We start from the raw sequence: 72,089 nt of genomic DNA, 5'->3' as shown, positions 1-72,089 counted from the left end.
TGATGTTACATTTTCACATAGGACCCCTTGTTCGAAAGGAGCTTCTGAACTCTCTCGTCCATTGAATTTGTCAGGTTTTGGATGGTTTCTGCTTCAATTGTTTTGCATGAGGACAGAATACCCTCCCAGAGGTGTTGCTTAGATGTGAACTGCCTCCCGCCATCATAGACACTCCTTTTGATGATGCTCCAGAGATTCTGAATGGGGTAGAGGTCAGGGGAGCATGGGGGTCACACCATAAGTTTGTCCCCTTTTATGCCCATATCAGCCAGAGATGCAGATGTTTTATGTGCAGCATGAGATGGTGCATTATCATGCAAAAAAATGATCTTGCTGTGAAATACACGGTTCTTCTTCTTGAACCATGGCAGGAAGTGCTGTTTGAGAAAATCCACATACATTATGGAGTTCATCTTTAGCGCCTTCAGGGATCCTAAAGGGGCCGACAATCTCTCTCCCCATGATTCCAGCCCAAAACATTACTCCACCTCCTCCTTGTTGGCGCTGTAGCCGTGTTTGCGTGGGGTGTCCATCAACCAGCCATCCTCCACTCCATCCATCTGGACCATCGAGCGCTGCACGGCACTCATCCGTAAACAAAACAGTTTTGAAATCAGTCTTCATGTAATGTTTGGCCCACTGGAGCCGTTTCTGCTTGTGTGAAGTGGATAGAGGAGGTCGACAGGATGGCGTATGCACAGCTGCAAACCTCTGAAGGACCCTGCATCTTGTTGTTCGGGGGACGTTGGAGGCACCAGCAGCTTCAAAAACTTGTCTGCTGCTATGACAAGGCTTTTTTGCCGCTGCTCTTTTAACCTGACGTAATTGCCTGTAGGAAAGAGTCCTCAATTTGCCCTTATCAGCACGCACACGTGTGTACTGTGAATCAGCTACATACTTCTTGATTGCCAAGACACTTCATCCTGATCATCGCACAATGTTGATTGTAGTCATGCCTTGACCTAAACACTCCACAATTTGTTGCTTCTCAGCAGCCGACACATCCTTTTTCTTTCCCATTTTGGCAGAAAATGTAGGCTGCTTAATAATGTGAGACAGCCTTCTTAAGTAGTCTTGCCTTTCATTGGACACACCTGCCAAACTAATTAGCACAGGTGTCTGCAATTGCTTACAGCGATATAAAGAGCCCTGACACACATCACCATCAATGAGTTTAACTGACAAACAAACAAATTCTTCCCTTATCACTCCTAAACACTTTTTGCATAATAATTTGGAACACAGTGTACATGTGCTTTTCCACAAAACACCAGTGGTTCACGTAGTGAATCTTACAGTTCTAACTTGCCAACCATGGTCTGTATGGAGTTGTTCAATAAAGGGCCCAAAATTAAGATAACATAGATGGGAGAGGTCTCTATGAATAGGAATTCCTAAGTATTTGATACCCTGTGAGGGCCAGGCAAAGGGAAAGTTGGACTGGATGGAATCCTATATGGATTTGGGGAGGGAGACATCGAGGGCCTCAGACTTCGCTGCATTGATTTTAAAATTTGACCATGTAACAAAGTGATCTATTTCAGCCATAACAGCATGGATGGATATATGTGATTGAGTGATATATACTAGGACATCATCAGCAAATAGAGAGCACTTGTACTCGGTGCCTCCCACCTCAATCCACCTAATATTGGGGTTATGGCGAATTGATGAGAGCAGGTGCTCCGTCACTAGGATGTATAAGAGAGGGGACAGAGAACATCCCTGCCTTGTCCCATTGGTGATTGTGAAAGGTGATGAAAATGTTCTGATGCACCCCCTGGGCCTTGGGACACCCGGAGCCGGACCCTTTTTGGTGGATGCTGGTGGTTGTAGTCTTCGTGGCGGCGACCCTGTTCCGTGGCTCAGGGTGGTCAAATCAGTGGCGGAACTATTTATGTGGTTTTGATGTTTAAATGTCCGACTACGCCACCCGTGGATTGCGATCAGAGTGAACCGCCGCTGCAGGGCAGACCGCTGAGGCTGGTGTTGTGGGTGCAGCAGAGCGTAGCATAACTTCCCACGGGAGGAGTATAGCCTCAGGGCAGTGTATGCGGAGGATGGGGGTGATGGTGCAGGGCAGCAGCAGTAACGACACGGAGTCAGTGATGCAGTCCAGGGCCTTTACTCACAGTTCTTATTATCCAGACCACGTCTGCAGGTAACAGCTGCCCACGTCGTACTGTGCTCACCAGGTGAGGGGCTCAGACAACTCCCAGATAACTTTGGAGCGCTTCACAGGACCCCCTTTGTGTGTCCTTTGTCTGGCCTTTCTTACCAACCCTTCTGTCCGGCTGCCTCGGGCCTCCTCTTGGTAAACTTGGCGCCAGTTTCCCTGACCCTATGTGGTGCCTTCCTAGCGGGTGTAGCGAGGGGCTGCCCCACATAAAATGTCAGAGCCTCCGGTTTCTAGCTGAGGGTCGTTTCCTGCCTCCACTAGTTTCGGGGACCGGTCTCCCCCTTTGGCCTGACCCCTCCACGCAGGTGGATTCGGGCGTGCGGTGGCGACTCGCCCGTCCGCACCCCTGGGATCCCTTCATTCCTCGCTCCTGGAGCCTTCTCCGCTTCTCTTCCTTCCTTCTCCCTCTTCCAGGCCTGGGCCTCTGTTACTAGGCCCGCCTCCGGAGCAGAGCTCTTGCAGAGCCCCTGCTCCCTGCCACTTCTGCTCAGACTTCTCTGCACTGAACTAAGATGGTGCCCACCTTTTATACTCCCTTCTCAATGCACCCAGGAACTGCTTCCTCCCTGCTCCTGCACTACAGGGTTCCCCTTCCTCAGTGTTCCCTCCCCCCACTCCAGCCAGGGACAGGGACTGTCGTGCCCATCTCAGAGGCATATTGGTCGCCCTGCCCCACGGCAATGTGGTGTAATGCATGCAGGTGTCGGGTCCTGATCCACACTCCATCCTTACCTGAGAGTGAGATATCACACCTCTGGGTGAGGTGCAATACCTCTGTAGCAACCGAGCCCTCAGGGTGCTACAGTTCCATTTATCTTCAGCCTAGGTGACGTATTGTGATACAGGGCCGTGATTTTGGCTATAAAAGGGTCCCCTAGACCCCTACCCCAAGCTTTTTAAGAGAATCATATATGGCGTGCCAGGAGACTCTATGGAATGCTTTCTCAGCATCCAACGAGAGTATCTAATTACAAATTTTTAACTGCATCTAGCCCAGGAAATACTTTGTGCCTAGTAGCAGTGTCTGCTAGTCAGCGGATTATACCGGCTGTTAAGCAAGCTACACCACCTGTAGTTTGGACACTTAATTTTTTCAAAGGAAATGCTTCGGGACCACGGGATACTCAGTGAAGAGCATCAGGAGGCACCCCAAGGCATAGGGGCTGGGACTGGCAGTAGGATGCCTTGCGGTGGACAGCCGAGCTCGATCCTTATAAAAGCTTTTTAACTGCAGCAGCTTTAGTGGACGCTACTGGAGCTGGAATTACGCGGCTGCTGGCATGAGACTTGCCCTCCAATAGATCCTTGTAAATGGATTTAAAGTGTATTCATTCAAATTAGAGAGACAATTTAAATTAAAAAGCTTAGAGCTGCCTCCACCACAGGGGGGCTCGCTCGACCCACCAGCGGACAGGCACCAGTATTGGGAGAGGGGGGCTGGCCGTCAGGGTTCACCGCGGCTCTGGCACAAACCCGGCGACACGGAGGTGGCACGGGCAGGAGCGGACTGAACGTGTCGTCTTCTCACTTTTTGGATTTTAGAAGGGCATGTCATGCCTATATTTGTGTCTCCCCCTCCTTTTACTCCTCCACCTCTTTTCTTTTCGCATGACTATATGTACTTGTCACTTTTCCATGTGTTAGTTGTGTCTTCTGAGCAGTTTGTCAGCTTTTGGACACCTTTTGAAGGTGTTTTCTATGTGTTTCTATGTGTTTTTGTTTGCCTGCCATTGGTTTTAACGGTGTTCGAAGGTGTTCGACGAACAGTTCGACGAACAGTTCGGCGAACACACGTGTGTTCGACGAACCGAACCGAACTCGAACACTACGGGGGTGGCTCAACACTAATGATAAACCCAATGCGCTGTGATTCATTCCCAGAGGACCTGGGTCTCAAACAAAAATATAATAAACAAGCATTTTTAAATGAAAAAAAATCTTGTTGTTTACCATAAAAAAAATCAGGCAGTCCTACCTTCGGTTCCACAAAATGCGCTCCAGGACAGCTACTCACGTGTTGCTGGAGATCGGCCACCTCAAGAGACAATCCCTGCAGGCGTTGAGCCAATTTCTGAACAGACACCATGCTGATCTCCGGATTTCTTTCCTTAGAGTTTCTTTTGTTTTGGGCTGGACTTACTGTTATGATCTGCTACAAGAACTAAGGAAAGAAAAGAAAACTGTCCCTACAATAGGACTAAGCTGATTCCCTACGATGCAGCGGGCAACCTGTTCCTTGTGAACAGACCCGCCTTCGTCCTCAGCTAGTCTGAACGCAGACCTATAGATATAAGGAAGGGGTCCCTAAAAGTACTAAGGACTGGGACAAAATTGAACACCTCCTAGCAGAAGTAGTAGCGGAGCAAAAAGACAAACAGACAAAAAGTACTTAGAGGTCCAAGGACCAAGGAAATTAAAGAGATCGGTACAAAGCACCTGGCTAGATTAAGAGTCAAAGTAACACTGCAGTCCAGCAAAGCCAGAAGGGCGGAGCTGGAATAAATAGGCAGCAGGTCACGTGACCACAAAATAGAAAAAAACTAACAGGAGGGTTCTAACACATAAAGCCTATTTTTATAGGGACATCAGATGGCCCTTACTATTCTTAAAAGGACAGCAGTCGGCCCTAGCTATTGTTAGAGAGCCATCAGCCGGCTATGCTTTGTTGTTGTGCATCTCCTATACTGTTATTGCGTATCCAGTGACTGCCAGGGCTGCCAAAAATTTGGACGCAACCCAATACCCCTTTGAAGAGACATAGAGGAGGGTCTCAGTAAAAAAAAATGTTCCCATTATAAAGGAGCACGTCTCCTATAGTGGTAATGCACATGCTGTGACTGCAAGGGCTGCCAAAATTTGGGAAAAACCCCACTAAGAATTTAAAGACATATAGAGCAGGGCCCCAGTAACAAGGTATGACATGTTCCCATTAGAAAGGAGAGGGTCTGCTATACAGTTATAGGGTATGCAGTGAGTCCAACGGCTGACCAATTTTAGGAAAAACCCCACTAAGAATTTAAAGACACACAGAGCAGGGCCAGAGTAACAAGGTACGACATGTTCCCATTAGAAAGGAGAGGGTCTGCTATACAGTTATAGGGTATGCAGTGAGTCCAACGGCTGACCAATTTTAGGAAAAACCCCACTAAGAATTTAAAGATATGTAACACGGGTACTTTAGATGCAGCGACACAGAAACACAGAGCAGCCAATACAGGGTTAATAAACAAGGGAAGTTTATAATAACAGGGTCAATCTCCACGCAGGGAGTAACAGGGGAAAATATGGGAAGTAGCAGGTAAAAGTCTTTAACTGACAGTTCACAGTTTAACTAGATATAGCAGAGTCGAACTGGTCGCAATCGAAAGTTTTTACACTTAGCTGACTCTTTTCCTCCACAAGGCAGTTGCCAGCTGATGCCGGTGTTGATTTCTTCAGGCTTCCCCGCCCAAACAATGCTCCGTCTTCTGGCGGCAGCGGGCAGTCTCCGGTTTTACCCGCTGAGCCCCTAGTCCCTAACACGGCACCTCACGTGCTTGGCTCCACAGACCCTGCGTCTCTTCTCCCTCTAGTCAGCTTGACTCCTCCGGTCCACTGCACTCGGATCTTGCTCCTAGTACTGGAGCCAGGAGCCTGGACCCTCTCACACTGCTCTCCTGAGCGGGACTCTGCTCTCGCTTTCCCGCGCAAAAGTCCTTGTCTCTCCCTCTCTCTAGCCACGCCACCAGTTTTCCGGTCACCTGACCTCCCAGCTCCCACTCTGGACACGCCCCCAGCTTCCCAGTCACCTGACTCCTGTGCTGGAAGTCTGTCTTCCCCCTGCAACCAGAGGTACGACCCCGGCAGTTCCGGATCCCTTGTTCTGAAAGTACTTACACCCCGGTCTTCCCTCTTACACCCCCGCTCTCCTTTAACTCTCCATTCCATGGGCGAGAGTTCCTTCACAAAACGTTCACATTCTTGGACTTCCTGGATGATACGGTACCATATGAATTGATCTTGTTCATAACGGTGAGGAGGCACTCCTGCTGTTGTTCGTTCTGACCGGCGTAACTCAGTTAGACCGATGGGGGTTGCAGGGTCACTCGAATTCCCAATCTCCGCCTGCCCGGTGGCTTCAACCGAGGTTGTTCCCTCACTGCCTGCACTGGGGACTGCAAGTAATCGAGTGCTGGGGCTCAGAGGTAGAACCAACAATTCTTCTTCGTCCACATTGTGGCTTGGGGCAACTGTGACAGGACCCTCTCTAGAAGCAGGTGATTCTTCACCATCCTCGTCATCTTTAGACAGACAGGGTCGCAGCATACTATGATGAACCACTCTGGTAGGGGCTCCTTCAGCCTCCTCGGGTTGCACTCCATACACAGGTCCTTCAGCGCCAATCCTGCGCTTCACTCGGTGCGGGGTCCGTTCCCACCGCCTACTCAATTTGCCCCGGGGCCGCCTGTCCCGAACCAACACCCAGCTCCACAGGCCTCAGAGCTGTCCCTCGAAGGGGCAAGGTCTCATGATGTTTCAGCTCTTGAAACTTTTGTTGTACCAACCGTCGGAGGGTCTGCAGTCGATGCCGATGTTCCCCGACCCAGGAAGACATCCCCGTCTGTGGGTAGTCTTCCTCGGGGTCAAGCTCTAACTCTGTAATCTCTCGCCCCTTTCGCCCGAACAGCAAGGTATAAGGAGTGAACCCCGTAATACTATTCACTCGGTTGTTGTAGACCCACACCAGCTCGGCCACAAACTCAGGCCATCGTACCTTTCGATCTTCCTCCAACATGCGGAGCATTTGGATCAGTGTCAGATTAAAGCGTTCACAGGCCCCATTTCCTTGAGGGTGGTAAGGAGTAGTTCGTGACTTCTCAATCTTTTTCAACTGGTGCAGCTCTTCCATCACCCGGCCTTGGAAGCAGGCGCCTTGATCGGAATGGATCCTCTTTGGGCAGCCGTACACCTGAATGAAGTCTCAGCAGATGGCCTGCGCAGCTGGCTCGGCGGTCTGGTCTCTGGTCAGGGTCACTACCGCAAACTTCGCGAAGTGGTCTGCCATTACCAGGCAATATTCATACCCGAGATGCCCTGGTCCAACAGTAAAATAGTCAATCATCAGCACCTCCAAGGGGCAGAAATCACAATGGTTTGTATGGGGACCCGTTGCTCCGGGGGTTTAACCAGCTCACAGCTCTGACATCTTCGACAAGTGTCTTCTATTGTTGCTCGCAGTCGGGGATGATACACCAGCCTCTGCAACCACTGAAATGTCTTCTCTGGTGCGAAGTGAGCCCCTCGTTCATGAGCCTCCTTAGCCACTACTCCGACCAACTTCTCTGGGATCACCACTTGCCAGGTGGTCCCAAACTCTCGCAGTAGCTGCACCCGTCGGTACAGCAGCCCGTCTCGCAAACACAGTCTCTCCCATTGTCCCAGCATTTTCAGTGCTCCCGGGAACAGGGTACTCCTCTCTTATCGACTGGGGACTTGCCGCAAAGCCACCCATTGACGTAATTGAGCAACTTCTCTGTCAGTCTGTTGAAGTTGGATCCAGTCATCTCTTGGCCGCCCTAGCACTTGTTCTTCCGACGTCTCTCCGATCTGTCCCTGCGCCATGGCCAAAAGGTCCCACGAAACTTCGGAAGCTAGGGGTCTCATCCGCCTCCAAATCTTCATTGCGGTCATGATCAGGCAGTTCATATGTCACTCTGGAGAGGGTGTCGGCGTGATTATTCTCTGCCTTAGGCCGGTAGGCGATCTTATACCGGTACCTGGCCATGCGGACCACCCACCACTGCTCCAGGGCCCCCAATTTCGCATTCTCCAGGTGGGCCAGCGGGTTGTTATCTGTTCTCACCAGTACTTTGGACCCGGACAAATACTCTGCAAACTTCTCGATCATTGCCCAAACCAGAGCCAGCAACTCTAATTTAAAAGAGCTATAATTATCTGGGTTCCTCTCGGAGTCGTGAAGGGAGTGGCTGACGTATGCAATCATGCGCTCTTTCCCCTCCTGTACTTGGGATAACGCGGCTCCCAGACCATGTAGGTTCCCATCAGTGTGGAGTATGAATGATTGGGAGAAATCCGCATAGGCAAGTATTGGGGCCTCGGTCAGGGCCATTTTTAGGGCACGGAAGGCCTCTTCCTGGCTGCTTCCCCACCGAATCGCTTGATTCTTGGAGCCCGCCGGCACTCCTTTAAGTAGCTCCAGCAATGGGTTGGCTATGCGGGTGAAGTTCTTCACGAATCTTCGGTAGTACCCGGCAAGTCCCAGGAAGGCCCGAACGTCCTGCACTGTCTTCGGGGTAGGCCACGCCTGTACGGCTGCCACCTTTTCCTGGGTGGGCCTGACTCCTTCACCGGACACAGTATGACCGAGATATTTGATCTGTTTGCGGAACAGGTGGCACTTCTGGGGCTTCACCTTTAGGCCATGACTCTGTAGGCGACTCAGTACTTGCTCCAGTCGCTGGAGGTGCTCCTCGAAGGTGTCGGCATAGACAATTATGTCGTCAAGGTAAATCAGTGTCGCCTCGAAGTTCAAATCGCCCAGGCACCTCTCCATCAGATGCTGGAACGTCCCGGGGGCGTTAGTCAGGCCGAAGGGCATCCGATTGAATTCGAACAGTCCCATGGGTAATATGAACGCCGTCTTCGCACGGTCATGTTTGGCCACGGGCACCTGCCAGTACCCACTGGCCAGATCCAAAGAGGAGAAGTATCTTGCCTTCCCTAAGGCCGACAGGGACTCCTCGATTCGGTGTAGTGGGTAAGAGTCCCGTACTGTACAGGCATTCAGTTGTCTATAGTCCACACAGAACCGCAGGGTCCCATCTTTCTTCCGGACCAGGACAATCGGGGCTGCCCACGGACTCTGACTCTCCCGTATCACACCATTCTGTAACATATGGGCTAGCATCTCCTTAACCTCTTTATACATATGGGGAGGTATCTGCTGGTATCTCTCCCGCACTGGGATAGCGCTCTCTGTGGGAATCTCGTGGGTAATGGCTTCGGTGCAACCAAAATCATCCTCATGGTGAGCAAAGACTTCCTGGTACAGCTCCAGTACCTCCTCAACCTGCTGCACCTGTCGAGGTGTAAGTCCCGTCAATTCAGCCCGCATTCGTTCTAGGATTCTTCATCCCCCCTTCGCACTATCCCGGTGGGATTCCGGCGGCACGGTGACCGCCAGAGTCCAGGGGTCTCCTCGTACAGCGGACAGCTGTACCACATCAGGTCGCACCAACTTCTCTGGCATTCTCAGAATCTGGGCCATTTCCGCCCTGGGAGGGAGTGTGATATCATCTTCGCCCAGATTAACACACCGCACTATAACATTGCCACCCTGAACAGTGGCCAGTGTCCGAGCCACCAAGAGTCCGGGGGGTACTTTGTCCATCGATGTTGGTTCTATCTGAACTTCGATCCCCTCAAGAGGTGTGCAGGCCCGTGCGGATAACGTGAGTACAGTTTGTCCGGGCGGTAAGGTGAGCGCCGTAGCTGCTGGCATTATTATTTTCCCCAGGATCTTCCCTTCACTCGACATCTCCTGAGCCTGGGCAGCTCGGATTAGTTGTTGAAAAACCCTCCTTTGGGGGGTTCGCGGGTCCCACTGGTCTAGAGGAATCTCCTTCGGCTCACTAATCAGGATATGCCCGATCTCTTTCAGCACATTCATTCCGAGGGTCACCGGGGGTCCACTTCCGGTTACCCCTGCGGCCAGGATGACTCCTTTATTTCCCCACATCTTTTCCACACGCTCGGATCTTCATCCACACCACCCCTGTGACCAGGATGGGTAATTGATTAGCTGCCATGAGTCTAATTACTGGTCCCCATTCAGGCCGCACTATCTCTGGAAATCGCTGTTGAAAATAGGCTTCTGTCATCGTAGTCACCTGGGATCCCATGTCAATCAGGCAGTGAACAGCCCGACCGCTTATTTTGGCCCAGACAGTCGGGCTGGTGGAAACCAGGTCCTTGGGACTTCCTCTTTTTCTTTCCCCTTCCTCAGGCTCCAGGCTGTGTCCCACAAACACGGAGCCCACTAGTTTAACGGCGGCCGCAACAGGGGCTGTCCTCACCTAGCACAGCCCCTTGTGTAATGTCCTTCGCCTCCACACTTCCAGCAGGTCGTGTCTCTGTCTGTGTAGGGCTGCCTCACTCCTCTACGGAACTCTCCTGCAGGGGGGGTCCTGAATTCAATTCTTTTCATAACTAGGGCAATTGATCTGGGTATCTCTGGTGTCGGGGCAGGGTCTTCTTGAGACTGGACCATTCATTCCGCATCTCCTGTATCTCCTTTCGCATCTCTCGAGCCCATTCTGGTTCAGCTGCAGGCGGGGTGGATACCTCGTTACTCTGGACCATCCCTTCCAGGGCCGTCACCCCCCATCTCCTGCTCTCTCACACGTGCCTCCGCCCCCACTTCTAGAAAAGTCATATGTGGGTTGGCGCGCAGGCGCTCCCGCAAGGTCTGCTTCAGCTGCACATCCCTGAGGCCTGCCACAAACTGGTCCCTTAAGATCACGTCAGGGGGGCCCATTCCCAAATTCCCCATGTCGTCTTTTCTAGTGATATAGGCATGCACCCTCTCCCTCTGTAAGGCATTAACATACTGCGTCACAGTCTCCCCCTCCTGCTGCACTTGGTGAAACAGCCGTATCCTCAGCTCTCCTACATTGGTGGGATCCCCATGCATCTTCTCCAGTATCCGCACCACTTTTTCTACAGTATCCCGGTCATGGGGAGGGCGGTACATCACGGAATGTCGGGCCTCACCGTCCAGGGCCAGTAAGGCTATTTCGGCTTGCATAGCTGGGGTCATCGGATGCATACGTAACATACTCTAACTCTTTCAATCCAGTCCCACAGCATCATATTTTCCCAGGTGAACTTTGGGAGATTGCTAAGCATGGTCCCCAGCGGTAAGCTAGATTTAGGGGCTCCCAGGATGGACTGCTCTGCAGTGTCTGTGTCTAACGACTGCATCCTGCCGACTACGCCAAATGTAACACAGGTACTTTAGATGCAGCGACACAGAAACACAGAGCAGCCAATACAGAGTTAATAAACAGGGGAAGTTTATAATAACAGGGTCAATCTCCACGCAGGGAGTAACAGGGGAAAATATGGGGGAAAACAAGGAAAGTAGCAGTTAAAAGTCTTTAACTAACAGTTCACAGTTTAACTAGATATAGCAGAGTCGAACTGGTCGCAATCGACAGTTTTTACACTTAGCTGACTCTTTTCCTCCACAAGGCAGTCGCCAGCTGATGCCAGTGTTGATTTCGTCAGGCTTCCCCGCCCAAACAATGCTCCGTCTTCTGGCGGTGGCGGGCGGTCTCCGGTTTTACCCGCTGAGCCCCTAGTCCATAACACGGCACCTCAAGTGCTCGGCTCCACAGACCCTGCGTCTCTTCTCCCTCTAGTCAGCTTGACTCCTCCGGTCCACTGCACTCGGATCTTGCTCCCAGTACTGGAGCCAGGAGCCTGGACCCTCTCACACTGCTCTCCTAAGCGGGACTCTGCTCTCGCTTTCCCGCGCAAAAGTCCTTGTCTCTCCCTCTCTCTAGCCACGCCACCAGTTTTCCGGTCACCTGACCTCCCAGCTCTCACTCTGGACACACCCCCAGTTTCCCAGTCACCTGACTCCTGTGCTGGAAGTCTGTCTTCCCCCTGCAACCAGAGGTACGGCCCCGGCAGTTCCGGATCCCTTTGTTCTGAAAGTACTTACACCCCAGTCTTCCCTCTTACAGACACACGGAGCAGGGCCACAGTAACAAGGTACGACATGTTCCCATTAGAAAGGAGAGGGTCTGCTATACAGCTATAGGGTACGCAGTGAGTCCAACGGCTGACCAATTTTAGGAAAAACCCCACTAAGAATTTAAAGACACACAGAGCAGGGCCACAGTAACGACAAATTCCCATTAGTAAGGAGAGAGTCTCCCATAGTGTTGGCCTATGCAGTGAATGCAAGGGCTGCCAAAAATTTGGAGGCACTTCAATGCCCCTTGGAAGAGACGTGGAGGAGGGCCTCATAAAAAAATGTTCCCATTAAAAAGGAGCGGGCCTCCTATACTTTAATGCCCATGCACTAAGTGTATGGGCTGACAAACATTTACCCCTGGGGGGTATACATGAACATACTGTATAAAAATTTTTTTTTACGGGCATCATAAACACCCTTCAAAAAAATTATGTGGATGTTGCATCACGGACCACGGTCACCATGGTGATATGGTGGTGGAGGATGAGGAGAAGGAGGAGGACAAGAGCAAATAGACAAAATCAGGAAGCATATACCCATGTCTGGGTGTGAAAAGGTGCATGGGAATACACCTCCCAAGAAAAGACACTGGATTAGAGTTTATGTTACGCTGCTATCATTCGGTGGTGTTGAGAAGTCTGGCCCAATCCAGCCCTTGTTCATTTTTATGAGAGTCAGCCTGTCAGCATTTTCAGTTGACAGGCGGATGCACTTATCAGTTATAATTCCACCAGCGGCACTAAAAACCCACTCTGATAAAACGCTGGCCGCAGGGCAGGCCAGGACCTCCAAGGCATAGAGAGCCAGTTCATTCCACGTATCCAGCTTGGATACCCAATAATTATAAGGCACAGCGGAATCACGGAGGACGTTGGTACGGTCGGCAAGTTACTCCCTCAGCATGTTCCCAAACTTTGCACTCCTTGTGAGAGTACCCCACGCCTCAGGGCCTGTGTGATGGGAGGGTCTCAGAAAACTCTCCCAGAACTTTGACAGTGTTCCCCTGCCTCTGCTGGATTGAAGTTGTGTCTCTCTCGCCTGTACTCCTTGGTTGTCCAACGAAGTGTGCCATCTGCCGCCAGCGTTTTCAGATGGCAATTTTTTTAATAGTTCCGCAACAAGGGCCTTCTGGTACTGCCCCATTTTTTTAGACCTGTCTGCCTCAGGAATAAGAGATATAAAGTTCTCCTTGTAGCGTCGGTCTAGAAGTGTCACCAACCAGTAATGACTGTCACCCAAAATTTTGAGAACGCGAGGGTCATGGGAAAGGCAGCGTAACATAAACTCAGCCATGCGTGCCAGAATACTAACAGGCAAGACTTCCGTGTCTTCACCAAGAGGATGACTGACTATGCTCTCCTCCTCCTCCTCCTCTCTGTCCTCTGGCCATCCACGCTGAGCATACTGTATGACAGCTGTGCAGGTAGTACCATCTATAGTGCTTGAAGCTAGCTCCTGTCCTTCCTCCTCCTCATCCTCCTCTTCCTCATTGTCACCCAATCCACGTTGGGATGAGATGAGGCTTGGCTGTGTGTAATCACCCTGTATGGTTCCTTGCTCCATCTCATCGTGCTCCGCCTGCAATGCATCCTCTTTGATTGTGAGCAGAGAGCATTTCAGAAGACAGAGAAGCGGGATGTTGACACTAATTATGGCGTCATCGCCGCTCACCATCTTGGTGGAGTCCTCAAAGTTTTGGAGGATGGTACATATGTCTGACATCCATGTCCACTCCTGAGGTCTTATGTGTGGAGTCTGAACTGAATACCGACGGCCTTGTTGATGCTGGTACTCAACAACTGCCCTCTTTTGCTCACAAATCCTTCCCAACATCTGCAGTGCAGAGTTCCAATGCGTGGGGACATCACACACCAGTCTGTGAGCCGGAAGCTGCAAACGCTGCTGAAACCCTGCAAGGGCAGAGGAAGCTGTAGCTGACTTTCTAAAATGGGCACACAGGCGGCGTACTTTAACAAGCAGATCCGGCAGCTCCGGGTAGGATTTGAGAAACCGCTGAACCACGAGGTTAAGCACATAGGCCAGGCATGGTACGTGTGTGAGCTCGCCTCGCCTCAGAGCCGCCACCAGGTTCCGGCCATTGTCACACACGACCATGCCTGGCTGTAGTTTCAGCGGTGTGAGCCACAGATCTGCCTGCTCTTTCAGAGCTGTACTCAACTCTTCAGCATTGTGCGGTTTTTCACCTAAGCATATTAGCTTCAGCACAGCCTGTTGCCGCTTGGCCGAGGCAGTGCTGTAGTGCTTCCAGCTTGTGACTGATGTGGTCATTTCGGAGATGGAGGCTGAAGAGGTAGAGGAGGCTGAAGAGGATGAGGTGCAGAGCTGTAGACCATGGAGGCAACCCTGATTGACCGAGGGCCCGCAATCCTTGGCGTCGGGAGGACGTGTTCCGTCCCAAGGTCCAACTGGGTCCCGGCTTCCACTATGTTAACCCAGTGTGCCATCAGCGAGATGTACCATTCCTGCCCACAAGCACTTGTCCATGTGTCCGTGGTTAGGTGGACTTTACCGGTAACTGCGTTGTTGAGAGCACGGCTAATGTTTTGGGACACGTGCTTGTGTAATGCGGGGACAGCACACCGGGAGAAATAGTGGCGGCTGGGGACCGAGTACCGAGGGACGGCCGCCTCCATCAGGTTGTGGAATGCTTCCATCTCCATGAGCCTATAAGGCAACATTTCGAGTGCAAGCTGTCGTGAAATGTGAGAATTTGTGAGAATTTAGTAGTGTGGCCTGTGGGGCGTTGGCTGCATATTTGCGCTTGCGTTCCAAGGACTGGGGTATGGACAACTGAACGCTGCGCTGGGACAAGGACATGGACGTGCATCCTGATGCTGCTACTTGTGAGTGTGCAACGACAGGTGCAGGGCAGGAGGCGTCTTCGCATGCACCATGGACAGGGGATTGGCTTGCATGCACAACAGCAGAAGAAGCAATGGTGCAACCCGCAGACACTGTTCCTGGACCTTGGGGTTCGGCCCACAAAGTCGGGTGCTTTGCTGCCATGTGCCTGATCATGCTGGTCGTTTTGCCACCCCTGCTGATGCTGGCCTGGCAAGTGGTGCAAATGGCCCTTTTGGGGTTATCGGCAGAGTCTTTAAAAAACAACCAGACTCGGGAAGATCTAACAGTTGTTCTGGCAACTTCCTTCGTGTTGATGTTACAGGGAACGGTTGCCTGCCTTCTGTCTGTGGCCACCACACTGCCTCTTCCTGCCTGTTGGGGTGCTCTGCCTCCCTCCCCCTGTGTGCTGCTGTCCTCGCTCTGCATGTCCTCCTGCCAGGTTGGGTCAATTACTATATCATCCGCCACCTCGTCTTCCACTTCCACACCCTGGTCCTCCTCCTGACTTTCTGGCAATTGTGTGTCATCATCGTCCACCTCTTGTGACACTTTCCAACCGTCGCCTTCGTGTGACCGTAGCTGCTCAAATATTTGGGCATCGCTACACGCAATCTCCTCTTGCCCGGCTTCAAGTGGACCGGGCGAGAGGCCCGAATCTATAAATGGAAAAGTGAACAGCTGTTCAGAGTGTCCAAGTGTGGGATCAGTTGTCTCTGGGTACTCGGCATGGTGGGAGGAAGGAGGATCAGGGTGAGGAATATGCGGTCCAGACTCACGGCTACTGAGACTTGACCGTGTGGAAGACAGGGTGGTGGTGGTGGCGGCTAAGTGACCTGAAGCATTATCCGCTATCCAACCAACAACCTTTTGACACTGCTCTGGGTTCAATAGTGGTGTGCTGCGGTCCCCTAGAAATTGGGACAGGAAGGTCAGGCGAGAAGATGTGGGTGTTTGTTGTGGCACAATTTCGGCTTGCCCACGGCCTTGTCCTCGGCCTCTGCATGCACCATTACCATCATGTCCAGTGAGTCGCTTGCCACGTGCCTTGCCCATTTTAAATGGAGGACAGTATCTTCCACGCTCACTACAAATGACTGAGTTTGGAGCAAACTTATATGTGATCCGTGTGATAGAGAAAACAGAGTTTAAAATACCTGGCCTGTAGGTAAGCAGTTTGAACAGCAAACTGCTGTGAATTGCTTCAATGACACACTAAAGGAAATTTTTAATGGAGGCCAGAAATGTCAGTATTTTCTGACAACGTATATGTGATCCGTTTGACGGAGAAAACACAGTTTTAAATAGCTGGATTTCTAGTGCTCTAATATGGAAAGGACCTGGCTGTATTCTGCAGTGCCAACAAGCAAATGGCACAGAAAAAATGGTGTTCTCTGGATTGCTTTTTAAGCAAATAATGAGGATTAAGATCCAAAGAAAAGTATTCCTGGCCCCTGAGACCTGAGCCTTTGTATAGAAATATCTAACAGCAGCAGAAGGCAAAATTTGAATGGAGCCTCTTGTGCTATATGCACTGCAGTCTGCTATATACACCGCCTGCCTATACACCCTGCCTGCCTGATATCTCTTCAGATGGATTAGTCCTCAGAAGGACTGTTTTTTAAGATGGATATGTGTAATGTACGTTTTTTCTCCCTACACTACCTAATACATGATCAAATCTCTCCCTGACACAGCGGCAGCTCTCCCTACACTGTCTGATCCGGAGTGACTGTGGCGAGCATGGCGGCGCTAGGACTGAAATAGACCTGATGACGCTGTGCGGCCAGCCAATCACTAATGCCCACAACCAACATGGCTACGGCCTTACAGTGCATGGCAGGCAATCCCTGCATGTTCATTGGCTCTCTAAAGAGTGCCAAACATGCAGGGAGGGGACCCGAGTTCCTGCCCGAGCAACCCGGAAATACTCATCGAGCGCCGAGCATCTCGAGCAGTGAGATGCTCGGGCGAGCACCGAGCAGTAGCGAGCATGCTCGCTCATCACTAATGATTATGGCTTACAGCCAATGAAAACACAAAAGTCATTATCTCAGTAAATTAAAATAATTAGCAAAAAACACCTGCAAAGGCTATCTAAGCATTTAAAAAGGACCCTTAGTCTGTTTCAGTAGGCTCCAAAATCATGGGGAAGACTGCTGAGTTCACAGATGTCCAGAAGGCAATCATTCACACACTCCACAAGGCCCCAGAGTGCCAATTTTCATTTGGAAATCAAGGTCCCAGAGTCTTGAGGAAGAGTGGAGAGGCACTCAATCCAAGCTGCTTGAGGTCCAGTGTGAAGTTTCCACAATCAATGATGGTTTGAGGAGCCATGTCATCTGCTGGTGTAGGTCCACTGTGTTTTATCAAGACCAAAGTCAGCGCAGCCGTCTACCAGGACATTTTAGAGCACTTCATGCTTTCCTCTGCAGACAAGCTTTTTGGAGATGGAAATTTCATTCTCCAGCAGGACTTGGCACCTGTCCATGCAGCCAAAGTACGAATACCTGGTTTAAAAACAACAGTATCACGGTGCTTGATTGGCCAGCAAACTCACCTGATCTTAACCCCATAGGGAATCTATGGGATATTGTCAAGAGGAAGATGAGACACCAGACCCTACAATGCAGACGAGCTGAAGGCTGCTATCAAAGCAACCTGGGCTTCCATAATACCTCAGCAGTGCCACAGGCTGATCGCCTCCATGCCACGCCACATTGATGCAGTAATTGATGCAAAAGGAGCCCAGACCAAGTATTGCGTGCATTTACTGAACATACATTTCAGTAGGACAACATTTCAGATTTTAAAATCATTTTTCAAGCTGTTGTTATAAAGTATTCTAATTTACTGAGATAATGACTTTTGTGTTTTCATTGACTGTAAGCCATAATCATCAACATTAACAGAAATAAACACTTAAAATAGATCACTCTGTTTGTAATGACTCTATATAATATATGAGTTTCACTTTTTGTATTGAAGAACTGAAATAAATTTTTTTTTGATGATATTCTAATTTAGTGAGATGCACCTGTATATACATATTGTGAGGTAGCGCTATCGATCATGTTGAGGGGCACTCACTTCACCGGGTCAATTAAACCACACATGCAACGTTTTCTGGTAATCTGAAGTCCAGCAGTTTATTACACGTCATAAACTGCTTATAACATAGAATGGCGTAGAAGGGAAGAGGGGAGAGAAAATGTAGGAAGCTTACCACGTTGTCGATTTCAAAACCATATGTCAGCCGGAGTCCATCCTGAGGGTGCCGCACCCATTGGTGATCACAAGCAAATGAAAGAGAAAAGGGAAATCCACCGGCACATCCAACAGGAAATAATTAAAAATTGTTCTTTATTGAAGAAAAAACTAAAACATGCTAAAAATGAAACCTCAGAAACCTACGCGTTTCTGGTGTATACAACAACCTTATTCATAGGACGACTGAGGCAACATGTAACAGACCAGACTTTATACCAATCTTGCAATAAATGAGCAAAAACAATAGGTGGAGCTCAAATCAGTGCTGCAGGGGAAGTTGCAAACAATACAGGTGACGAGAATAAGATAATAAATGTAGCGCAATGAATAATAAATAATTCATAAAGCATACCAAACATGACAATAATATTCTGAATGGACAAATATAAATGCAATAATAATTCACATAATGGCAACTAATAGAAGCCGCAATTCAGCAGTCAGTGTTACACAGGATGAAATCAGATACGCAGCCAGTAACACAAAGAATGGAATCAGGTATAAAAATCAACAAACGGCATTACACAGCCTAGCAATCAGTGTCTCAACATCACCATTAAACAAGCAGTATCAAAAAAAAAATAGTCACAATCACTAATAAATAAAAAATAGGTCATTTTTGAAATTCATGCCCCGGGGATATTTAGTGTCCAAGGTCAATATCCAGTAGGCTTCTCTTATAGCTAATTGTTTCTGCCAGCTGCCCCCCCCCCCCCCGAATGGAATGATCAACTTTTTCAATCCCAAAAAAAGACAAACAGGAAAGGTCTCCTCTATGCAATGTGCTGAAATGTTTAGCTGCCCCAGAATAACCAGAGTTACCACTGCTGATGTTACCAATGTGCTCAGCTATCCTTTTTTTGAGTTTACGTGTGGTGTAACCTACATATTGTAAATTGCAGATTTTGCAATGTATGCAGTAGATTATTACATGACTAGTCTCACAATTAATAAATGCTTTGATAGAATGTGACACACCCTCTGAGGAACTGAAAGTGTGTTTCTTATTATCCGCATACTGACATACATTGCATCTGCTTAATGCACATTTGTAAAAACCCGTAGCTGAAAGCCAAGATAAGGGGGATTTTACATTGCGTATCAGGCTGGGCGATAGCATGTCACCAAGTGATCTGCCTCTTTTAGCTACCACCTGACAACCACCATCTAGAATTGTACGAAGGCGGTTATCTTGATTTACCACTGGTAAATATTTCTGGATAATGCCCTTAATAGTATGAAACTGATTGCTAAAGGCAGTGGAAAAAACAATGGTGGGGGGAGAAGCCGATTTTGGTGTTTTCCCTGTACCATATAAAAAATTATCACGTGAAATATTATGCACTTTTTCAAATGCTTGATTCACTCTGGACCTATTATATCCCCTATTTTTCAGCCTGTTCTTGATAGTTTTACTTTCCTTAACAAAAACCTCTTCGCTAGAACAAATCCTTCTAGCTCTAATAAATTCCCCCTTAGGGATAGCATTCGTAACATGCCTAGGGTGTGAACTGGAGGCTAAAAGAATGGTATTTCCAGCAGTGTCTTTCCTATATACAGATGAATCAACTCTATTGGTGGTAAGGTTGCCATGTAACATAATATCCAAAAAAGGAGTATTAGTAGTTAGATGACTACATGTGAACCGAACATTGCAATTGTTAGAATTCAAATATAGAACAAAATCAGAATATGTGGACTCGCTCCCCTTCCAAACCAGGAATACGTCATCCACATACCTACCAAACCATACCAAAGATGAAATGAAAGGATGGTTAGTAGAAAAAGTCATAAGTTACTTACCGGTAACGGGATGTTTCAGAGACCATGACAGCACCACGAGAGAGGGGATCCACCCACCAAGGACAGGAAACCTACTAGCTTAAAAGGGCGCGGCCCTCCCTCTAGCCTCAGTTTGGATTACAGAGCATTGAGAGGACCGCCAGGTTAGTAGACATAGCAAAACAATCATAAAAATAACATTTATATACAACACCACTAAGTGAGAAAAGGTTGTAATTAATAGATGAGTAGTGCCCCCATAAGGTGAAGGGAGGGAATATAAGGGTGCTGTCATGGTCTCCGAAAAATCCCGTTACCGGTAAGTAACTTATGACTTTATCGGTCGACCATGACAGCACCACAAGAGAATTGCAAAGATGAAAAAGTCTAGGGAGGGACCACAGCCTGGAGCACCCTTCTCCCAAATGTGAGGTTGGATGAAACACCCAAATCCAGTCTATAGTGCCTATAGAAGGTAGATGGAGAAGACCAGGTAGCAGCCTTACATATGTCTTCCATCGAGACACCAGTCTTCTCCACCCATGAGGTTGCCACCGCCCGGGTAGAGTGAGCCTTCAACCCCTGTGGCGCTTCCTCACCACTGGAGACATAGGCTAGAGTAATAGCCTCCCTGATTCACCTAGCTATGGTGGATTTAGTAACCTTAAGCCCCTTCCTCACCCCTTAGAAGGAGATAAATAAGGAACTATCTTTCCTGAAGGCCTGGGTGACCAACAGGTACTTAATCACACATCTTCTAACATCTAAGGTATGGAACTCTGCTTCTTTTTGGTTACTTGGATTAGGACAGAACGAGGGAAGTATTATTTCCTGGAGTCTATGGAAACAGGAAACTACTTTAGGGAGATATGCCGGGTCCATTCTAAGAATTATTCTATCGTCCAGGATTTGAGTGAAAGGTTGGGCTGAAGACAGAGCCTGGATATCACTAACCCTTCTAGCTGATGTTAGAGCTATTAGAAGCGCTGTTTTAAGGGAGATGGACTTAAGAGATGCCGACTCTATTGGTTCAAAAGGTGAACCGGTTAATGCTTTTAGAACTAAATTTAGATCCCAGGGTACCAAATTGCTTTTGATAACCGGTCTGGTTCTAAACACAGCTCTGATAAAGCGAGAAATCCAGTAATTCCCTGACAAGTCACAGTTATATAGAGCACCTAAGGCAGAGACTTGGACTTTAAGGGTGCTTGTCGCCAACCCCATCTCGAGGCTCTTCTGTAAAAATTCTAAAATTTTACTAATTGGAGCTCCCGTACCAACTGTAGAACCAGAGAAAGATTAAAAAAAATTTTTCAAGTTCTAGCGTAAATCCTGGTCGTGACAGGTTTTCTACTATGCATTAGTGTAGTCACTAGATCTCGGGAGAATCCTTTGCGTTCTAACAGGGACCTCTCAAGTTCCACACCGTCAAGTGGAGGCCAGGGGCTTGAGGATGGAGTATCGGACCCTGGCTGAGGAGATCCGGGATTTCTGGTAGGACCCAAGGATCGGAGATGGACATGTTCATCAGGCATGAGAACCAGGGCCTCCTGGGCCAAAAGGGGGCAACCAGAAGGACCCTCGCCTTGTCCTCTCTGATCTTTCTTAGAACCATGGGAAGGAGATTGAATGGGGGGAAGGCATAGGCCAGACTGAAATCCCAAGCTATTTGGAGAGAGTCTACTGCCAGGGGGTTTTCTCTGGGATTTAGGGAGCAAAAGGGCTTTGTCTTTCGATTTAGCCTTGTGGCAAAGAGATCTACCACCGGAAGACCCCATTTCCGGACTATTTGGAAAAAAAAATATCCTGCTTTAGTTCCCATTCGCCCTGTCTCAGAGATTAACGGCTTAAGTAGTTTGCTTTTACGTTTTCTTTTCCTTTGATGTAGAGGGCCGTTAAGGAAAGGAGATGGCATTTCGAAATCCAGGTGGCTCAAAAGGCTGGTACCGATTTGGAGGAAGGACCCTTCTCAGCCGGGGGATCATCCCTGGAGGCTGCAGATTCGTCCATCCTGCTGGAGCCGTGATGACTGGACTTAGACGCCGAACCTAGTTTTCCTGAGGACCGGGCATTACCAGAAACACGCGGGTGATGCACCTTTTGGGGCTCCCCAAACCGCCGCTGAGATGGTGGAGATGGCGGCTGCTCAACTTGCTGCTGCAGTAGCTGCTGCTGCTGTTGCTGTTCACTATCAAACTCCATGATAAGGAGAATGAAGCTGGGAAGCCCTGAACAGTGGTGCCTGGCCAGTTAAAAAGGCCTTGATCCACTGATGCACGGAACTGGAGCTGTCGACCGCAGACAGGGGCACAGGTCCACAGCAGCTTCTCCACTGATGCACGGAACTGGAGCTGTCGACCCCAGACCGGGGCGCGGGTCCACAGCAGCTTCTCCACTGATGCACGGAACTGGAGCTGTCAACCCCAGACCGGGGCGCTGGTCCATAGCAACTTCTCCACTGATGCATGGAACTGGAGCTGTCGACCCCAGACAGGGGCGCAGGTCCACAGCAGCTTCTCCACTGATGCACGGAACTGGAGCTGTAGACCCCAGACAGGGGCGCAGGTCCACAGCAGCTTCTCCACTGATGCACGGAACTGGAGCTGTAGACCCCAGACAGGGGCGCAGGTCCACAGCAGCTTCTCCACTTATGCATGGAACTGGAGCTGTCGACTTTTTTTTTTTTCCTTTTCAGGGACGCATGCATCGTGGTTAATACCGCACTAACAAACAGATGCCGGTAACCCGACTTCCGGTTTCCGGTCACATGATGTCCTCGAGGCGCGGTGACATCATCAGGCCGCGACTTGCAGGAGAACGGAAGTGCGCGCCCGCACGAGCCTCGCGCGAGGATGCCTCATACACCTCCGGCGCTCCCAGGTAGGCCCTGCCCATAGCAATGGCCTGCTACCTCTGAACAGGGCGCCGCTCTCCCGCGGCCCGCTCCTGGTCGGGGCGGAGGTTTGCAGACGGCCTCAGACCCGGCGCGCTGACCTCCGCCAGGTGTCGATGGGGACAACACCCCACGCAATTCGCATCTCCCGGGCGATGGTGGGCTTGCCACCCCAGATAGGGGCGCAGTCCCACTGCAATACGGATCCCAACCAGGGCAGACTCCTCTACAGAAAGCGCAATCGGGCTGAAGCAGATAAAAGGGCTGCCACCCCAGATAGGGGCACAGCTCCCCTGCATATCCGGTGCAAAAAAATGCTGTGCCTCTCCCAGATAGGGGTGCACTCGCATAGGCAGAACGCTGGAGCTGCAGATCCCAGATAGGGGCGCTGCTCGACAGCCGTCGCCATCTAGATCTTCCACGAGCCTGCAATAGGTTCCCTCCATCAAGGACAGGAAACCAAACTGAGGCGAGAGGGAGGGCCGCCCCCTTTTAAGCCTGTAGGTTTCCTGTCCTTGGTGGGCGGATCCCCTCTCTCGTGGTGCTGTCATGGTCGACCGATAAAATATATATTTCCTCCCACCAAGCCATAAAGAGTATAGCTAATGAAGGTGAGAATTTCGAACGCATTGGGGCTCCCAACTTCTGAAGAAAAAATTTTGACTGAAACATGAAAAAATTATGCTGAAGTAAATAATCAAGTGACAGTAAAATAAACTGCTTAAGAGGTGATGAATAAGCACTATAATTGTCCAAATGATATTTCACAGCTACCATGGCTGTGGTGTGAGGTGTTATGCACACGCCCGGGCTGAGCGGCGTGTGCGTGTGATTGTAGTGATTCCACTGGACCATGAACCGGAGAGTGCCTGGAGGGGCGTGACTAAGTATCTGGCCGATCCGACCAAGATGGCACGACGGCATACGACGCCAGTGCACCAGGGAGAAACCGGGCAGAGGAACCAGGTGCTACTCCAGGTCAAACTCCGGACACGGGGGTTGACCCACACAGGGATTACTGGATCAGGCTGGTTAGGCTGGCACACAGACTGGAGGGTATAGGCAGGCACGACTGGTATGCAGGCAGGCGGGTAAAGGCAAGCGCAGCTAGAGTGCAGACAGGGAGGCACTAGCAGGTAGGAACACAGGCGGGATAGGACCCAGTACACACTGGGACTCAGGAACAATACAGGTAGAGGGGTACAGGCAAGCACAGCTAGAGTGCAGACAGGGAGGCACTAGCAGGTAGGAACACAGGCGGGATAGGACCCAGTACACACTGGGACTCAGGAACAGGCAGGTTAGGCTGGCACAGACTGGTGGATATAAGCAAACACGGCAGGTATGCAGATGGGTGGATACAGGCGAGTATGCAGGCAGGGAGGTACTGGCCGAAAGGACGGGCTGGAGCACAGAAAGGTTAAGACCCAGTACAGACTGGGTCACAGAACCGCAGATGCGGTAGACAACCACAGCAGAGAGGGAACGCCCGAAGCGGTGGGCAAGAACAGAGCAGGACGGGGCTGCAGGAGCAGCGAGCACAAGCAGGGCAGGACAGGACTGCCGGAGCAGCGGGCAGAAGCAGGGCAGGACAGGACTGCCGGAGCAGCGGGCAGAAGCAGGGCAGGACAGGACTGCCGGAGCAGCGGGCAGAAGCAGGGCAGGACAGGACTGCCGGAGCAGCGGGCAGAAGCAGGGCAGGACAGGACTGCCGGAGCAGCGGGCAGAAGCAGGGCAGGACAGGACTGCCGGAGCAGCGCGCAGAAGCAGGGCAGGACAGGACTGCCGGAGCAGCGGGCAGAAGCAGGGCAGGCTAGAACCGCCGGAGCGGTGAGCAAGGCAGAGCAGGGGGGACAGGGCTCTGTTCACACGGAACAGACAGGAAGAGAAAGGCAGAGCCAGATACCAACAGGGTACTTGCAGTGAAGTAGCGAGTGGACCACAAACTCACAAACGGGAGTACAGAGACAACAAGCAGGAGTTAGGTACGAGTTCAGACTCTGCAGAAAAAGGAAGGGAACGGACATCGGACATAGAGGCAAAACAGGTAAAGGATAGGAGAGAGTTCAGACTGGAACTGAGTGTACGGAGGAGACCGACACTGCAGAGGGATACAGGAGCGGGTCTGGGAATACGGCCCCCAGAGAGGCGGGACGAACAGGCAAGGAGCGTGTTCAGACAGGACAGACAAGATACAGGAGCGGGTCTAGGTAATCGGCCCCTAGAAGGCGGGAGGAACAGGCTAGGAGCGTGTTCAGACAGGACAGACAAGATACAGGAGCGGGTCTAGGTAATCGGCCCCTAGAAGGCGGGAGGAACAGGCTAGGAGCGTGTTCAGACAGGCCTGGAAATACAGCCTCCAGGAAAGGCAGACAAGAGAACACAGAATGGGACCTGGCACCTTCAGAGTGCAAGCACACACTGAATGAAACACTATGCTCAGGCAGGAATAGATGGGAGCAGCTGAGCTATATACCAGGTGACAGACAGCAATAGGCTGAGGACGCACAAGGGGTGTGACCCACAGCAGGTACAAAAAAGCAGGAAGTGATCGGGCGCCGCCCTTAAGCAGCAGAAACAGACACAAACAGACAGCATGGAGGGAAGCCAGAGAGACATTCTGGACAGGAGATCAAGTGCGCGCTCTTGCACAGTGGGAGATGGACCACTATGCAAGGACGCCGCCAGGTATGTTACAGTACCCCCGACCTTACGCCCCCTCTTCTTCAGGCCTGCCAGAATCTTCCGCAGGGAATTCGAGGGCCAATTCTTCACTTCGAAGAGATCACTTCCCCTGTCCACCGGAAAAACTAGTCTCCTCTGGGTAGCTAGGATGCTACCTCCCATCCAGCCACCCTTAGCAACAGACGAAACGGGTGGAGTACCAGGAACAGCACACAAGGAAGTCTCTCTCCACATATTTTCAGGTGGCACCCCAGAGGGTACAGGAGACAACTGGAAGTCCTTCACCGGGTTGGAGGGGGACAGAGACTTGGGGGTAATCTCTGCTTCGAGGTACATCTTGTCAAGCTCACAGGAAGAAATAGACGGGTTATCAGGTACATAATGAGGAAAAGTCACTGTCTCTTTGTTTTCTGGTGGTACCCCGGAGGATTCAGGAAACAACTGGAGGTCCTCCGCCGGGTCAGAAGAGTGCAGAGGCTCAGAGAAAACATCTGCTTCAGAGTACACTAGGTCGGACTCACTGGACGAAGCAGGCGAGGTATCGGGTACCGAGTATAGGAAAGTCTCTGTCCATTCTCCACCAGGTGGCACCCCGAAGGGTTCTGGAGACAACTGGCGGTCCTCCGCCTGGTCAGAGGGGTGTAGAGACTCACGGGTAACCTCTGCTTCAGAGTACACTAGGTCGGACTCACTGGACGAAGCAAGCGAGGTATCAGATCCAGGATATAGGAAAGTTTCTGTCCATTTACCACCAGGTGGCACCCCGAAGGGTTCTGGAGACAACTGGAGGTCCTCCGCCTGGTCAGAGGAGTGTAGAGACTCGGGAGTAACCACTGCTTCAGAGTACACTAGGTTGGACTCACTGGACGAAGCGAGCGAGGTATCAGGTACAGAGTATAGGAGAGTCTCTGTACTTTCGCTACCAGGTAGCACCCCGAAGGGTTCAGGAGACAACTGGAGGTCCTCCGCCTGGTCGGAGGGGTGTAGAGACTCGGGAGTAACCTCTGCTTCGGAGTACACTAGGTTGGACTCACTGGACGAAGCGAGCGAGGTATCAGGTACAGAGTATAGGAGAGTCTCTGTCCTTTCGCTACCAGGTAGCACCCCGAAGGGTTCAGGAGACAACTGGAGGTCCTCCGCCTGGTCGGAGGGGTGTAGAGACTCGGGGGTAACTACCACTTTGGGGTACCCATTGTCAGGCTCACAGGACGAAGCAGACAAAGTATCGAGTACCGGGTGTAGAGAATTCTCTCTCCATTTGTCATCGAGTGGTATCCCGGAGGATTCAGGAGGCAACAGGGGGTCCTCCGCCAGGTAGTAGAGGTGCACAGACTCTGAGGTAACCACAGCTTTGGAGCATCCTTGGACATGCACACCGGTTAAAGTGGGTGAAGCATCTGATGCCGGGTGCAGGAAGTTCTCCTGTGTGGAGTCTGGATGGGCAGAAGTCTCTTCGGGCAGGAGAACTGGTGCACTACCCATGCACATTACCCGTTGGGGCTTCTCCGGGATACAGGGAGATGAAGCTTCAGTAGGGACTTCAAGGTTGGGGTCAGGAGGTCTCAGGGAGGACAGACCCTGGTGTGACGGCTTGCCTCTACGTCTAGCACGTCTGGACTGCCTCTTGAGGTTGGGAGAAGTATTCCGGAAAGCGTAGTCACCCTGTGAGGATTCTGGGTGGGCAGTAGTCTCATTGGGCTGGAGGACTATTGCGCTACCCACACACATTACCCATTGGGGCTGCTCCGGGATATTGGGAAGTGAAGCTTCAGCAGGAGCCTCCGGGTTAGGATCATCGAAGACCATTAGAAAGGCCACCAGGAAGGCCATTAGGTCCAGGAGGATCGGATCCTGTGTTTCATATAGGGGGTTGATCCATTCCAAGGCATCACCCGCCAGGTAAGACATAATGAATGCCACCTTAACCCGATCGGTGGGAAAACATAGAGGGTAGAACTTGAAGTGTAGCATGCATTGCTCCACAAATGCACGACTTTGTCTAGGATCCCCATAATAACGTAGCGGATCCGCGGGAACGAGAGCAGATAGATCCATCTGGACGGGTGCGTAATTCGCCTGGAACTCAGCTAAAGGAAAAAAAAAATATTTATTTATTTATTTTAATGCATGTATTCGCTGGAAAACTTCTCAGAGAGCGAAGGCCGTGGGGCTCAACGGGAACCATGGCCTGAGCATGCTGTTATGCACACGCCCGGGCTGAGCGGCGTGTGCGTGTGATTGTAGTGATTCCACTGGACCATGAACCGGAGAGTGCCTGGAGGGGCGTGACTAAGTATCTGGCCGATCCGACCAAGATGGCACGACGGCATACGACGCCAGTGCACCAGGGAGAAACCGGGCAGAGGAACCAGGTGCTACTCCAGGTCAAACTCCGGACACGGGGGTTGACCCACACAGGGATTACTGGATCAGGCTGGTTAGGCTGGCACACAGACTGGAGGGTATAGGCAGGCACGACTGGTATGCAGGCAGGCGGGTAAAGGCAAGCGCAGCTAGAGTGCAGACAGGGAGGCACTAGCAGGTAGGAACACAGGCGGGATAGGACCCAGTACACACTGGGACTCAGGAACAATACAGGTAGAGGGGTACAGGCAAGCACAGCTAGAGTGCAGACAGGGAGGCACTAGCAGGTAGGAACACAGGCGGGATAGGACCCAGTACACACTGGGACTCAGGAACAGGCAGGTTAGGCTGGCACAGACTGGTGGATATAAGCAAACACGGCAGGTATGCAGATGGGTGGATACAGGCGAGTATGCAGGCAGGGAGGTACTGGCCGAAAGGACGGGCTGGAGCACAGAAAGGTTAAGACCCAGTACAGACTGGGTCACAGAACCGCAGATGCGGTAGACAACCACAGCAGAGAGGGAACGCCCGAAGCGGTGGGCAAGAACAGAGCAGGACGGGGCTGCAGGAGCAGCGAGCACAAGCAGGGCAGGACAGGACTGCCGGAGCAGCGGGCAGAAGCAGGGCAGGACAGGACTGCCGGAGCAGCGGGCAGAAGCAGGGCAGGACAGGACTGCCGGAGCAGCGGGCAGAAGCAGGGCAGGACAGGACTGCCGGAGCAGCGGGCAGAAGCAGGGCAGGACAGGACTGCCTGAGCAGCGGGCAGAAGCAGGGCAGGACAGGACTGCCGGAGCAGCGGGCAGAAGCAGGGCAGGACAGGACTGCCGGAGCAGCGGGCAGAAGCAGGGCAGGCTAGAACCGCCGGAGCGGTGAGCAAGGCAGAGCAGGGGGGACAGGGCTCTGTTCACACGGAACAGACAGGAAGAGAAAGGCAGAGCCAGATACCAACAGGGTACTTGCAGTGAAGTAGCGAGTGGACCACAAACTCACAAACGGGAGTACAGAGACAACAAGCAGGAGTTAGGTACGAGTTCAGACTCTGCAGAAAAAGGAAGGGAACGGACATCGGACATAGAGGCAAAACAGGTAAAGGATAGGAGAGAGTTCAGACTGGAACTGAGTGTACGGAGGAGACCGACACTGCAGAGGGATACAGGAGCGGGTCTGGGAATACGGCCCCCAGAGAGGCGGGACGAACAGGCAAGGAGCGTGTTCAGACAGGACAGACAAGATACAGGAGCGGGTCTAGGTAATCGGCCCCTAGAAGGCGGGAGGAACAGGCTAGGAGCGTGTTCAGACAGGACAGACAAGATACAGGAGCGGGTCTAGGTAATCGGCCCCTAGAAGGCGGGAGGAACAGGCTAGGAGCGTGTTCAGACAGGCCTGGAAATACAGCCTCCAGGAAAGGCAGACAAGAGAACACAGAACGGGACCTGGCACCTTCAGAGTGCAAGCACACACTGAATGAAACACTATGCTCAGGCAGGAATAGATGGGAGCAGCTGAGCTATATACCAGGTGACAGACAGCAATAGGCTGAGGACGCACAAGGGGTGTGACCCACAGCAGGTACAAAAAAGCAGGAAGTGATCGGGCGCCGCCCTTAAGCAGCAGAAACAGACACAAACAGACAGCATGGAGGGAAGCCAGAGAGACATTCTGGACAGGAGATCAAGTGCGCGCTCTTGCACAGTGGGAGATGGACCACTATGCAAGGACGCCGCCAGGTATGTTACATGAGGAATGGAAGAATACAAGTTTATTACATCACATGTTGCAAAGGAATAATCTGAATGCCAAGCAAAATTGTCAAAAACCTTCAAAACTGTTGAGGTATCTTTCAAATAACCCGGAGTCCTGCCTATAAGGGGCTGGAGATAGCTATCAATCCATTCACTAAGATTTTCATTTAGTGACCCTATGCCCGCTATTATGGGTCTTAAAGGGGGTGGAAAAACCCCTTTATGAATCTTGGGCAAACCATGAAAAATAGGAATAATAGGAAATTCAGGGATTAGCCATTTAAATAGCTTAGAATTAAGAATACCAAGCCTGATGCCCTCATTTAAACACTAAAACAATGCAGATTTAAAAGCAATTGTGGGATCAGACTTTAACCTCAAATAAGTGTCAGTATCATTTAGAATAGAAAAAAACATTGTACAATATAGATCCGTATCCAACACAACAACACATCCTCCCTTGTCAGACTGGCGTATGGTCAGGTGTGGATTGTGTTGTAGATTTTTAACAGAATCAAACTGGGATTTATCAAAATTACTATTAAAGTGGATTTCACGAGTATCAGCATATAACTTCCTAATATCTCTTTCAACCAAAGATTGAAAAAGGTCCAAGGAGGGAACTCTCGATTGTAAAGGATAATACGATGGATTAGATGAAGTGACATAAATATCATCATCTTCTGGTTTATCCGAAAGCTGGTTAGTGTCCTGTAATGAAGTTAATAGGGCAATTTGTTCCGAAACTGTAAGAGATGCATCGTAGGTTTGTTCATGAACAGTATCAGTCTCATCAGTAGGTGAAAAATAATGTTGCTCATTGAAAAAATGTCTCTTGACTGTAAGTAGACGTGTAAAACGATTAACATCCCTGATGGTTTCATTTTTAGCATGTTTTAGTTTTTTCTTCAATAAAGAACAATTTTTAATTATTTCCTGTTGGATGTGCCGGTGGATTTCCCTTTTCTCTTTCATTTGCTTATAACATAGTCCACCTCGGTGGCTCGCAGGAATGTTACACATGCAATATCCTAGAGCCTTTTCAGTGGCAGCTATGCCCACTTGGCTTCAGATGCAGTCTTCAGCAAGGTAACAACATCAATGTCCATTTTAAGCACCGTATTTACCTTTGCCGGGTCTAGCTGCTTCCATCAGCTCTGTTCTACCAAAGCCGTGGTTTAAAGCTCACCAGGTGAGGCCTCCAGGCCTCGTGCCCCCCCAGGGCTAATGGTGTCCCAGACACAGGGATCAGGTCTTTGGCCTTCCTGTGTTTCAAAACCACCCGGATATATTTATCCCTCTGTGCGCACAGGACCTGTGATGATGTCACAGTCATGTGATCAGTCACCTGAAGGGGAGGCACGTGGTCAGCCAGAACACACCCCCTCAGACATTTTGGCAATGCATCAAGCCACTGCATTACATATCCCCCCCCTCATTTCTGAGTAGTAACCTTGTCAGACCTACCCCGCTCCCAGCTGTCAATACAGCAGTGCGACTCACTTGCCCTTGTATCTAAGGTCAGGTCCGACTCCGTACTGTCTCGTACTCTATTGGGTCATTTGTATGGGCCTCTCAGACCTGAGTTACTGGAGGTCTCACTACCTCTAAACCCACGCCCACTATCCTCAGGACATCTTGAAAGGTCTCTAATTTCTGCTGTAGCCGTTCTATTATTTGGAGGGCCCTTTCTCTGTCTGGTCTCACAATTTAAGACGGCTGCCATCTTCTGCTGCTCAGGTGACGCTGTCTTTCCATTCGCAGTCTGGTGAGATTCAACTGTTCTACCTCTCGCAGGTAGGTCACTCGGTACTCCATCAGCATTCATATATATGCGAGATTTTCTTCCGTTCCTACAGCGGAGAATGACACCATGCCGTCTTCATCCGGTATCCAGTCCTGATGATCACGTGGACTGCTTACTTTCATCACACCAGACTTCTTTACCATCATTTGCATGGTTTGGCCATTTCTCCCAATGAGCTTTCTTACCAGAGCATGCAGCACCCAGATGACTTCTTCCCGCAGACTTTGAGCTTTTCTCATAAGCTCCAGTTGTCTAATGGCTTGTTCCGTCTTCAACCGGACAATCCGCTTTGTGCGAACACATCGCCAGTGCATGTCACTTAGGACAGCCACCCTCTTCACTGTGACTTCAGTTGTGGACAGGACTACCAGCTGTTTAGCTTTTGAGGTCAAGTACACCTTACAGGCTCCCACGGCCTTCTTAAACTCTTCATTCACTGACTCTCTGGTGTATTCTTCTCTCAAATCTTTGGGTACATCTATGAGGCACTTGTACCGAGAAGTTTCTGTCTCACCAGTGGTCTCCAAACGATCATCTGGCTCAGGTTTCAGGGACAGCTGACTTTCAGATTCTTCACCCTGTATGCTTCCCCTGAGCTGACTCACAGCTATGAACGCAAGAATTCTCCTCTTGACATTTTCCATTCCATACTGATCTTCTTTTAACACTTCCTCAGCTCTCTTCAGGTCCACCTTCTCATGGTATAGAGGATTAAGCGCAACTTGTTTGCCCTTTTCCTTCTCCAAGGCGACCTTGTTCACTGATTGGTACTTTACGAGGCAACCTTTGAGCTCGAAAACTTCTTCCTCTAGCTCAGCTATTCGCCTCTCTGACTCCAATGCGCCCATTTGGCTCTTGACAGCCAGTCTCTCAAGCTTCTCTTGCTTCAAATGGGCTTGTAGCGTATCCTTGAGCTTCTTGATCTCGGCTCTTACATCCACCGAATCATCCAAGCTCGCATTATTCAAGGAGGTATTTGCTCCATACCTCCCTTCTCCAGTGGCAAACTCCTGACCCTGGTCTGGGCTTCTCCGATAGACTCCTCCATCTTTTTCTGCTCAGCTTCCATGCTACCTATTCTATCCTTAAGGGACGTCCCTGCCCTCTGGGGATCATCACAGAACGTCCTCAGCTCCTTCACCTGAGCTTCCAGTCCTAGAATCTTTCTGCGGAGATCATCATTCTCATCATGGATGTCCTGCAGAGTGGTCTCAATCACTTGGTGCATGTGCTCTGCATCTGCCTTATCATCCTCTAGTTTTTTCTTAACCTTGAGGAGATCCTCATAGTCCCTCTTGGTTTGTTGCAGGTCCCTATTGTGTTTATCACACTCCTTCTTGGATTCACGCAGCTCCTGGTTGAACTGTTTGCTGTAACATACCTGGTGGCGTTCTTGCATAGTGCTCCATCCCCCACTATGCAAGATCGCGAACTTGATCACCAGTCCAGTCTGCTAGCCTGGCTTCTTTCCATGCTGTCTGCTTGCCACTGTTCTGGCTGCTTAAGGGTGGCACCCGATCTCTTCCTACTTCTTGTAGCTGCTGTGGGCACACCCCTAATGCGTCCTCAGCCTATTGCTGTCCGTCACTGGATATTTAAACCAGCTTCACCTGGAAGTTGGTGCCTGAGCAACGTGTTCATTCAGTGTGTTCCTTCACTCTGAATGTGCCAGGTCCTATTCTGTGTTTTCTTGCCTGCCTGCCTGTCTGCCGTCCTGGAGGCTGTATTTCCAGGCCCTGTCTGAACACGCTCCTAGCCTGTTCATCCCGCCCTCTGGGGGCCGCATACCCAGACTCGCTCCTGTATCTCGCTACAGTAACAGTTCCTGTCTGAACTGTCTCCTAACCTGCTTCCTGTTTTTCTCTATGTCCGTACCTTTCCTTTCTCCTGCATTGTCTGAACCAGCACTTGGCTTTACCTTGGCTCGTTCCTGTATTTGTTGTAGTAACAGTTCCTGTCTGAACTGTCACCTAACCTGCTTCCTTTTTTTCTCTATGTCCGTACCTTCCCTTTTTCTGCAGAGTCTGAACCTGCACCTAACTCCTACTCGTTGTCGCTGTACTACCATTTGTGAGTTTAGAGTCCACTCGCTACTTCATTGCAAGTATCTTGTGTGTATCTGGTTCTGCCTTTCCCTTCCAGTCTGTTCCGTGTGAACAGAGCCCTGTCCCCTCTGCTCTTCCTTGTTCGCCGCTCCAGCGGTTCTTGCCCGCTCTGCCTTGCTCACCGCTCCGGCGGTTTCTGCCCGCTCTACCTTGCTCACCGCTCTGGCGGTTCTTGCCTGCTCTGCCTTGCTCACCGCTCCGGCGGTTCTTGCCTGCTCTGCCTTGCTCACCGCTCCGGTGGTTCTTGCCTGCTCTGCCTTGCTTACCGCTCTGGCAGTTCTTGCCTGCTCTGCCTTGCTCACCGCTCTGGCGGTTCTTGCCTGCTCTGCCTTGCTCACCGATCCGGCGGTTCTTGCCTGCTCTGCCTTGCTCACCGCTCCTGCGGTTTCCGCTCTGCTCTTCCTTGCTCACCCCTCCTGCGGTTTCCGCTCTGCTCTGCCTTGCTCACCACTCCTGCGGTTTCCGCTCTGCTCTGCCTTGCTCACCGCTCCTGCGGTTTCCGCTCTGCTCTGCCTTGCTCACCGCTCCTGCGGTTTACGCTCTGCTCTGCCTTGCTCACCGCTCCTGCGGTTTACGCTCTGCTCTGCCTTTGCTCACCGCTCCGGCGGTCTTGTCCCGCTTTGCTCTTGGTCACCGCTCCGGCGGTCTCGCCCCGCTCTGCTCTTGCTCACCGCTCCAGGCGGACTCGTCCTGCTCTACTCTTGCTCACCGCTCCAGGCGGTCTCGCCCCGCTCTGCTCTTGCTCGCCGCTCCGGCGGCCTCGCTCTGCTCTGTTTGTCTACCGCATCCGCGGTTCTGTTCCTGAGTCCCAATCTGTATTGGACCTTATCCCGTCTGTGCTCCAACCTGCTTGTGCCTCCCTGTCTGCACTCTAGCCGTGCTTTCCTGTACCCCCTGCCTGCATACCCGCCTGCCTGCATACCCGCCTGCCTGCATACCAGTCGTGCCTGCCTGTGCCCCCAGTCGGTGTGCCAGCCGAGCCTGCCTGTTCCTGTATTCCCCGGTGTGGGTCAACAGCCGTGTCCGGGGTCTGACCTGGAGTAGCACCTGGTCCCTCTGCTCGGTTCCTCCCTGGTGCACTGGCGTCGTATGCCGTCGTGCGACCTTGGTCGGATGGGGCAGATACTTAGTTACGCCCCTCCAGGCACTCTCCGGTTCATGGTCCAGTGGGATCACTAAACACGCACACGCCAGTCAGTCCGGGCCTGTGCATAACATTCGCGCAGTTGTTCTAGGTCTTGATCGCATCCAGAAACTTCGTCCTTCAGCGCCCCTTTTTGACGTTTCCTGTCAAAGTACCTCTTAGATTTTTTGTTAGCCTCCTGAAGATTACCACGCACATCCGTCCAAACTCTCTCCAAATCACTGGAAAAACTCTCCTCCTCAGGCTCAGCCAATACCAATTTGGAGAATGACCCAAAAGACGGATGTCTCCCAGAACAACAAAAAAAAGGCGAACACCCAGCAGAAGAGGATGTACGGTTGTTAAGAGCAAATTCAGCAAGCGGCAGAAACTCAGACCACCCCTCTTGATTGTCTGCCACAAAACAACGCAAGAACTGCTCAACATCCTGATTCTTCCTTTCTGTCTGGCCATTAGACTCAGGATGATATCCAGATGAAAACGACAAATGAACTCCCAACCTGTCACAAAAGGCACGCCAAAAACGAGCCACGAACTGAGGTCCCCTATCAGAAACAATGTCAGTAGGAACACCATGGAGTCTGACAATTTCCTTGACAAAGGCCTTAGCGAGTGTCTTAGCGCAGGGCAGTTGCATGAAGGGAACCAAGTGACACATCTTGCTAAAACGGTCCACGACCACCCAGATGACCGTGAAACCCTCAGAGGAGGGAAGGTCAGTAATAAAGTCCATAGTCAGATGTGTCCAAGGTGCACTAGGAACCTCCAGAGAAAAATTAAACCGCGGGAAAAAAAGTGCCCACCTAGCCTGACGGGCATTCAAGCGCTTGGCAGCATCAAGATAGATCAGATTTTTATGATCAGTGAAAACCTGAATGGGAAATTCAGCACCTTCCAAGAGATGACGCCAGTGTTCAAATGCGAGTTTAATAGCCAGCAATTCCCGATTACCAATATCGTAATTAAGTTCAGTCTCAGAAATTTTTTTTGAAAAAAAGGCACAGGGATGTACTCCATCCTTGTTTTCCTGAGACAACACCGCACTGACCCCCACAGAAGAAGCATCAACCTCAACCAAAAATGGCTTAGTCACATCAGGCTGCATAAGGATGGGGGCAGAGCTGAACCTCTCCTTTAGAAACACAAACGCTTCAATGGCCTCAGTAGTCCACTGAACCGTATTAGCACCTTTCCTGGTGAGATCGGTCAGTGGTTTAACAATAATAGAAATTTTTTTAATGAATTTTCTGTAATAATTGGCGAAACCCAAAAACCTCTGTATCAATTTCAAACCAATAGGCCTAGGCCATTCCTGCACAGCTTGAACTTTCACCGGGTCCATCTCAAAGCCCTCGCTGGAGATAATGTAGCCCAAAAAACTAATTCTCTGTACAGCGAACTCACATTTCTCTAGCTTAGCAAAAAGCGAATTGTCAATTAATAACTGTAATACCTCACGTACGCTCCGCCAATGAGACTCCAGATCCGGCGAATAAATCAAAATGTCATCCAAATACACAACCACATTTTTGCCGATCAAAGGTCTAAGGATGTCATTAATAAGATTCTGAAAAAATGCTGGTGCATTGGTAAGACCAAAAGGCATAACCAGATTCTCAAAATGACCCACAGGAGTGTTAAAAGCAGTCTTCCATTCATCACCCTCCTTCATGCGCAACAAATTGTATGCCCCCCAGAGATCAATTTTAGAGAACCACTTGGCCCCCACTAACTGGTTAAACAAATCAGGAATCAATGGCAGTGGGTAGGGATTACATACAGTAATTTTATTAATCTCGTGAAAGTCCAGACAAGGACGTAAACTGCCGTCCTTTTTTTTAACAAAAAAAAATCCAACAGCCACAGGTGACTTAGAGGGTCTGATATGACCGGCGGCCAAGCTCGTCTGTATGTATTCCTCCAAAGCCTTTCTCTCAGGAATAGTAAGATTAAATAAACGACTTTTAGGAAGAGTCGCTCCAGGTACAAATTCAATGGTACAATCATAGTCTCTATGGGGAGGCAAAATTTGCGACTCCTCCTCAGAAAAAACTTTCCAAAAATCCTGAATAGGTACAGGTAATTCCCCTTTATCCACAGCAGAAATGCGCCCGTTACAACACTTGTCATAACACTTAGGGCTCCAGGACTTAATTTCATTAGTAGACCAATCCAGTACAGGATTGTGCAATTTTAACCAGGGTAACCCCAAAAGTGAGGGGAAATTCATAAACCTTGTGAGTAACACATTTCAAGGGAGAGCCATCGACAGAAACCACGACAATAGGGGATGACAAAGGTTTGGGTTTTAATTTAAGTTTTTCCAAGAATCCCCCATCAATCACAATCAGAGTAGAACAACAATCCACAAATACCCGAAATTCAATTAATTCTTCCTGAGCTGCAGTAGTAGCAGAAAGAAATACCCCCTTAGTGTTTAAACAGGCTATACGGGCGTAACTGACTTTTTTTTTTCTTTGTCTATACGAAGCACACAGTTCTTAATGAAATGGTCAGATTTTCCGCAATAAAAGCATAAACCTTCAGAAAACCTGCGGTCTTTTTCCTGAGAGCGGGGTGACATTGCCCCAATCTCCATCGGCTCTCCAATGTCAGTACAGACCCTCTCAAGACTAGGAGCTGACATGGCAAAGAATTTACTCTCATTAACCCTTGCACGCAGTCTCCTGTCCACCCGCATTGCCTCCTGCAAGTTTCCAGGTGTAGGATAAGCAATAAGCAGATCCTTAACCCTTTCACCTAGCCCAGCAAGAAACAAACTTTTCAGAGCTGAATCGTTCCACCCCACCTGAGCAGACCACCGACGGAAGTGAGTACAATAATTTTCCACATTACCTGATCCCTGTCTCAAAAGTCTCAATTCCATCTCAGCTGATGAGACACGATCAGGATCATCATACAACAACCCCAAAGCTGAAATAAAACTATCCACTGATGTAAAGCACGGATCACTAGGTTGGAGAGAAAAGGCCCATCCCTGAGGTTCTTTGCTCAAAAGTGACATTATGAACCCTATGCGCTGTGATTCATCACCAGAGGATCTGGGTCTCAAACGAAAATACAATAAACAAGCATTTTTAAAGGAAAAAAAATATTGTTGTTCACCAAAAAATAAATCAGGCAATCGTACCTTTGGCTCCACAAAATGCGCTCCAGAACAGCTACTCACGTGTTGTTGGAGCTCGGCCACCTCCAGAGAGAGTCCCTGCAAGCGTTGAGCCAAATCCTGTACCGACACCATGATGGAAACTGGAGGTCTTTCCTTAGAGATATTTTTGGGCTGGACTTACTGTTATGATAGGCTACAAGCACTAAGGAAAGACAGGAGATCTGTCCCTACAATACAACTAAGCTAGATCCCTACGTTGTAACGGGGAACCTGATCCTGCGATCAGACCCGCTAAAGTCCTCAGCTAGTCTGAACGAAGACCTATAGATGTGAGGGAGGGATCCCTACAACAACTATGGACTGGGAGAAAGATGGACACCTCCTAGCAGAAATTGTAGCAGTAAAAAGACAAACACACAACATAGAACATAAAGGTCAAAAGACCTAGCTAAACTGACTGAGAAAGGTTACAAAGCACCTGGTTAGCTTAAGAGTAGAAATTACAATGAAGTCCAGCATGGCCAGAAGGGCGGAGCAGAATTAAATAGGCAAAAAGGTCATGTGACCAGCAAAATAGAAAAAACCTAACAGGAGAGTTCTAACATCCTCTTTCTCAATCTTCAACTGCAAAACCTCCTCCTTGGTTTTGCGGAGGTCCTCTTTACTTTTCTGGAACATTTCCTTCCATTGGTTGATTTCCTCACTGCTTTCCTCCAGTTCTCGCTGCAAGTTCTTCACAACCTGGTTCGAGTGGGGAGAAGCTCTTGCGCAGTGTCGATTGGGAGGCCCGCCGCGACATATCTATATATATAATTGTCTTATCCCGTCTGTCTGTCTGTCTGTCTGTCCAGGAAATCCCACGTCGCTCATTGGTCCGGCAGCGGCCAATCAGCGCCGCGGGATTTCTGAAAAAAGATGGCGGCCGTTAGCAGCTCATCTGCGGGACGGAGCTGAGCGGCGATGCAGCCGGGAGATGAGCGCCGCGAGGCGCTCATCTCCCGGCCGGCATCAGCAGAAGGAACCCGACCGCCAGACCCATCTGCGGGACGGAGATGCAGCCGGGAGATGAGCGGCGCGAGGCGCTCATCTCCTGGCCGGTATCAGCGGAAGGACCGCCGGCACCGCTGACCTCCATGCGGAAGGGAGGACCGGGGAGCGGCGCTGCGGGTCGGGATACTTCTGCTGCGAGCGCCCGCTATGTACCGGGTTCTCGCAGCGTAAGTACCCGCACAGGCAGCGCCACTCCCCGGTCCTCACCAAGATGATTCGATGACTGGTCGCGGTCTTCGGACCCAACCAATCACTGATCTTAGCGCAAAACTTAAACACCGCTGTGCTGATTGGTCGCCGACGCTGCCCGCGACCAATCACGGATTTGGGCGCCACATTTAAATATCGGCCGCGAACAATCAGCACAGCGGTGTTTAAATGTGGAGCCAAGATCGGTGATTGGTCGCGGCCGATATTTAAATTTGGCGCCCAAATCGGTGATTGGTCGCGGGCAGCGTCCGCGACCAATCAGCACAGTAGTGTTTAACTTTGGCCGCAAGATCAGTGATTGGTCGCGGGCCAAGTCCGCGACCAATCCACGTTTTGGGCGGCACATTTAAATTGCGGCCGCGACCAATTGGACCCGCAGCGCCGCTCCCCGGTCCTCCCTTCACGCCCTAGCCGCATGGATGTCAGCGGCGCTGCCTGTGCGGATACTTCTGCTGCGAGAACCCGGGACATGAGCGGGCGCTCGCAGCAGAAGTATCCCGACCCGCAGCGCCGCTCCCCGGTCCTCCCTACACACGCTAGCCGCATGGATGTCAGCAGCGCTGCCTGTGCGGATACTTCCGCTCCGAGAAGCCGGGACATGACCGGGCGCTCGCAGCAGAAGTATCCGGACCCGCAACGCCGCTCCCCGGTCCTCCCTTCACACCCTAGCCGCTGATGTCCCCACAGTATCCGCATGGTCTTACAAAGGTCCGGACATTTGTGTTAAAAATCGCTGATTGGTTGCTGACGCTGCCCGCGACCAATCACCGATTTTGGCGCCAAATTTAAATATCGACCGCGACCAATCACCGATCTTGGCTCCACATTTAAACACCGCTGTACTGATTGGTCGCGGACGCTATTTAAATGTGCCGCCCAAATCGGTGATTGGTCGCGCACAGCGTCGGCGACCAATCAGCACAGCGGTGTTTAACTTTAGCACCAAGATCACTGATTGGTCGCGTGCGGAGCGCGCGACCAATCAGCGAATCGTATTGGTGAGGAGGGGGGAGCGGAAACGTATTAGTGAGGACCAGGGAACACCGCTGCCTGTGCGGATACTTCCACTCAGAGAAGCCGGGAGATGAGCGACTGCTCGCAGCAGAAGTATCCCGACCCGCAGCGCCGCTCCCCGGTCCTCCCTTCACACCCTGGCCGCTGATGTCCCCACAGTATCCGCATGGTGTTACAAAGATCCGGACATTTGTGTTAAAAATCGCTGATTGGTCGCTGGCGCTGCCCGCAACCAATCACCGATTTGGGCGCCAAATTTAAATATCGGCCGCGACCAATCAGCACAGCGGTGTTTAAATCTGGAGCCAAGATCGGTGATTGGTCGCGGCCGATATTTAAATTTGGCGCCCAAATCGGTGATTGGTCGCGGGCAGCGCCAGCGACCAATCAGCGATTTTTAACACAAATGTCCGGACCTTTGTAACACCATGCGGATACTGTGGGGACATCAGCGGCCAGGGTGTGAAGGGAGGACCGGGGAGCGGCGCTGCATGTGCGGATACTTCTGCTGCGAGAACCAGGGACATGAGCGGCCGCTCGCAGCAGAAGTATCCCGACACGCAACGCCGCTCCCTGGTCCTCCCTTCACACCCTAGCCGCTGATGTCCCCATAGTATCCGCATGGTGTTACAAGGTCCGGACATTTGTGTTAAAAATCGCTAATTGGTCGCAGGCGCTGCCCGCGACCAATCACCGATTTGGGCGCCAAATTTAAATATCGGCCGCGACCAATCACCGATCTTGGCTCCACATTTCAACACCGCTGTACTGATTGGTCGCGGACGCTATTTAAATGTGGCGCCAAAATCGGTGATTGGTCGCGGGCAGCGGCCGCGACCAATCAGCAGAGCGGTGTTTAACTTTAGCGCCAAGATCACTGATTGGTCGCGCTCTCCGCATGCGACCAATCAGCGAATCGTATTGGTGAGGAGCGGGGAGCGGAATCGTATTAGTGAGGACCGGGGAGCGCCGCTGCCTGTGCGGATACTTCCACTCAGAGAAGCCGGGAGATGAGCGACTGCTCGCAGCAGAAGTATCCCGACCCGCAGCGCCGCTCCCCGGTCCTCCCTTCACACCCTGGCCGCTGATGTCCCCACAGTATCCGCATGGTGTTACAAAGATCCGGACATTTGTTTTAAAAATCGCTGATTGGTCGCGGGCGCTGCCCGCGACCAGTCACCGATTTGGGCGCCAAATTTAAATATCGGCCGCGACCAATCAGCACAGCGGTGTTTAAATCTGGAGCCAAGATCGGTGATTGGTCGCGGCCGATATTTAAATTTGGCGCCCAAATCGGTGATTGGTCGCGGGCAGCGCCAGCGACCAATCAGCGATTTTTAACACAATGTCCGGACCTTTGTAACACCATGCGGATACTGTGGGGACATCAGCGGCTAGGGTGTGAAGGGATGACCGGGGAGCGGCGCTGCCTGTGCGGATACTTCTGCTGCGAGAACCAGGGACATGAGCGGCCGCTCGCAGCAGAAGTATCCCGACACGCAACACCTCTCCACGGTCCTCCCTTCACACCCTAGCCGCTGATGTCCCCATAGTATCCGCATGGTGTTACAAAGATCCGGACATTTGTGTTAAAAATCGCTAATTGGTCGCAGGCGCTGCCCGCGACCAATCACCGATTTGGGCGCCAAATTTAAATATCGGCCGCGACCAATCACCGATCTTGGCTCCACATTTCAGCAGTGCTGTACTGATTGGTCGCAGACGCTATTTAAATGTGGCGCCAAAATCGGTGATTGGTGGCGCCCAGCGTCGGCGACCAATCTGCACAGCGGTTTTTAAATGTGGAGCCAAGATCGGTGATTGGTCGCCGCCGATATTTAAATTTGGCGCCCAAATCGGTGATTGGTCGCGGGCAGCGCCTGCGACCAATTAGCGATTTTTAACACAAATGTCCGGATCTTTGTAACACCATGCTGATACTGTGGGGACATCAGCGGCTAGGGTGTGAAGGGAGGACCGGGGAGCGGCGTTGCGGGTCCGGATACTTCTGCTGCGAGCGCCCGGTCATGTCCCGGCTTCTCGGAGCGGAAGAATCCGCACAGGCAGCGCCGCTGACATCCATGCGGCTAGCTTGTGTAGGGAGGACCGGGGAGCGGCGCTGCGGGTCCGGATACTTCTGCTGCGAGCGCCCGGTCATGTCCCGGCTTCTCGGAGCGGAAGTAGCCGCACAGGCAGCCGCTCCCCGGTCCTCACCAATACGATACGCTGATTGGTCGCGCCCTCCCGACGCGACCAATCAGAGATTTGAACGCTGAATTCAAACACACTGTCCGCTGCTTAGTAACACGGCGCGCGACATTTAAAACCTGCTTCTATGATTGGTCGCGGACGCCGCCCGCGACCAATCACAGATTTCCGCGCCAAATTTAAACACGCTCTCCGGCCAATTACCACAACATTTCAAATATCTACGCCACGTACGGGAGATAGCACGGCTAACTCCGCCCATGTGGTCATGTGACTCACAAAATGCTCATAATGTACTGAGCAGGTTCTCTCTGTCACACTGTGCGAGGGACTTCAGTCACACTGTGCGAGGGACTTCTGTCACACTGTGCGAGGGACTTCAGTCACACTGTGCGAGGGACTTCTGTCACACTGTGCGAGGGACTTCAGTCACACTGTGCGAGGGACTTCTGTCACACTGTGCGAGGGACTTCTGTCACACGGTGCGAGGGGCTTCTGTCAGGTTTACTGAACACGTTCTGCCAGTGACAGCGCGCTGAAGAGATACTTCTTTACGCTTCCTGTTTTATAATGGGTCGTAAGCGAAAATACGCCACGGAGGAAAACAGAAAAGCAGCAGAAGCAGCAAGAAAACGACAACATGGAGAGCAACAGACACCACAACATACTGCCGCCAGACAAGCCCAGGATGCGGAAGCTCACAAAAAACGTCGGGAACAGGAGATACCGCAACACACTGCCGCCAGACAAGCCCAGGATGCGGAATCTCACAAAAAACGCCGGGAACAGGAGACACCGCAACACACTGCCGCCAGACAAGCCCAGGATGCCGAATATCACCAAAAACGCCGGGAACAGGAGACACCGCAACACACTGCCGCCAGACAAGCCCAGGATGCGGAAACTCACCAACAACGCCGGGAACAAGAGACACCACAACACACTGTCGCCAGACAAGACCAGGATGCGGAATCTCACAGACAACGTCGGAAACAGGAGACAACACAACACACTGTCGCCAGACAAGCCCAGGATGCGGAATCTCACAGACAACGTCGGGAACGGGAAACACCGCAACACACTGCGGCTAGACACGAACACGATGCAGAATCCCATAGACAATGTCGTCTGAATGAATCTCCAGAATCCAGGACAAACCGAGAACAACACGATCGACAAATTTATCAAAAAAGAATGCTCTACCAACTAAGGCAAACCCAGAAGAACATTCAACAACTTGCACGTTACGTAACAGACAATGAAACTATCATTATTCAACACTACTGTGGGAAGATGAATGTAGTTTGTTCAAAATGCGAATCTATGAATTTTATCGAGGAAAAACCATCTGACAATCAGTTTACTCAATGCTGTCAAAAAGGAAAAGTGATGCTACCAAGATGTCACTACTCAGATCTGTTTGAGCAGTTGATGAAAGGAACGCATGAATACAGTAGAAATTTTATGGAAAATATCAGAAGTATAAACAGTTCTCATGCATTTGCTTCATTTGGTGCCAACATTGCACCGCCCCCTGGATTCGGACCGTATTGTTTTAAAATTCATGGCCAGATCTACCACCGTACTGGAACACTTCACCCAGAACTAGGACAACCACCAACATTTGCACAATTATACATCTTTGATCCAAATGAGGCTACAGAACAAAGGATGAACCGAAAAGAAAATGAAAAGTGTAATGCAGAACTGATGAACCTAATTGCCGTACATTTACAAACAATCAGCCCATTTGCTGACGCATATCGCATGCTAAAAGACGTTGAAGCTGAGGAGGAACAGAGAGCTATACAAAATGGGACGGAAATGCCTTCTATTATCATGGCCATTAAACAAGAACGTCAACAAGATCCCCGATGTTACAACAAACCAATTGTAAGTGAGGTCGCAGTTGTTTTTCAAAACGCTGATGGAGAGCCTCCTTTTCAAAGAGATATATTAGTCCATCTTAAGCCAGACAAAAACAACCCTTTCGTTCCTAAAACACAACGGATTAGCATTTTGCACAGCAACCTTGATGCTCTTCTGTATCCGCTATTCTTTCCAAGCGGTGATCAAGGGTGGCATGAAAACCTACACCAGCAAGGAACTTCAAGAAGAATTACACAACTAAAGTACTACAGTTTTCTTCTGTCTGTGCGAAAATACTTCAATCCTATTTTAAACGGTGAGAAACTGACACAACAGTACTTAGTAGACGCATACGTTAAAATTGAAGCAAATCGGCTCAATTTCATACGAAGAAATCAAAAACAACTTAAAGTTGAAGACTACTGCTTTCTTCAAGAACATTTGCAAAAACAATCCATTCAAAAGGGAATTCCAATTGGAAAAACAGTAATTCTCCCGTCGTCCTTTGAAGGTAGCCCCCGCAACATGCAACAGCGTTATCAAGATGCAATGGCAATAGTAACAAAGTATGGAAGACCTGACATTTTTTTGACCTGTAATCCTAAATGGCCGGAAATTACAGAAAATCTACAACCCTGGCAGCAAGTTGAACACAGGCCGGACTTAGTTGCACGCGTATTGCGACTAAAACTCAGCAGCCTTTTTGAAGACATCAAAAAAGGCCTTTTTGGAACAGTCGTAGCAATGGTACACGTCATAGAGTTTCAGAAACGAGGTCTCCCACATGCGCATGTACTAATTATTTTAGACGCGGATTCCAAGTTTCGCACGGAGGATGAAATTGACAACATAGTGTGGGCTGAAATTCCTAACCAAGAAAAGTATCCTGAACTGTATAATATTGTTATCTGTAATATGGTTCATGGCCCATGCGGTGTAGCAAATCCAAAAAGTCCATGCATGGAAAACGGAAAGTGTACAAAAGGGTTTCCAAAGCAGTTGAAACAGCACACTGTTAAAGATTTGGACGGCTACCCATCCTACCGGAGACAACTGATTGATAACATTGTACACAACAAAAAAATTATAAATAACTCATGGATAGTTCCATACAACCCGTACTTATTAAAACGCTACAACTGTCACATCAACGTTGAAATCTGCGCTTCAATAAAAAGTGTTAAATATCTTTTCAAGTACATCTACAAGGGGCATGACAAAGCTAACGTCGAAATCCAACAAAAAACAGTCAATCACGATGAATCATCACGGTTTGTTGACTCAAGATATGTCAGTGCTCCAGAAGCTGCTTGGAGAATATTTGCATTTCCAATGCATTCACAGTCCCATGCCATTATACGTTTAGCTATTCATTTACCAAATCAACAGCAGCTTTATTTCTTTGAAAATGCTCAAGTCGAAGATGTCTCCAAAAATTTAAGCACAACGTCAACATTAATGGAATGGTTTTTGCTGAACCAACGTGACGAAAACGCAAGGCAGTATTTGTATCGAGAGATTCCAGAGCATTACATTTGGAATAAAACTTGGAAGCCAAGACAACGAGGACTTAGCAGAATAATTGGACGCATGTATACTGTTAGTGTCAAAGATCAAGAAAGATATTGCCTTCGGCTGTTACTACTGCATGTCAAAGGAGCTAGAAGTTACGAAGATTTGAAAACAGTTAATGGAGTATTGCACGATACATTTAAAGCTGCAGCTTTGGCTTTAGGACTTCTATTGGATGATACTATGTGGACACTTACTTTAGAAGACGCAGTTACTCTACATATGCCTAAGAAATTTCGTGAATTGTTTGCCTACATTTGTGTCTTTGGACCGCCTACAAATCCGGCTCAACTTTGGACAAATTTCAAAGAACATATAATTGAAGATTACTGCTTACGTCTTCACAACAAAAGTGGAAATTGTCACAATTGCGAATCTTATGCCATGCAAGATGTCCAAAATATCCTACTACTGCATGGAAAAACATTTTCAGACTTTAATTTGCCACAGCCTGCAAGTCAAGTTGCACAAATTCAAGAGTATGACGAAGCTTATGAATTATTGTTGGCAACAGAGAAGAAAAACTTCTTAAATCAAGAACAACGGATTGCATATGACACTATTGTGAGCACTGTAGAAAACCAAGCCGATCCAACGCCAAAATGTTTCTTTATTGACGGTCCTGGAGGAAGCGGTAAAACATACCTATATGAAGTTTTAATGCATCACGTTAGAGGGTTAGGAAAAGTAGTATTGCCATCGGCTACAACAGGTATTGCAGCAAACCTTTTACGAGGAGGTCGCACTATGCATTCACTCTTTGGGATACCAGTTCCGGTCAATGAAATCTCCGTTTCCAGAATCAAACAAGACACATTTGCAGGAAAACAGTTGAACAGTGCAAATCTTTTGATACTTGATGAGTGCACCATGGCGCCCAAATATGCTTTGAGCTTAATTGACAGACTTCTGCGTGAAGTTATGTCTACAAATATTGCTGAAAAAAATGAAATTCCTTTTGGAGGTAAAGTTTTTGTCCTTGGCGGAGATTTTAGGCAATGCCTTCCAGTTGTACCGAATGGAACAAGAACAAATATTATCGAGTCAACCTTAGAAATGTCAGACCTTTGGAAAGAGTTTAATAAACTACAACTAATTAACAACATGCGATCTTCTGACCCACAGTACAGCAACTGGCTTCTTAAACTTGGTAATGGTGAACTGAGCAATGAATATAACCTTGGAGAAGACATTATTGAAATACCAGAAGACATGGTGTGCACTGACTGCATCGTAAGTGATGTTTTTGGACAACGCGTTGAAATAGATGTAAACGACCAAAGCAGTGTTGAGAGGGCCTCTTCCTATGCAATTCTCTGTCCCAAGAACGATAACGTAGCTCTGCTAAATTCCCGTGTGATGGATAGAATGCCTGGAGAGTATAAATTATACAAAAGTGATGATTCGGTGGATGTCGACAATGAAGATGAACGAGAGCATTATCCAGTTGAATTTTTAAATAGTGTTACGCCATCAGGAATGCCATTCCACAGACTACAACTTAAAGTTGGAGCAATCGTAATGTTGCTTCGGAATCTAAATACAAGAAATGGTCTATGTAATGGAACTCGCCTTATTGTTACTGGACTCCATTCCCACATAATTCAAGCAACAGTGATCACTGGATCTGCAAAAGGAGAGGAAGTGTTCATTCCACGCATTGATTTATGTCCTTCAGACACCGGTCTTCCATTTAGGCTTCGACGTCGACAGTTTCCAGTAAAACCAGCATTTGCCATGACAATAAACAAGTCACAAGGTCAAACTCTACAACGTGTTGGCATATATATACCGGAGCCCGTTTTTGGACATGGACAACTCTATGTTACATTTTCAAGAGTTAAAATGAGATCCAATGTCAAGGTGCAAGTTTTGGATACCCATTTACAAGGAAAGTTGCTTCCAGATAGTCCAAAAGTATTCACCAAAAATGTCGTGTACAAAAATATTTTAGGTTGATATTGTTAATAAATAAATTCTAGGGTCGTACTTCTTTTGTCCGATGATTTATTGTAAAATATTGTTACATATTCATGGAATGGTTTATATATTTTGATCATCTGTTTAATAATTTTGTTCCGTTGTATTAAGTTCTATAACCAATAATAGTTAATAAAGTATTATTCTGTGTATTCATTGTATTATTGTTAAATCTTCATAGCGGCATCTGCAGCATGTGCTACTAAAGTGAATGCAGATTTGTGCCTCTCCACGCACTTAGTCCCGGCGTGGAAAGCAGCGAATCTACAGACAGCAGCTAATCACAGCAGTATCTGAGAGCGCGTGCTGCGCCTCCGATCCTGCGAGGAGCTGCTGAAAACAGGACAGACAGCGCTAGAGCAGAGAAAGGAAACAAGGGGAGGATTAGGGTTTAGTTTTTGAACTGTGCTGTAGAGATGGGGGAATGAGTAGGTCATACAAAACCAGGATAAGGGGGCCATACAAGCTAAGATGAGGAAGGCGTACAATCCAAAATAAGTCAGCCATACAAACCAGGATTAGAGAAATGAGGCAGCCATACAAACCACATTGACAGACCGCGCTGTGGATGCTGGATGTGACACGATGACAGATAACCCCGGCCACAGCCCATCATTCACTGTGGTGCGCGGAACAGCAGACCCCTGGCTGCAGCCGCAAATAGTTGTGATGTAAACTGAAGCAACATACGGCTGCAGGCGGGAGAATTACGTGCTGGCTGTGCGTCGTCAGCGATGTTGTCATAAGCAGGATTGACAACATGACGTAATGACAAAATTCATTAGGGGCACCGAGGGGATACATTGTGAAGTTAATTAAAAGTAGTGCACAACCCATTTAAACACTGCTTCGCTGCTTAGTGGCGCCCGGTCAGCCGCATGCATATTCTAGATTACCCGATGCATTAGAATCGGGCCACCATCTAGTATAGTATCATTATTAGAGATGAGCGTTGTTCTACTCGAACTGTTCGCCAATCTCAAATTCGAGCTGTTTTGGGCGGTGTTCGAGCCGTTCGGCGAACACGAACAATTTGATAAAAATTCGGCTGTTCGAGGTTATGTTCGATAACTGTTCGTGCACCAAAATCATAACTGGATTTTTTCTCAGTAATGATGAAAATTAATGTTAATACGCAGTTTGAGTGTACAGCGGGGTGGGGGGAGGGGCAGGGGATGGATCTCTGCAGGAACAATGAAGATCTCCATTTTTTTTTCTCTTTCCCGCATTTGCAGTGGGGAGGTGCAATCTGTCAGCCTATCAGCAGCGCACACACGGAGCGAAGTGCTTTTTTTCACACAAGCAAGGGCATGTGTCATTGGCAGTGTATGTCACATGTCCTTGCCCTATAAGACCAAGCCATTTTCCCCGTCGCCACCATTTTCTCACTGCTGCAGCTGCGTGTTAGACGGCACCGCTGTTGCTGTGTGCGCTATACCTTGTTAATTTCAAGCCAATTTTCGCACAAATATACAGATAGCTTGGGAGTAGGGAATAGTTGTGATTGCAGTCCTTTTAAGGACTAGGTTACAGCATTTCCTACGACTTTTATCAGGGAGGTCTGTGCTCTTAAATAGATAGGTTGTGGGAGTAAAGACTAATTGTAATTGGAGTCCTTTTCAGGACTAGGTTACATCAGTTCCTATCAGTTTTTGCCAGGCAGGTCTGTGCCAGTGCTGTGCAAGTTTTTTTCACAGCATTTGGCTGAATCTAGCAAAGCTAATCCTTTTTGGCCTATTGCAGAGTGTGTTAGTCAGTGGAGTAGCCCATCTGTGCTGCAAGATATACCACCTGTGTATAGAATACCAATTTTTTTACTGCACCTAGTGAAGTAAAATCTTTTGGGCATAGCATCATTCTATTAGTCCATCTATACTGACCTCCATCAGGTTGCAAATTAAAAATAATTTTTATCTGCATCTACAGTACCTCTGAAAAAATATTTGGGCTTCTAGCTGTGTGTGGGACTTGTTGTATTAGTCCATCTATACTGACCTCCATCAGGTTGCAAACTGAATATATTTTTTTCTGCATCTACCTCTGAAAAATATTGGGCTTCTAGCTGTGTGTGGGTCTTGTTCTATTAATCCATCTATACTGACCTCCATCAGGTTGCAAACTGAATATAATTTTTTTCTGCATCTAGCTCTGAAAAAATATTTGGCCTTCTAGCAGTGTGTCGGACTTTCTCTATTAGTCCATCTATACTGACCTCCATCAGGTTGCAAATTAAAAATAATTTTTATCTGCATCTACAGTACCTCTGAAAAAATATTTGGGCTTCTAGCTGTGTGTGGGACTTGTTGTATTAGTCCATCTATACTGACCTCCATCAGGTTGCAAACTGAATATATTTTTTTCTGCATCTACCTCTGAAAAAATATTTGGGCTTCTAGCTGTGTGTGGGACTTGTTGTATTAGTCCATCTATACTGACCTCCATCAGGTTGCAAATTAAAAATAATTTGTATCTGCATCTACAGTACCTCTGAAAAAATATTTGGGCTTCTAGCTGTGTGTGGGACTTGTTGTATTAGTCCATCTATACTGACCTCCATCAGGTTGCAAATTAAAAATAATTTTTATCTGCATCTACAGTACCTCTGAAAAAATATTTGGGCTTCTAGCTGTGTGTGGGACTTGTTGTATTAGTCCATCTATACTGACCTCCATCAGGTTGCAAACTGAATATATTTTTTTCTGCATCTACCTCTGAAAAAATATTGGGCTTCTAGCTGTGTGTGGGTCTTGTTCTATTAATCCATCTATACTGACCTCCATCAGGTTGCAAACTGAATATAATTTTTTTCTGCATCTAGCTCTGAAAAAATATTTGGCCTTCTAGCAGTGTGTCGGACTTTCTCTATTAGTCCATCTATACTGACCTCCATCAGGTTGCAAATTAAAAATAATTTTTATCTGCATCTACAGTACCTCTGAAAAAATATTTGGGCTTCTAGCTGTGTGTGGGACTTGTTGTATTAGTCCATCTATACTGACCTCCATCAGGTTGCAAATTAAAAATAATTTGTATCTGCATCTACAGTACCTCTGAAAAAATATTTGGGCTTCTAGCTGTGTGTGAGACTTGTTGTATTAGTCCATCTATACTGACCTCCATCAGGTTGCAAACTGAATATATTTTTTTCTGCATCTACCTCTGAAAAAATATTTGGGCTTCTAGCTGTGTGTGGGACTTGTTGTATTAGTCCATCTATACTGACCTCCATCAGGTTGCAAATTAAAAATAATTTGTATCTGCATCTACAGTACCTCTGAAAAAATATTTGGGCTTCTAGCTGTGTGTGGGACTTGTTGTATTAGTCCATCTATACTGATCTCCATCAGGTTGCAAATTAAAAATAATTTTTATCTGCATCTACAGTACATCTGAAAAAATATTTGGGCTTCTAGCTGTGTGTGGGACTTGTTGTATTAGTCCATCTATACTGACCTCCATCAGGTTGCAAACTGAATATATTTTTTTCTGCATCTACCTCTGAAAAAATATTGGGCTTCTAGCTGTGTGTGGGTCTTGTTCTATTAATCCATCTATACTGACCTCCATCAGGTTGCAAACTGAATATAATTTTTTTCTGCATCTAGCTCTGAAAAAATATTTGGCCTTCTAGCAGTGTGTCGGACTTTCTCTATTAGTCCATCTATACTGACCTCCATCAGGTTGCAAATTAAATATAATTTTTATCTGCATCTACAGTACCTCTGAAAAAATATTTGGGCTTCTAGCTGTGTGTGGGACTTGTTGTATTAGTCCATCTATACTGACCTCCATCAGGTTGCAAGTTAAAAATAATTTGTATCTGCATCTACAGTACCTCTGAAAAAATATTTGGGCTTCTAGCTGTGTGTGGGACTTGTTGTATTAGTCCATCTATACTGACCTCCATCAGGTTGCAAACTGAATATATTTTTTTCTGCATCTAACCCAGCCAATAGTTTTGGCCTAATACCACAGTTTGGCCACTCAGCTCTGCTCGGTTACCATCCATTGTTTTTTTGTGCAAACAACTCCAGAGTTGTGAATTAGTTAACCACCAAAATGAGTGGAAAAAGGCCTGCTGCTGGTGGAAAGGGGAATAGGCGTGTTGGGAAGGGGAAAAAAGGTTGTGTCCGTGGGGTAGGTGTTAAAGCAACAGTAACATCTGCAGAAGAAAGACCATCTTCCAGCCAAACTAAAATGTCTACTTCTTTTAGCGGACAATGTGATAAGATCCCTTTCTTACGGCCACGCCAATCGCTACAAATTCCAGATGAGGCACAAAAACAGCAGGTGCTTCAATGGATATCAAGTGCTCCTTTAAGTGGGCTCTCCTCCACATCAACTTGAACATCACAAATACTCCATTCCTCAAAGGTGTCACCCAAATCGCACTTGCTTCCTCACAGCTCCCAAATCTCCAGCTGCCCGTCTGAGTATGAGGTAGAACAGATGGTTGAGTCTGCAGAGCTGTTTACTCATACTATAGCCTGGGAATCAGAGGTCGACTCCAGCGCTTCTGTGAATCCAGACGAGGAAATGATCTGCACTGATGCCCAGAATCTTTATGAGTCGGATCCAGGACCAGATGCAGAAGGTTCTGACCATAATGTAGACCCTCATTCCCAAACTGTAACTCCTGTTGGTGGAGACAATGAGGAAGACGATGATAAGACTCAAATACCTGATTGGAGCGACAACTTTAGTTTTTTGTCAGGGCAGGAACAGGTTGGCTCTGAGGACGACGGGTGTGATAACACACAGGGTGATGATGATGAGGTTGGAGATCCCACTTACTGTCAACCCACAGTCAGCCAAGAGATGAGGTCAGCAGAGGAGGTGGAGGAAGATGCTAGTGACGACGAGGTCAGGTTGCGCCTTCCTGGACAGAGACGTAGTACTGGAAGCACGTCAACAACTGCATCCTCAAACACAACTCTGCCTCTCACCACAAGTCGTGGTGGCTCTTCAGGTCGCATGGGTGCTAAGCCTTGCATAGCCTGGGCATTTTTTCAGATCGATAAAGATGACCCAACTCGTGTTATCTGTAACATTTGTCAGCAAAAGCTAAGTAGAGGCCAAAAAATACATAGTTTGAGTACTTCATGCATGAACCGGCACATGGACATGAAGCATAAGTTGCAGTGGGAAGCTCAGTGTGCTACAATGCGGCCTAGCCGGCCGGGCCAACCACCGTCTGCCATATCTTGTGCATCCGCGGCCTCTTCATCCTCTGTGACTGGGGGGAAAGCAGTCACACCTGTTTTGGGGCGCAGACTTGCCACCTCTTTACCCGCAACAGCCAGCGTGATTGGCAGGTCATCATTTTCTTTGGAGGTGGTAACACCAGCTGGTGTTGAGCGCTGTCCGACATCGATAGCACCACCTTTGGATCAAGGCAACCTAACATGTCCGCCTGCATCTTCCTCACAGACCGGCAGTTTGCCGGGGACACCCTTATCAACCCCGTCTAAGCACAATAGCCAGCCCTCGGTCCCTCAGATGTGGACAAGCAAAAGACCATTTCCTCCTAGCCATGAGAAAGCTAAGAGGTTGAATTTCACCATCTGCAAGCTCTTGGCTACAGAAATGCTGCCTTTCCGCCTGGTGGACACAGAGGATTTTCGAGACCTTATGTCCGTCGCAGTGCCCCAGTACCAGATGCCCAGTCGGCACTACTTCTCAAAGAAAGGTGTGCCTGCGCTCCACCAGCATGTCGCACACAACATCACCGCTTCTTTGAGAAACTCTGTGTGTGACAGGGTGCATTTCACCACAGACACTTGGACGAGTAGGCATGGACAGGGGCGTTACATGTCGCTGACTGGGCACTTGGTAACTATGGTGACAGCAGGACAAGGGGCTGCTGTCCAAGTCTTGCCGTCCCCACGAGTTGTGCGTCAATCCTCTTTATGTCAAAGTTCCTCCACTGCTTCTGCCTCCTCAACCTCCTCTCGGTCTTCCACCTGCACCCAAAGCCTGTCTGGTCATGCCACAAGCTTTCTAACTGCGCAGAAGGGATCCTGCACACCTCCTTACTATGCTGGCAGTAGGGCTCAACGTCATCAGGCGGTTTTTACATTGAAATGTCTGGGAAATGTGAGTCACACAGCTGAGGAGTTGTGGTCAGCTCTGGAGAACCAATTTCATGAATGGTTGTCTCCACTGGACCTGAAACCAGGGAAGGCCGTGTGCGACAATGCTGCAAACCTGGGTGCGGCCCTTCGCCGGGGCAATGTCACACACGTGCCTTGTATGGCTCACGTGTTGAACCTGGTTGTCCAGCAATTTTTAGCCCACTATCCCAGACTAGATGGCCTTCTGCAGAGGGCACGGTCGCTGTGTGCTCACTTCCGCCGTTCGCATCCCGCAGCTCAGCGACTTACATCTCTACAGAAGTCGTTGGGCCTGCCACTTCACCGGCTAAAATGCGATGTGCCTACCCGGTGGAATTCAACTCTGCACATGTTGCAGCGACTGTGGCAGCACCGACAAGCCCTGGTGCAATACGTTCTGACGTATAGCCTGGGCCAACGAGATTCAGAGGTGGGGCAAATCACGCTGGAGGAGTGGTCTCAGATCAGGGACCTATGCACCCTTCTGCACAGTTTTGAAATGGCGACGAAGATGTTTAGTGCTGACGATGCCATTATCAGCATGACTATTCCGGTGATTTACATGCTGGAGCACATGTTAAACAGAATTCGGAGTCAGGTGGTGGCACAAGAGGAGGTGGAGGAAGTAGAGGAGGAGGAGTTGTATGCGGAAGGGCTAACATCTGCAAGGTCCAGACGGTCGGCAGCACCAAGGCGGCAGGCATGTGAGGGTGGGGGAGATGGTTTTACCAGGGCGCATGGTAGCAGCCAAACTAGTGAGGAAGGTGCAGGAGCCCAGGAAGAAGTGGAGGACGAACTGATGGAAGACTCATCAGATGAGGGAGACCTTGATCACATTTCTGTTGTGCGAGGTTGGGGGGAGAGGACAGAGGAAGGAAGCATGATTGTTACCTCGCCACCAACACACATGAGTGCCTTCTTGCTGCACTACCTGCAACATGACCCTCGAATTGTGAGAATTAGAAATAATCCTGACTACTGGGTTGCCACACTGTTAGATCCCCGGTACAAAAGTAAATTTGCAGAAATTATTCCTGCCATAGAAAGGGATGCACGCATGCAGGAGTATCAGCAGAGACTGTTGCAGAATCTTACATGTGCTTTTCCACAAAATACCAGTGGTGCACGTAGTGAATCTCACAGTTCCAACTTGCCAACCGTGGGACCGTCAAGTGTTCAGCACTCAAACCGTAACAGAACCACAGTATCTGGTGGTAACATCAATTTTGCGGAATCATTTCACCACTTTTTTAGCCCATCCTTTGCAAGGCCACAGGAGACAAGAAGTCTGACACATAGTCAACGCCTAGAGACGATGGTACAGGAGTATCTCCAAGTAAACATTGAAGCCACGACTGTGTCACTGGACCCTTGCTCTTTTTGGGCTTCCAATCTGGATAAATGGCCGGAGCTAGCCACTTACGCCTTGGAGATCTTGTCATGCCCCGCAGCCAGCGTTCTGTCTGAACGTGTGTTCAGCGCTGCTGGTGGTGTGCTGACAGATAAGCGCACGCGGCTCTCCACTGATAATGTAGACAGACTCACGTTCATAAAGATGAACAAATCATGGATCCGAAACGACTTTTCTACCCCTGTGTCATCCTGGGGAGAGTAAAAGCTTGATGATTGTTTAAAATCACCCTACCAACCGTTTTAAGCTTTCAAATTACTAATCATGTTTATCTGTATCTTGACTGGAAAATAATTTGGGCTTTGTAGCAGTGTGCAGCACTGATCCTATTAGGCCATCTATAATAAGCTCCACCAGATTTAAAATTAAAAATAATTTTTAGCTGCATCTAGCCCGGAAAATAATTTTGGGGCTCCGAGATGCGCAAGGCACATAAGTGCCTTCTTGCTGCACTACCTGCAGCATGACCCTCATATTGTCAGAATTCGAAGTAATCATGACTACTGGGTTGCCACACTCTTAGATCCCCCAAACTTTTCGATCAACCTTTTCATTTTAATAAAGACCAAAAAAATGGTCATTTTTGAAATTATAAGCATTAGCAGGTTGTTAGAAACTGAAATCAAACAGTTTTCAACTCAAAACTTTATTCTAGGTGATGTTACATTTTCACATAGGACCCCTTGTTCGAAAGGAGCTTCTGAACTCTCTCGTCCATTGAATTTGTCAGGTTTTGGATGGTTTCTGCTTCAATTGTTTTGCATGAGGACAGAATACCCTCCCAGAGCTGTTGCTTAGATGTGAACTGCCTCCCGCCATCATAGACACTCCTTTTAATGATGCTCCAAAGGTTCTGAATGGGGTAGAGGTCAGGGGAGCATGGGGGTCACACCATAAGTTTGTCCCCTTTTATGCCCATATCAGCCAGAGATGCAGATGTTTTATGTGCAGCATGAGATGGTGCATTATCATGCAGAAAAATGATCTTGCTGTGAAATACACGGTTCTTCTTCTTGAACCATGGCAAGAAGTGCTGTTTGAGAAAATCCACATACATTATGGAGTTCATCTTTAGCGCCTTCAGGGATCCTAAAGGGGCCGACAATCTCTCTCCCCATGATTCCAGCCCAAAACATTACTCCACCTCCTCCTTGTTGGCGCTGTAGCCGTGTTTGCGTGGGGTGTCCATCAACCAGCCATCCTCCACTCCATCCATCTGGACCATCGAGCGCTGCACGGCATTCATCCGTGAACAAAACAGTTTTGAAATCAGTCTTCATGTAATGTTTGGCCCACTGGAGCCGTTTCTGCTTGTGTGAAGTGGATAGAGGAGGTCGACAGAATGGCGTATGCACAGCTGCAAACTTCTGAAGGACCCTGCATCTTGTTGTTCGGGGGACGTTGGAGGCACAAGCAGCTTCAAAAACTTGTCTGCTGCTATGACAAGGCTTTTTTGCCGCTGCTCTTTCAACCTGACGTAATTGCCTGTAGGAAAGAGTCCTCAATTTGCCCTTATCAGCACGCACACGTGTGTACTGTGAATCAGCTACATACTTCTTGATTGCCAAGACACTTCATCCTGATCATCGCACAATGTTGATTGTAGTCATGCCTTGACCTAAACACTCCACAATTTGTTGCTTCTCAGCAGCCGACACATCCTTTTTCTTTCCCATTTTGGCAGAAAATGTAGGCTGCTGAATAATGTGAGAGAGCCTTCTTAAGTAGTCTTGCCTTTCATTGGACACACCTGACAAACTAATTAGCACTGGTGTCTGCAATTGCTTACAGTGATATAAAGAGCCCTGACACACATCACCATCAATGAGTTTAACTGACAAACAAACAAATTCTTCCCTTATGTAACGGGTCTGGGAGGCGGAACCTCTGGGCTACTATACAAGGGAGCGGTCCTTGTAAGGGAGCGGGTGGCGACCAGGCAGGCAGTCACAGCAGGTGACCGGGACAGTCTCTGGGTGTACGGGCAGGAGGACACGGCAAGTGATCAGGGCAGTCTCTCGAAGAACGGGCTGGAGGTCACGGCAAGTGACCGGGGCAGTCTCTGGAAGAACGGGCTGGAGGTCACGGCAAGTGACCGGGGCAGTCTCTAAGTAAAGGGTAGGTACGACCTGAGATGGCTGAACCTCCAGGTAGGCTAGCAAGGCAGATGGAGGATGTGTGCTCCCAGGTGAGCAAGCGAGAGTCTCTGGAATAGCAGGTGGTTCCAGCACGTGACAGCGGAACCCCCGGGCAGGCAAGCAGGCAGGTAGCGGAGAAGCGCTCCCAGGTGAGCGGGCAAGAGTCTGGAATAGCTGGTGGTCACAGCACGTGACAGCGGAGCCTCCGGGCAGGCAAGCAGGCAGGTAGCGGAGAAGCGCTCCCAGGTGAGCGGGCAAGAGTCTGGAATAGCTGGTGGTCACAGCACGTGACAGCGGAGCCTCCGGGCAGGCAAGCAGGCAGGTAGTGGAGAAGCGCTCCCAGGTGAGCGGGCAAGCTGGTCCATAGACAGACTGACCGGAGTTGTAAGGCAGACCGTCGGACCTCAGGCAAGCAGGCAGGTAGCTGATGTGCGCTCCCAGGTGAGCGGGCAAGTTGGTCCTTAGACAGACTGACCGGAGTTGTAAGGCAGACCGTCGGACCTCAGGCAGGCAGGTAACAGGAAATCAGGCAGGATTAGGACAGCAAGCTGGCAGGAATCTGGCAGGTAACTGGCAGGTAACTGGCAACGGGACCTGAGGGCTGAAGCAGAGTAGAACGGTGCAACAACATTGCTCGGGCACCTCCATTTTGGAGGAGGTGCCTTATATATGGTAAAGTCCTCCGGCCATTGGCCGGGGACTCCTTAGGACGGCGCGCGCGGCCCCTTTAAGAGGGAGGGAGGGCGCGCGCGCGCGCCCTAAGCACAGTGGCCGGGAAGGAGCGCGCGCTGCCAGCAGAGCGGGAGAGGGACGCCGGGCACGGAGCAGAGCGGTGAGGGGAACAGCGTCCCTGCCTAGCAGAGGGCAGGGACGCCGGCACTACAGTACCCCCCCCTTTAGGCCCCCCCCTTTTTATGCCAGATAGAAATTTAGCTAGGATGAGAGGGGCATGGATGTTCTCCCGGGGCTCCCACGTTCTCTCCTCAGGACCAAACCCCTTCCAATCTACCAGAAAAAAGGTCTTTCCTCTTACCCTTTTGGTGGCAAGAATGTTCTCTACCTCAAACTCGTCCTCAGCAGAAACCGGAGCAGGAGGCGTACCTGTAGACTTGGAAAAAGAGTTAAGCACCACGGGTTTGAGGAGAGATACATGGAAGGAGTTAGGGATCCGTAAGTTGGCCGGGAGTTTCAATTTATAGGCCACCGGGTTGATCTGACTGATGACCTCCAGAGGACCGATGAACCGAGGCCCTAACTTGTAAGAAGGTATCTTGAGTCGAACATATTTAGATGAGAGCCAGAATTTATCTCCTGGACGAAATTGTGGAGGATCCAGGCGTTTTTTGTCAGCGTGTCTTTTCATACGCTCGGATGACAGAAGGAGTGCGGACCGTGTACTCTCCCATATGGAGGAAAATTTGCTAACGAGAGATTCCGCAGCCGGGTTGTCCACAGAGGTGGAGACAGGAAAAGGAATCCGAGGATGCTGACCAAAGACTACAAAAAACGGGGATTTGGAGGAGGATTCGCTCTCGTGATTATTATAAGAGAACTCGGCCCATGGTAGGAGATCCACCCAGTCAGAATGGTGGGCATTAACGAAGTGCCGGAGGTAACTGGTCAGGTTCTGATTGATCCGCTCCACTTGACCATTGGACTGTGGGTGGTAAGCGGAAGTCCAATAGCCAGCTCGGGTGCAGACGGAAGGCCTGGCAGGGGAATAAAGTGAGCCATCTTGGAAAAGCGGTCAGCGACCACCCAAATGACCGTACAACCGGCGGAGACGGGGAGATCAGTTATAAAGTCCATTGCTATATGCTGCCAGGGGGCAGCAGGTACAGGAAGCGGAAGGAGGCGTCCGGCTGGCAGATGTCTCGGGACTTTGTTGCGGGCGCAGGACACACAGGCAGAAACAAAGTCTATTATGTCCTTGTGCAGGGTAGGCCACCAATAGTGCCGGGCAATAAGCTGGAGGGTCTTTTTCTGACCGGCGTGGCCAGCTAGTTTAGACGAATGGCCTCAGTGTAGGATCTTCTCCCGATCAGGTACTGAAACAAACGTCTTACCGGGAGGGAGACGATTTAGACTCACGGGAGCCACCTGCATTACTCTGGCGGGATCGATGATATGTTTAGGTTCTTCCTCGAGATCGGACACCAGAAAGGATCGGGACAAGGCGTCTGCTTTGACGTTTTTGTCAGCCGGGCGAAAATGAAGAACAAAATCAAAGCGAGCAAAAAACAAGGACCACCGGGCTTGGCGCGGGTTAAGTCTCTGGGCATGCTGGAGGTAAGCCAAGTTCTTGTGGTCAGTGTAAATTATTACCGGATGAAGAGCCCCCTCGAGTAGGTAACGCCACTCCTCCAACGCCAGCTTGATGGCCAATAACTCTCGGTCTCCTATGGAATAGTTGCGCTCAGAAGAGGAGAAGAGTTTGGAGAAGAAGCCACAAGTTACCATTCTCCCGGAAGATGATTTTTGAGTAAGTACCGCTCCGGCTCCAGAGGAGGAGGCGTCAACTTCCAGGAAGAACTGCTTGTTGCCGTCCGGGCGATGCAGCACCGGGGCGGAAGAGAAGGCCTGTTTTAGGGAAAGAAAGGCCTCCTCTGCTTCGGGCGGCCACTCTTTGGGATTAGTACCCTTACGGGTGAGCGCAGAAATTGGGGCAGTCCGGGAAGAGAAGTGCGGGATGAAGAGGCGGTAATAGTTGGCGAAGCCCAGGAACCGTTGAATAGCCTTCAACCCCTCTGGTCGGGGCCATTTCTCGATGGCAGACAGTTTCTCAGGATCCATTTGTAGGCCGGTCTGAGAGATAATGTAGCCCAGAAACGGAAGCGAGGTCTGCTCAAAGAGGCACTTCTCATATTTAGCGTAGAGATGGTTCTGCCTGAGCCTGAGCAGGACCTGACGAACATCCCTCCGGTGAGTCTGGAGATCCGGAGAGAAGACCAAGATGTCGTCCAGGTATACCACTACGCAGGAGTAGAGAAGGTCCCGGAAGATGTCATTGACCAACTCTTGAAAGACGGCAGGAGCGTTACAGAGGCCAAAGGGCATTACCAGATATTCATAGTGGCCGTCCCGGGTGTTGAATGCCGTCTTCCATTCATCCCACTGACGGATACGAACCAGGTTGTACGCCCCACGGAGGTCCAGTTTGGTGAAGATTCTAGCCCCCCTCAGACGATCAAATAACTCCGGAATGAGCGGAAGGGGGTACTTATTCTTCACCGTGATCTGGTTAAGGCCTCTATAGTCTATACAGGGACGGAGAGAGCCGTCCTTCTTTTTGACGAAAAAGAAGCCTGCTCCCGCCGGGGAGGTAGATTTCCGGATGAATCCCCTGGCCAGATTCTCCTCAATATATTCGGACATCGACCGGGTCTCAGCAGCGGATAATGGATAAATACGCCCACGGGGAGGAGAAGTACCAGGTAACAGGTCGATAGGGCAGTCGTATGGTCTATGAGGGGGTAGTGTCTCTGCCTCCTTTTTATTAAAGACATCAGCATAAGACCAATAAGGAATCGGAAGTCCAGGTAGATTAGCTGGGGTAGGAGAAGGACGGACGGGATGAACGGGAACCAGACAGGTCTTATGGCAGCCCTGTCCCCAGCGAAGGACTTCTCCGGTCTGCCAGTCAAGAACGGGTGCATGTTTCTGGAGCCAAGGTAGGCCTAGCAAGAGGGTGTGAGAGAGTCCAGGCAGAACATGGAAGGAGATACTTTCAGAATGCAGCATTCCCACCTGCAGAGTAATGGATTCGGTGATGAGTTGGATGGGGCGTGGTAAGAGCCCCCCATCCACGGCGGCAACAGACAAGGGTACAGCCAGAGGTTTGGTGGGGATGCGGTATTTCTCTACCAGGGACTGTGAAATAAGATTCCCGGCTGCTCCAGAGTCCAGTTGGGCTAGTTCGAAATAACGGTTCTCCCCGTAGACGATTGAAACTGACAACAGCAGGGATGGAGAGGATTTATTCTTGTCTAGGTGGACCTCTCTGAGCGAACCTAGACACAGGCGTTTCCCGACCTCTCCGGGCAGGCACGGATCCGGTGCTCCTTACTGCCACAGTAGAAGCAGGTCCCCTCGGCACGGCGTAAGTCCTGACGGGTCTTGACCATCTTGGTCTGGTCGACCTGCATAGGCTCAGGAGGGTGTACCTGGTTAGAGACAGAAGGAGTGACGGGTTTCTGAAAAGTAGGAGCTAGACGTGGTAACCTCCTCTCACGGGTGACCTCTCTGGCACGCTCCTGGAACCGTAGGTCAATCCGGGTGGCAAGAGTTATTAAGTCATCGAGAGTGGTAGGAATGTCCCGACCGGCAAGTTCATCTTTAATACGGCCGGACAGACCCTCCCAGAAGACGGAAACCAGAGCGTCGTTATCCCAGGCCAGCTCCGAGGCAAGGGTACGGAACCGTATGGCATATTGGCCCACGGTGAGACTTTCCTGACGGAGGCGTAGCAACGATGATGCGGATGAGGTCTTCCGTCCGGGTTCGTCGAAGACTTTCCAGAAAGCCGTGAGAAAAGCAGGCAAGTTGGACACCAGGGGGTCTCCTCTCTCCCATAGAGGATTTAGCCAGGCCAGGGCCTCCCCGGTGAGATGGGACATGATGAATGCAATTTTGGCTCGGTCTGAGTTAAACTGGTGGGACAATAGTTCAAAGTGCAGGGTGCACTGATTTATGAAGCCCCGAGCCTGGGCTGAGTCGCCTCCGAAGCGAGGAGGTGCAGAAAGCCGAGGTCCGGGGTAGGATATCATGGTGTTAGTGGACAGCGGAGCTGCCGGATTGCGAGACATGGCACTGGCGGAGGTTGTTGGTGGAACAGTCAGAGTGTCCAGGTGAGTATTGACATTCCGCAGGTGACCCAGGATGGACTCCTGTTGGGACCTTTGACGGGACAGTTCATGACACAGGTCCGAGAGCGAGGGAGCTTGGGTGCCACCGGGTTCCATGGCCCGAGCAAACTGTAACGGGTCTGGGAGGCGGAACCTCTGGGCTACTATACAAGGGAGCGGTCCTTGTAAGGGAGCGGGTGGCGACCAGGCAGGCAGTCACAGCAGGTGACCGGGACAGTCTCTGGGTGTACGGGCAGGAGGACACGGCAAGTGATCAGGGCAGTCTCTGGAAGAACGGGCTGGAGGTCACGGCAAGTGACCGGGGCAGTCTCTGGAAGAACGGGCTGGAGGTCACGGCAAGTGACCGGGGCAGTCTCTAGGTAAAGGGTAGGTACGACCTGAGATGGCTGAACCTCCAGGTAGGCTAGCAAGGCAGATGGAGGATGTGTGCTCCCAGGTGAGCAAGCGAGAGTCTCTGGAATAGCAGGTGGTCCCAGCACGTGACAGCGGAACCCCCGGGCAGGCAAGCAGGCAGGTAGCGGAGAAGCGCTCCCAGGTGAGCGGGCAAGAGTCTGGAATAGCTGGTGGTCACAGCACGTGACAGCGGAGCCTCCGGGCAGGCAAGCAGGCAGGTAGCGGAGAAGCGCTCCCAGGTGAGCGGGCAAGAGTCTGGAATAGCTGGTGGTCACAGCACGTGACAGCGGAGCCTCCGGGCAGGCAAGCAGGCAGGTAGCGGAGAAGCGCTCCCAGGTGAGCGGGCAAGCTGGTCCATAGACAGACTGACCGGAGTTGTAAGGCAGACCGTCGGACCTCAGGCAAGCAGGCAGGTAGCTGATGTGCGCTCCCAGGTGAGCGGGCAAGTTGGTCCTTAGACAGACTGACCGGAGTTGTAAGGCAGACCGTCGGACCTCAGGCAGGCAGGCAGGTAACAGGAAATCAGGCAGGATTAGGACAGCAAGCTGGCAGGAATCTGGCAGGTAACTGGCAGGTAACTGGCAACGGGACCTGAGGGCTGAAGCAGAGTAGAACGGTGCAACAACATTGCTCGGGCACCTCCATTTTGGAGGAGGTGCCTTATATATGGTAAAGTCCTCCGGCCATTGGCCGGGGACTCCTTAGGACGGCGCGCGCGGCCCCTTTAAGAGGGAGGGAGGGCGCGCGCGCTGCCAGCAGAGCGGGAGAGGGACGCCGGGCACGGAGCAGAGCAGTGAGGGGAACAGCGTCCCTGCCTAGCAGAGGGCAGGGACGCCGGCACTACACCTTATCACTCCTAAACACTTTTTGCATAATAATTTGGAACACAGTGTACATGTGCTTTTCCACAAAACACCAGTGGTTCACGTAGTGAATCTTACAGTTCTAACTTGCCAACCGTGGTCTGTATGGAGTTGTTCAATAAAGGGCCCAAAATTAAGATAACATAGATGGGAGAGGTCTCTATGAATAGGAATTCCTAAGTATTTGATACCCTGTGAGGGCCAGGCCAAGGGAAAGTTGGACTGGATGGAATCCTATATGGATTTGGGGAGGGAGACATCGAGGGCCTCAGACTTCGCTGCATTGATTTTAAAATTTGACCATGTAACAAAGTGATCTATTTCAGCCATAACAGCATGGATGGATATATGTGATTGAGTGATATATACTAGGACATCATCAGCAAATAGAGAGCACTTGTACTCGGTGCCTCCCACCTCAATCCACCTAATATTGGGGTTATGGCGAATTGATGAGAGCAGGTGCTCCGTCACTAGGATGTATAAGAGAGGGGACAGAGAACATCCCTGCCTTGTCCCATTGGTGATTGTGAAAGGTGATGAAAATGTTCTGACGCGCCCCCTGGGCCTTGGGACACCCAGAGCCGGACCCTTTTTGGTGGATGCTGGTGGTTGTAGTCTCCGTGGCGGCAACCCGGTTCCGTGGCTCAGGGCGGTCAAACCAGTGGCGGAACTATTTATGTGGTTTTGATGTTTAAATGTCCGACTACGCCACCCGTGGATTGCGGTCAGAGTGAACCGCCGCTCCAGGGCAGACCGCTGAGGCTGGTGTTGTGGGTGCAGCAGAGCGTAGCATAACTCCCCACGGGAGGAGTATAGCCTCAGGGCAGTGTATGCGGAGGATGGGGGTGATGGTGCAGGGCAGCAGCAGTAATGACACGGAGTCAGTGATGCAGTCCAGGGCCTTTACTCACAGTTCTTATTATCCAGACCACGTCTGCAGGTAACGGCTGCCCACGTCGTACTGTGCTCACCAGGTGATGGGCTCAGACAACTCCCAGATAACTTTGGAGCGCTTCACAGGACCCCCTTTGTGTGTCCTTTGTCTGGCCTTTCTTACCAACCCTTCTGTCCGGCTGCCTCGGGCCTCCTCTTGGTAAACTTGGCGCCAGTTTCCCTGACCCTATGTGGTGCCTTCCTAGCGGGTGTAGCGAGGGGCTGCGCCACATAAAATGTCACAGCCTCCTGTTTCTAGCTGAGGGTCGTTTCCTGCCTCCACTAGTTCGGGGACCGGTCTCCCCCTTTGGCCTGACCCCTCCACGCAGGTGGATTCTGGCGTGCGGTGGCGACTCGCCCGTCCGCACCCCTGAGATCCCTTCGTTCCTCGTTCCTGGAGCCTTCTCCGCTCCTCTTCCTTCCTTCTCCCTCTTCCAGGCCTGGGCCTCTGTTACTAGGCCCGCCTCCGGAGCAGAGCTCATGCAGAGCCCCTGCTCCCTGCCACTTCTGCTCAGACTTCTCTGCACTGAACTAAGATGGTGCCCACCTTTTATACTCCCTTCTCAATGCACCCAGGAACTGCTTCCTCCCTGCTCCTGCACTACAGGGTTCCCCTTCCTCAGTGTTCCCTCCCCCCACTCCAGCCAGGGACAGGGACTGTCGTGCCCATCTCAGGGGCATATTGGTCGCCCTGCCCCACGGCAATGTGGTGTAATGCATGCAGGTGTCGGGTCCTGATCCACAGTCCATCCTTACCTGAGAGTGAGATATCACACCTCTGGGTGAGGTGCAATACCTCTGTAGCAACCGAGCCCTCAGGGTGCTACAGTTCCATTTATCTTCAGCCTAGGTGACGTATTGCGATACAGGGCCGTGATTTTGGCTATAAAAGGGTCCCCTAGACCCCTACCCCAAGCTTTTTAAGAGAATCATATATGGCGTGCCAGGAGACTCTATGGAATGCTTTCTCAGCATCCAACGAGAGTATCTAATTACAAATTTTTAACTGCATCTAGCCCAGGAAATACTTTGTGCCTAGTAGCAGGGTCTGCTAGTCAGCGGATTATTCCGGCTGTTAAGCAAGCTACACCACCTGTAGTTTGGACACTTCATTTTTTCAAAGGAAATGCTTCGGGACCACGGGATACTCAGTGAAGAGCATCAGGAGGCACCCCAAGGCATAGGGGCTGGGACTGGCAGTAGGATGCCTTGCGGTGGACAGCCGAGCTCGATCCTTATAAAAGCTTTTTAACTGCAGCAGCTTTAGTGGACGCTACTGGAGCTGGAATTACGCGGCTGCTGGCATGAGACTTGCCCTCCAATAGATCCTTGTAAATGGATTTAAAGTGTATTCATTCAAATTAGAGAGACAATTTAAATTAAAAAGCTTAGAGCTGCCTCCACCACAGAGGGGCTCGCTCGACCCACCAGCGGACAGGCACCAGTATTGGGAGAGGGGGGCTGGCCATCAGGGTTCACCGCGGCTCTGGCACAAACCCGGCGACACGGAGGTGGCACGGGCAGGAGCGGACTGGCCGTGTCGGCTTCTCACTTTTTGGATTTTAGAAGGGCATGACATGCCTATATCTGTGTCTCCCCCTCCTTTTACTCCTCCACCTCTTTTATTTTCTCATGACTATATGTACTTGTCACTTTTCCATGTGTTAGTTATGTCTTCTGAGCAGTTTGTCAGCTTTTGGACACCTTTGAAGGTGTTTTCTATGTGTTTCTATGTGTTTTTGTTTGCCTGCCATTGGTTTTAACGGTGTTCGAAGGTGTTCGACGAACAGTTCAACGAACAGTTCGGCGAACACACGGGTGTTCGACGAACCGAACCGAACTCGAACACTACGGGGGTGGCTCAACACTAATCATTATATAACTCAATCGACCATGAAAGAAGTTTAAGAGCAGTGAATTGGAAATTGATGGAAACTTAATATACGCCTGATGGTAAGAAATTTATTCTTGATATACTTTAATCGGTACTCAAAAATAATTGTTTTTTCATTTGGTGATAGTTTTATATTCAAAAACTGAGCACCGCTATGGGGGAAAATATGGCTCTGGCATATGCGAACCTCATGATTATGTCATTGGAGGAGGATCTCGTCTATGAGTCCCACCACGATATGTGCTGAGGTGGTGGCGATACATAGACAACATCTTCCTCCTTTGGCGGGGTTCTATACCTGAATTGCTTGAATTTGGAATTTTCCTCAATAATATGGATGGGGAGGTCAGATTTAATCTTGTCCACTATGTCTACTATGGAGATCCAATTTTTTTTAGATGTACTGGTTCAGCGTCATAAAAAAGGTTTTTCTACAATATTGTTTACAAAGCCATAGATAGGAACAACATATTGAAGTTTGAAGTCACCATCCCAGAAAACTAGTAAAATCCCTCCCTTATAGTCAGTATTTAAGACTGAAAAGAACAATTAGTGATGAAATGAATGTACAGACAGCTTTTGATGATTTAACAGAAAAGTTTAGGACTAGAAATTATCTGTTAAAAATATTGAATAATTGTGAGAATAGAGCTAAGCAAATGGATCATAGCATATTACTGAATAAAAGACGAGCCTAGGATGGGAGTCCCAAAAGGATCCCTATAGTCTCGACTTACTGTGAAGAGAGTAATGCTATAGCATGAATTATTAAAAACCATTGGACTATGTTGGGAAAGTGTTTGCCTGATGTTGATGAATTTACCGCCCCTTCTCTCTTTTCATATAAACATGCAAATAATCTTAAAGGGGTTGTCCAGTACTATTGATAATGCCTCAATGTATTTTTATGGTTTAAAGAAGTATCTTTGTAAATACCTTGTGTTGCTGTTTCTACCTGTGAGCAGTGCTATAGCTGGCCGCTCACAGGCATCACGTGACCCCCCGCTGATGTCACGTCAAGTGAGGCGTGACATCAGTGACGCGGTCCCCGCGGTGGATGATGGGTTGTGGGCGGGGTTACCACGTGCGTCACACCCAGCATTCACCGTGCACTTTCCCGATGAATGAAGAGAGGAAGAGCGCGCGATGGATGCTGGGTGGGAGGGGGTAACCCCTCCCCCAGCCAACATCCACCGTGGAATGCAGAAGTGAGTTACCCCTGGCTGCAGCCGGAACTTGACGTGACATCAGCGGATGTCAGAGCCGGCTGCAGCCAGGGGTCACGTGATGCCTGTGAGCGGCCAGATATAGCGCCGCTCACAGACAGTAACAGCAGCATAAGGTATTTCCAAATTACTTATTTTCAACATAAAAAATAGAATGGCCAATTATTAATAGTAGTAGACAACCCCTTTACGGATAATTTAGTCCATTCGGACAATGGTTTATTTAAGAAAAAAAAACTCAGAATACTTTAACAGGTAGAAGACGTTCAGGATGTTTTCCTTGTTTGAGTTGCATAAATTGCGTTCACATGATAAAAGGAGAGATTTTTAAACATCCCACTTCAGGAAAAATATATAATATTAAATCTTATATGACATGTGATACAGACCATGTAGTTTAAGTTTTGCAATGTCTGTATAAATTAATATATGTTAGTGAAACAACGTGGGATTTTAAAACGAGAATAAATCACCATCGCTATATGATTAGAAAAGATAAATTAGATTTATCGGTATCAAAGCATTTTGTAGAGTTGGGTCACAGGGAAAGAGATCTTAAATTTAGTATAATAGACAATGTCCCTCCATTCAGGAGGGGAGGTGATAGGGAAAAAATACATAAAAGGAAAGAACCACAATGGATCTATAGATTTGAGTCACTAAAACTAAAGGTCTTAATGTGGATTTAAATTGAATACACTTGTATGATGGATCTCCTATGTACAGATAATTTCTTTGTTGCAGTATAGTATATATTTTAATTTTTCTTCATTTTTCTTTTTCACTTTGAAGAAAATTATTTTTGAAGTATGACTCACTCCACCCTCTAAAGCATTGAGAATAACTTTATTATTTTTATAAATGTATGCTATGCTTCTTTGCAGCATCATAATTCATCTATATAGAATTTATAATAATTCTGATATTATAGCCTCTTTTCTATTAGAAGCAGGATCACTAGCCCCTTTAGGGTATGATTGCATAATAGTATATTTAAGTTATACTTTCCCTTTAAATACATGAATATATAATTGAATGAATTAATGATAAAATATAAAGATAGTGCGGCATATATAGAGACTATTGAGGTGAATTAAATCAATATAATGATGCTGGGATGTTTGTAGGGCGTCTATGATGATTTGCCCCTTGATAAGATGGCGTCTATGTATTGTGAGAGACTACAGAGAATGTGCCAATTTAAACAAACTTGTCTTCAAAAATATGGCACTGATGAGCATGCACAGACGCCGTTTCAGTATAGCTTTGTAACTCTGCATTGCATATCTGGAGCAAGCTCATCAAGAGAATGCCAAGAGTGTGCAAAGCAGTCATCAAAGCCAAAGGTGGCTACTTTGAAGAACCTAGAATATAAGACATATTTTCAGTAGTTTCACACTTTAAGTATTTAATTCCACATGTGTTAATTCATAGTTTTGATGCCTTCAGTGTGAATGTACAATTTTCATAGTCATGAAAATACAGAAAATCTTTAAATGAGGAGGTGTGTCCAAACTTTTGGTCTGTACTATATAATATATATATATATATATATATATATAAATATACACACACACATATATATATATATATATATATATATATATATATATATATATATTATATACACATAAAGTTATGCTCAAAAGTTTACATACCTCGGCAGAATTTTTCCTTTCTTGGCCTTGTTTCAGAGAATATGAATGATAAACTTTTTCTCCACTCATGGTTATTGGTTGGGTGAAGCCATTTATTGTCAAACTACTGTGTTTTCTCTTTTTAAATCTTAATGACAACCAAAAACATCCAAATGACCCTGATCAATAGTTCACATACCCTGGTGATTTTGGCCTGATAACATGCACAGAATTTGACACAAATGGGTTTGAATGGCTACTAAAGGTAACATCCTCACCTGTGACCTGTTTGCTTGTAATGGCTTACCCCCTTAGTTCCAGTGAAGGCAAATCTTAATGTTCCGGATACCAAGTCATTTTGGACAATAATATGGTTCCAACTTTGAGGGAATATTTTGGGAAGGACATTTTTTGTTTCATTATCACTGTTCCCCAGCTTTAAAGGTACGGTCCCATTAAGGTATTGTTGGATGATTTTGGTATGGTACAAATAATAACAAAAAATTATATTATTCGCTGGTTGTCTCCTCTCCTGGTCCTACACAGTCAAAGCAATCACCAAGTAGTCACTTCACCATGAGAACAGCACTATTATTTTTTTCTCTGAAGTAATGCTGGATTGCAGAACATAGCACAGTAAAGGGTAGACATGGCAACTGTTATTAGTTCATGATGACTCAATGCAGGAAACACATTGCTTGTACTTTGTATAGCATGAATCTGCTAACCCTCTTTAAAGGGAATATGTCAGCACAGAATGACTGTTCAAACCAAGTACAGGTGCTCAGTTCACCCTTGGCATAGCCAAACCTTTATCTACACTTTCCCACCTGCTTGTTTTCCTGCACCCTTATTTGATTGACAGCTCTGTATTTATAGATGCAGGGATGGGTGGAGATACAGTAGATGGAAAACAAGCAGGTGGGAAGGTGTATATAAATGGTTGACCCTATCATGATGCACCGAGCGCCTGTACTTCGTTTAAACAGTCATTCTGTGGTGACTGAGTTCATTTTAACTAGACAGCTACAAGTACAACAGTGTACTTACCTGTTCCTCTGCTTTGGTAATTGTCCTCTGACCAGTGTTGGACTGGGGTATCAGTGGTCCACCAGAAAAATTGACTCTGGGATCCCACTCTTCAGCTACGCTGAAATATTATATTACTTTCTGTAAGGGTTTCCACAGTGACGACACCGGGGAGACCATATAATATCTCACTGCTGCCATCACTCTGTCATGATTTCATCAGGGATCCGCGAGCACATGGTCCCCACTACTCACTACATAGGTATTGGCAAGCGACCAGTGAGCGTATGCAATCACACCTCCGGATTCCAGCGCATGGAATTTGTATATACGCCCCCGTACGGTCTCTGTCAGCTTCACGATAGCCCAATTATTATTATTCTCTGCCACCACTGTCCAGGTTTGAACATAATACAGGCCTGGGCGGACGCCTGCGTTCTGGTAGCATATATGGCTTTGGGGAAGGAAACGATTACAGGACAAAAGAAACAGGACTCTTACATTTTAGATTTAATCCTAAAGGGAGGCAGTGTTCTGAAAAATATACAAGATTTTACCAATGGACATTTACCATACAGAATAGACCGTTACACAAAATATTAAGGATTAAAGAAGAAACTTACTCTATACAGTTCGCAGGGACGAATCAGCATAGGTGGAGGAGGGGCTCCCCGATTTGAGCATTATCTAACGCGATCCATTGCTTATAGTATCTATACCCCCCTGGAAAAGAATTTGGATCAATCTTCAGTTGGCTCTTTTATGCCTAAGGGGAGATCTGCCTACATACCCCTGTGGTGACATCATGTGGGCTCCGGCTCCACCCTTCATGTTTTTATTAAAATAACTAACTTCAGCAATAACTTATCCCTGGTTGCTCGCAGCCATTTTTTCCGTTATGAATTTACCTTTCCGTAGAGACCATGCATGGCATAGCTGTGAACTGCTATTTTGTTACTTTTGCGCCACAGCCCCCTGGAGGGGATTACGGCTACGAAAAAATAAGCATCTTGTTCCTTGGCTGACCCTGCCACTAAAAATATGGGTCCCATTATTAGCAGAGTTATGGAACTTCCAATATTCCATACTTTATTTTGGCTCCGAAGATCCTGGGACCCTCTATTAGATTCCCTTTTTCATCCTGGGAAGCAAGCTTTAACAGCTGCACGTAAATTATCGCAAGCCTGCGTCTAATCATCCCCTGCCTCTATCAGGGTAAAACACACTCGCGTTTTAAGTAGGTTGGGGGCACCTCTTGTGTGCCAGTGTTTGCTTAAGCTACTTTGGCTGTGGGTGATAATTTGCAGAGAAACAGATGCTGGACTGTCAGCTCTCCTATGACAAATGGGGGTTAAGGGAGGGGTGAAGAGGGGCTTTGGAGAAAGACTTCTCAATATCTATGGCAGGGGGAGAAAAAATATTTTCAATATTTCCTTGACACTTTCATTAACTTATTCCGGACAGCCCTTAAACTTTAAATGTCTGGGCGGTCCTGCTCTTACTCAGCAGTGACTTTCTAAAAAGATAATGCAGCGCAGTACCTGTGATAATGCAGCTGATGAAGCGGAGATTTGGCTGTTACAGACAGCTGGAGTCGCCATCGAGAAGACACAAGCACCAAAAAGCGCTGTGTACTAATAGGAAGAGCTGATGGCACCTCCTCATCTGTACACAGCGGTCATGTGATCGCTGTGTATAGTGAGGGAGCAGGAGCTGCTGGGTCATGGGAGACCCACACAGATCTGCTATGCAGGTATCCGTTTTTTTCTTGTAACTGGGGCTAATATACCAGTCCCAGTTACAAGGGAAAACAAGATGAAAGAAAAAAATAAATTTAAATAAATTAAAAAAAAATGCAACTATCAAACCAAATAGCTGAATATACAAATATATTTATTACAAAATGGGTAACAAATTTGTAAATGTATCTTAGTCGTCCTGTGTGGTCATTA

The sequence above is a fragment of the Phyllobates terribilis genome, unplaced genomic scaffold, assembly GCF_046119375.1.
Source record: "Phyllobates terribilis strain yellow unplaced genomic scaffold, ASM4611937v1 Scaffold_1__5_contigs__length_1240528914, whole genome shotgun sequence".
Taxonomy (NCBI): Eukaryota; Metazoa; Chordata; class Amphibia; order Anura; family Dendrobatidae; genus Phyllobates; species Phyllobates terribilis.
The sequence above is the reverse complement of the archived record's forward strand: the minus strand, read 5'-3'. Positions refer to the sequence as shown.